This window comes from Monodon monoceros, unplaced genomic scaffold, assembly GCF_005190385.1.
Source record: "Monodon monoceros isolate NGI ecotype Baffin Bay Population unplaced genomic scaffold, NGI_Narwhal_1 Super_Scaffold_12, whole genome shotgun sequence".
NCBI lineage: Eukaryota > Metazoa > Chordata > Mammalia > Artiodactyla > Monodontidae > Monodon > Monodon monoceros.
In genome coordinates, this window is record NW_021703768.1 from 163,919,315 (window position 1) to 163,991,403 (window position 72,089).

Genomic DNA, 72,089 nt, shown 5'->3' on the forward strand with positions numbered 1-72,089 from the left:
AAAGTTGCTTGTAGTAGTCTCTTAGGATTCTTTGTATTTCTGCGGTGTCTCTTGTAACTTCTCCTTTTTCATTTCTAATTTTATTGATTTGAGTCCTCTCCCTCTTTTTCTTGATGAGTCTGGCTAATGGTTTATCAATTTTGTTTATCTTCTCAAAGAACCAGCTTTTGGTTTTATTGATTTTTGCTATTGTTTTCTTTGTTTCTATTTCCTTTATTTCTGCTCTGATCTTTATGATTTCTTTCCTTCTGCTAACTTTGGGTTTTGTTTGTTCTTCTTTCTCTAGTTCCTTTAGGTGTAAGGTTAGATTGTTTATTTGAGATTTTTCTTGTTTCTTGAGGTAGGCTTGTATAGCTATAAACTTCCCTCTTAGAACTGCTTTGCTGCATCCCATAGGTTTTGGGCTGTCGTGTTTTCATTGTCATTTGTCTCTAGGTATTTTTTGATTTCCTCTTTGATTTCTTCAGTGATCTCCTGGTTATTTAGTAACGTATCGTTTAGCCTCCATATGTGTGTGTGTTTTATGTTTTTTCCCTGTAATTCATTTCTAATCTCATAGCATTGTGGCCAGAGAAGATGCTTGATATGATTTCAATTTTCTTAAATTTACTGTGGCTTGATTTGTGACCCAAGGTATGATCTATCATGGAGAATGTTCCTTGTGCACTTGAGAAGAAAGTGTAATCTGCTGTTTTTGGATGGAATGTCCTATAAATATCAATTATATCTATCTGGTCTATTGTGTCATTTAAAGCTTCTGTTTCCTTATTTATTTTCATTTTGGATGATCTGTCCATTGGTGTAAGTGAAGTGTTAAAATCCCCCATTATTATTGTGTTACTGTCGATTTCCTCTTTTATAGCTGTTAGCAGTTGCCTTATGCATTGAGGTGCTCCTATGTTGGGTGCATATATATTTATAATTGTTATATCTTCTCCTTGGATTGATGCCTTGATCATTATGTAGTGTCCTTCCTTGTCTCTTGTAACGTTCTTTATTTTAAAGTCTATTTTATGTGATATGAGTATTGCTAGTCCAGCTTTCTTTTAATTTCCATTTGCATAGAATATATTTTTCCATCCCCTCACTTTCAGTGTGTACGTTTCCCTAGGTCTGAAGTGGGTCTCGTAGACAGCATATAGATAGACCTTGTTTTTGTATCCATTAAGCCAACCTGTGTCTTTTGGTTGGAGCATTTAATCCATTCACATTTAAGGTAATTATCGATATGTATGTTCCTATGACCATTTTCTTAATTGTTCTGGGTTTCTTTTTGTAGGTCCTTTTCTTCTCTTGTGTTTCCCTCTTAGAGAAGTTCCTTTATCATTTGTTGTAGGGCTGGTTTTGTGGTGCTGAATTCTCTTAGCTTTTGCTTGTCTGTAAAGCTTTTGATTTCTCCATCGAATCTGAATGAGATCCTTGCCAGGTAGAGTAATCCTGGTTGTAGGTTCTTCCCTTTCATCTCTTAAAATATTTTCTTGGGTCCTTTCTCTCTGTCTTCTCCTCTGGGACCCCTATAATGCGAATGTTGTTGCGTTCAATGTTGTCCCAGAGGTCTCTTAGGCTGTCTTCATTTCTTTTCATTCTTTTTTCTTTATTCTGTTCTGCAGCAGTGAGTTCCACCATTCTGTCTTCCAGGTCACTTATCCGTCCTTCTGCCTCAGTTATTCTGCTATTGATTCCTTCTAGTGTAATTTTCATTTCAGTTATTGTATTGTTCATCTCTGTTTGTTTGTTCTTTAATTCTTCTAGGTCTTTGTTAAACATTTCTTGCATTTCCTCGATCTTTGCTTCCATTCTTTTTCCGAGATCATGGATCATCTACATTATCATTATTCTGAATTCTTTTTCTGGAAGGTTGCCTATCTCCACTTCATTTAGTTGTTTTTCTGGGGTTTTACCTTGTTCCTTCATCTGGTACATAGCCCTCTGCCTTTTCATCTTGTCTGTCTTTCTGTGAATGTGGTTTTTGTTCCACAGGCTGTAGGATTGTAGTTCTTCTTGCTTCTGCTGTCTGCCTTGTGGTGGGTGAGGCTATCTAACGGGCTTGTGCAAGTTTCCTGATGGGAGGGACTGGTGGTGGGTGAGCCAGTTCTCTTTACTCTTCTCAATTTGCTCCACCTTTTCTTCAGTATGTTAATTTTTAAAAGTACAAGTTATGGTCAAAATTAAGAGTAGTATTTGGTGTTGTTTCTTGATGATCAATTATTTTGTCCTTTCTGCCTTGTTTTGTATTTATATTATTAAAATTATCCATGTTATTCAATACTTATTCTTCTAATATATCACAAAGAAAAACACTGATGGATTTAATAGACTTAAATTATAACATTCTCTATCTTAAACAAGAGTAAAGTGTAAATGATAAGTGATAAACTTAGAGATATATTCCTATTATAAAGAGAAGATTATATCCTCAGTAGAGTTCTTGCCACACCAACAATACAAACATGAATAACATCCAACAGGAGTTGACAAAAAAAAATGCCCCATAGAACAGAAAGGGTTATGGCAACTTAAAGTCATCCATGTTACTTATTTTAAAATGTTATATATTATGGGAAATATAAAGAAATAGAAAAAATAATTTCTTTATATACTACATGTTCCAAAATTTCACTGTGGTTTACTCAGTAGGCTTCTTTGCTCTGGAAATTCATGTCTTTCAGCTCTGGGAAAGTATTTTATATTATTTTCTTAGATAACATGCTCCTTTTGGATTTTTTTTCTTTTTTGTTTCTTTCTTTCTAAAACTCCTCAGACTCTATCTTTTTGGTCTCCTTTCTTGCAGAGTGTCACCACTTTATATCTAATCCTTTTATTGAATTTTCATGTTGGCTTCCATAATTTTAAATTCTTAAAGCTCTGTCTTATTCTTTTTTTACTTGCAACTATTCTTGTTATATCTTTTGGAAGATACAAATTAAAAGTGTTCTTAAGAGTTTACTTGTTCCCAGAGATTATTTTAGGACAGTTATGGAGTCTTCTTAACACAAACACTATCACAATTGGGAATCCACTGAGGCTGTGAGTTTATCTGTGGCTGTAATTCTGCTACCTGCAAGATAAAACTTTAAGGTTAGTTTTAGATTATTTCAGCCTGAGGATGTATGAAATAAGACATTCTTTTAGTAAAGTACGATAAAGTCCCTGATTCCCTGACAAGTGACTTGAGCAAATATTTTAGGACTTTGAGCTTGTCATTCTTTTTTTTTTAAGCTCCCCATCACATGTAGAAGCAACTAACTGGCCTTGCAGTCCTCGAATTCCTCACTTGCTCCTTGGACTTCAATGCCAGTGACCAAAAGCATATGTCATTGTACAGGGCACCTTCTGGTTGGGGACCGCTTGCTCAAACCTCAGCTCTGTCCTCAGCTGCAGCAGGGAAGACTGACTGGGCAAAGGGAAGGAGACAAGACATACGAACATTGTGTACCCTAGAACTCAGCATGGTCTGTCCACTCACACACCTAAGTGTGTTACTCCATCTCTCCTCTTGTTCCTCACTGTGTTTTAAGTTGATTTAGTAAACCATGTGATTTAAGTATTTCAGTTTGGCCTGTGAACCTTTCTATGCTGTGACCTCCAGCATGGCTTGCCTGGTGATAGAGTTGGGGCCTGTCATTGCATTAAGGTAATTTCCCACGTGGCAGGCACAGACACCAAAACCCAGACACTGATGTGACCAACGCTGGGTGCTGGATGCTAACTCTTGATCCTCTGGCACTGGTAACCCCAGAAAACCTTGTATAGCTGCTGCTACTGTTACCAAAATAGGAGGTCCAGCTGCTTGTTGTTCAAAAGCCAATAAAGAGGCAAGGTTGGTGGAAAGGAAACTTTGCTTTATCCTGGACAACAGCAACCAGTGGGAAGGCAGACTCCTGTCCAAAGGCTGACTCCCTCTCCCACTGACAATCAGTGGGCAAGAGCTTTTATAGACGGAGGGAGGGGGCTCCATGCAGAAACAGCACAGTCAGCTCTGACAGTCGTCTTGAAATTGGTCATGCAGTGGTCTGACCAGCATCATTTTGATTGTTTTAGGTACAGTTAATCTTCAGTTCCAGGGTTGGTTTCTTCCCATTTCCTTGAGGCCAGTTCTTGGAATTGTGGCAGCTTACGTCATGGCTACAGTCTGGTCATCATGTAGTTAACATCTTCCACCTGGTGGGGGTTTCAGTATCTCTAAGACAGCTCAGAGGATCTGGCTCAGGATATTACCTATAGTCCTTGAGAAGGAACTAAAGGTCCTTGACTATGCTTAATGACTAATATTATTTGGTCTCCTTTGACTGTTTTCCTTTGTTTCTGCATTATCTCACTTCTCTGATTAAACTTATTCTTTGGCTAAAGTTTTTCCGCAGACAAAAGGCAGGCAGAGGTCATGGCAGGGAAGGACCATAGGGTCCTCTCCATTTCACTACCCTCCCAGCATGGGTCCCCTGAAGTTCTTGCCTTCTGCATTGCTAGCTTAGGACTCAAGTGATGCTGGATCTGCTTTGTGGAGCCTAGCCCTGTGTTACAAGGGAGGCAAGGAAGGGCGGGATCTGACTTCTAGAGTGAGAAGCATAGGAGGTGTTGAAATGATCTGGGCAGTCAAAACAGAATGACAAATATTCCCTACAGTTGACCTGGTCTGCCATCCTTCTCTCTGCAGGTATGCAGACAGGGATAGACGGAAGGCTGGTCGCAAGTATTAATCCTGGTTGTGCCTGGGAGGTGAGCTTTTACATTATTCATTGTTTTATTCTTTAGACTGGACTTTATTGTTTGGGAGGTGTGGTGTAAGGCCTAAAATTAAGGTCCACCATTATGTGCGGCCTTGACATCTGGGGAAAACTGGGATGGTCTTGAATGGCCTACTGTAAGTTCACCTCCTCGCTCTGCTCCCACAGAAATGATCCCCTAGCAAACAATCCTCCTTATCATGGGGACCAGGCGCAGTTCCTGCTGATCCCCGAATAGCGGGCTTCAGTGCCCTGCCAGCCTGCAGAATTATTCAAACAAGCCAGTCACATCCAGCCACGGGAACGAGAGGGCACTTCATCCTCTTATCACTACAAAGCCTGCCTCTGACAACGCCTGGCTATTCACTCTGTTGTTGAGTATAGCCACATGGAATCCTGTATGACACATGGCATCCTCCCACCCCCCAGGGCTATGAGTATATGTGACTAATAAAGTGCTATCTGACCAGTATCAGATGTCATGTGTTCCACTATCCCCATAACAGTTGGGCAAGAATCCCTTCCTCATCCAAGAGGCGAAGAGGAGACAATCAAAGCAGGAGGGAATATAAATCATAAATCTTTTTAAAGAACCATTTAGACAGAATAAGTCAGGATCTCAAAGGTCTTTACCCTTTGACTCAGTTCCAACAAATTACTCTGTAGAAATATTTGCGCAAGATCTCAGTGATAAAACACATAAGGATGTTCACTGCAGTATTATCTGTTATAGGGTGAAAATGGAAGCAGCCTAAGTGTCTGGTCTATCAGTAGGGAATTGAATAAATAATTCCACACAATGCAATGTGGTGAAGTCATTAAATTTGAAGTGGTATATAATTTACAATAGCTACTCAAAACATGTCAGTGTTATGAGTTAACTACATAACAACATCTTTATTTTAACCCCCTAGTGTTTCTCTATTCCCAAACTTGCTCTGCACCAACTATCTGATTTTATTGCCTAGAACTATTTGCATGAAAAATGCATTTTTTAACAAATAAAAGAAAGAAAATCAAACTTTGTTAGTGCCATGAATGTATTTCTTTCCCCTAAAGAGTAAATGGATTGGCATGATTAACCCCGCTTGAAGTATGAGAAAATTGAGATTGAGTAAAATTAATAACCCTGACATAAAATCACTGAGCACAGAGAAGGTATATCTTAAACATTTGTTGGATGAATGGGTGGGTGGATGGGGGGATGATGGGTGGGTAGGTGGAGGGATGAATAAAGTTCCTACCTCCCATTTTTATGCACTTGTTACAAAATTTAGCTTATTAACTTCATGAGTATCTTTGGACCTGAATTTTCAAATGCAATAAGAACATATTAATAGATTTAAGGTGATATAAAAAGGCACTAGTTAATATTTCTGTAGGATTTGCTTCAGTTCCTCACATCCCAAAGATTTCGACCTGTTTCATAAACCCAGCACTTGAAGCTGCTTTGAATTTCTTATTCCGTAGGTTCCCCGGAAGGTGGCAGTATGGTGTAAGGACCAAGTACTCTAAGTTCAAATAGGATTCAACCATCATCCTCATCGTAATTAATAACAAGGGATCTTATTTGCACCCTGCCATGATCCAAGTACAGTGTTCATTGTTTTGCAAGCATAAATATATACTTAAATGTTTACAGTAAAATGGATTAAAGACCTAAATGTAAGGTCAGAAACTATTAAACTCTTAGAGGAAAACATAGGCAGAACACGCTATGACATAAATCACAGCAAGATCCTTTCTGACCCACCTCCTAGAGAAATGGAAATAAAAACAAACATAAACAAATGGGACCTAATGAAACTTCAAAGCTTTTGCACAGCAAAGGAAACCATAAACAAGACAAAAAGACAACCCTCAGAATGGGAGAAAATATTTGCAAATGAAGCAACTGACAAAGGATTAATCTCCAAAATTTACAAGCAGCTCATGCAGCTCAATATCAAAAAAACAAACAACCCAATCCAAAAATGGGCAGAAGACCTAATTAGACATTTCTCCAAAGAAGATATACAGACTGCCAACAAACACATGAAAGAATGCTCAACTTCATTAATCATTAGAGAAATGCAAATCAAAACTGCAATGAGGTATCACCTCACGCCGGTCAGAATGGCCATCATCAAAAAATCTAGAAACAATAAATGCTGGAGAGGGTGTGGAGAAAAGGGAACCCTCTTGCACTGTTGGTGGGAATGTAAATTGATACAGCCACTATGGAGAACACTATGGAGGTTCCTTAAAAAACTAAAAATAGAACTACCATATGACCCAGCAATCCCACTACTGGGCATATACCCTGAGAAAACCACAATTCAAAAAGAGTCATGTACCAAAATGTTCATTGCAGCTCTATTTACAATAGCCCGGAGATGGAAACAACCTAAGCGCCCATCATCGGATGAATGGATAAAGAAGATGTGGCACATATATACAATGGAATATTACTCAGCCATAAAAAGAAACGAAATTGAGCTATTTGTAATGAGGTGGATAGACCTAGAGTCTGTCATACAGAGTGAAGTAAGTCAGAAAGAAAAAGACAAATACCGTGTGCTAACACATATATATGGAATTTAAGAAAAAAAAAATGTCATGAAGAACCTAGGGGTAAGACAGGAATAAAGATGCAGACCTACCGGAGAACGGACTTGAGGATATGGGGAGGGGGAAGGGTAAGCTGTGACAATGTGAGAGAGAGGCATGGACATATATACACTACCAAACGTAAAATAGATAGCTAGTGGGAAGCAGCCGCATAGCACAGGGATATCAGCTCGGTGCTTTGTGACTACCTAGAGGGGTGGGATAGGAAGGGTGGGAGGGAGGGAGACGCAAGAGGGAAGAGATACGGGAACATATGTATATGTATAACTGATTCACTTTGTTATAAAGCAGAAACTAACACACCATTGTAAAGCAATTTTACCCCAATAAAGATGTTAAAAAATAAATAAATAAAATAAAATATATTTTCATGGAACTAGTTCTAAGGAGTAGGCCAGGAAACGGGGCCAGGGGAGGTACTAACATCATCCTCTACACCAACACTTAACATGAATTAAGCCTGAGTGACATCATAATCCTTGAGACCGTAAAGAATTAAGAGTTACGTGTAAGCTGCTCACCCCTGGCTTTACCATGTGATGATGCAACATGGTCTATGGGAAATCATTATTTTGAACACTTTAAAATGAAGAGGAAGTGACATTCATATTCTGTATAGCAACTTTTGAGGCAGTGGGTAAACATAACCAGACAAAGTTTTGAGCACTGTAGTGAATGCTCCTGGTGCTCTGTCCAGATCCCATTCATCACTTTGCCTGTCAAGTTATGTAAACACCCCAACCCCAGAGGCAGCCCATAACCAACGACTGACTAAAACAGGGGGATGAAAGGCTTTGCCTCAAGATGGATCATCTCCATGGTACCCACTCCAGAGCTCCCCACCATGGAATTAGCTGGGACAACCCATATCCTCCCTAAAATAGTCATGTGCATTCCAACCCCTTCTCCCCCTGCCCCCAATAAACCATGTACATCCCAACAATTACCCCCCCAACAAATTATTTGCATGCTAACTGTTCCCCCCAACTTATCATGTGCAGTCTGTTACCCTCCAAAAAAATCATTTGCATGCCAACACTTACTCCTCCAACAAATTATGTCATCCCAACCCTTACTAACCCAACAGATCATGTGATCACAACCCTGCCTCTCAGACAAATCAAGTACATCCAAACCCTTACAAAAGCATGTGCATTCCCCAACAAAGCATGTACATCTTAATTCCTACCTCAAGATCTGCTAAAAGGAGACTGGCCTAAGATAACCACATCATAAAGGAATGTCTATCAATTAGTAGAAGTTACTTTTGGAGCTATTGTGAAGGTTTCCTGGGAGGAAATATCTCTTCTGGGTCTGGGAGTTGGAAGGGGAGCTAGAGTTAGAGAGAGAAAGGAAATTTCAGGTAGAGGGAACAGCGTGTGCAAAAACAAGACTCCATGAGAATGGGGATTTTTGTCTGTTCACTGTTTTATCCCTTGGACCAAGAATGGAGCAGTGCCCTCTGGGGTGAGGCTGGAGATTGAGCCTGGACTCAGATATGTAGATGCCCAGAGATTCCCATTGCTGAGAGCTGCTGGCCCCCACCATCAGGAGACCTCTCAGGAGCTAGTCAGTGACTTGAAGCAGCCGATAACTACTCTAAGGGTTACAACAATGAATAAACAAAAATCCTTGCCCTACGGATCTGGCATTGCAGTAGTGGAGAGAGACAATAAACAAAATAAATAAAGTAAATAAGCAAACTGTTTTGTATATTAGAAGGTGGTGGGTACAATGAATAAAAATAATTGGGCAATGGGGATAGGGTGTGTGTGTGTGTGTGTGTGTGTGTGTGTGTGTGATTTTAGACAGGGCAGTCAGGGAAGGCCTCACTGACAAGGGGACACTTAACCAATATCTTGAAATGAGGAAGTGAGCCATATGGTTACCTGAAGGTATCTGAGGAAAAGCATTTAGATACAGGGAACAGCAAAGGCAAAGGCCCAGAGGCAGGAGAGTGCCTGTCATCTTCAAGGAAAGACAAAGAGCCAGTGTGGTCAAAGCAGAAAAAGTGAGGGAGAGTCTGGGAGGAGGTGAGGGCAAGGATGTGACAGGGGCAGATCATGCAGGGCCCTACAGGCCACAGTGAGGAATTTGACTTTTACTCTGAGTGAGGTGGGAGTCACATGGGCTCTCAGCAGAGGAGGATCAGGATCCGACATGGATTTAACAGGATGACATTACCTCTGACCTCAGTAAAGTCTTGTTAAACATCACAACCTGGTTGAGATGAGCCAGGAGGAAGCAGAAAGAGTTTCTGAGTCTAGGGCATGAATGTCAGGGCTAGGAACCAGCGCAAGACAGTGACCTCATGGAGGTCAAAAGTAGCAAAGACAGCTACCTGGCAGTAAGGTGAAAGGTCTGGCATGGATGGATGGATGGATGGATTGGGGATGGACAGAAAGATAGGTGGGTGAGTGGATGGATGGAAAGGTAAGTGGGTGGGTGGGTGGATGGATGGATGGATGAATGGATGGGTGGATGGATGGATAGAAAAGGCATCTGTAAGGTGGACCTGCAGGAAACGCTAAAAAAAATACTGAGACAATTTTAGAGGGTCTGGTTTTCAGCAAGAAAGTCCCTGGAGTTTTATGCTGTAATAACTTGGTTATAAAAAGCTATTATAGGGGCTTCCTTGGCGGCGCAGTGGTTAAGAATCTGCCTTCCAATGCAGGGGACATGGGTTTGAGCCCTGGTCCAGGAAGATCCCACATGCCATGGAGCAACTAAGCTCGTGTGGCACAACTACTGAGCCTGCGCTCTAGAGCCCGTGAGCCACAACTACTGAGCCCACACACCACAACTACTGAAGCCCATGCATCTAGAACCCGTGCTCCACAACAAGAGAAGCCACCACATTAGGAAGCCTGGGCACCACAACGAAGAGCAGCCTCCGCTCACCGCAACTAGAGAAAGCCCACGTGCGGCAACGAAGACCCAATGCAGCCAAAAATAATTATTTTTTTTTAAAAAAAGCTATTATAATCTCATCTTATCACAGGTAAAAAGCTAGGGATATTTGGTTTATACTTGTGTGTTCTACTGAAGAGTGTAAGGGTGGTAGAGAGCCAGCAATGGCTTCTGGTTCTCTTTGGGGTTCCTTCTTCAATAAATGCTTCATCATCATACTGTTGGTAGACCAGAGAACAATACCGTGCAGATCTGGGTTCTCAGACTTGAGCATGCATCAGAATCACCTGGAGAACCTGTTAAACACAACTTGCTGGGCCCCACCCCAGACCTTCTGGTTCATCAAATCTGGGGCAGAGCCTGAGAATCTGAATTTCTAAGTTCCCAGATGATGCTGATGTTGCTGGTCCGGAGACCATACCTTGAGAACTAGCGATGTAGAGAAACATGGACATTGAAACATAGACTTTGATAGCTCTGTGTTGAAAGTAATTTTGAACATTCTGAATGTAAAGAAGTTTCCAAAATATCTTAACTAGCTTATTTTCCGCTTCTGTTTTCCTTTTCATATATAAGAAAGAGTGATATGTTGTAAAAGTTTTTTCCAAATAAATCTACAACAGCTTGTTCAATAAGGATAACATAAAAATTCTAAAGAATAAGAAGGCATTGTGTCATAGTTTGTTAGGTTTGGTGGTACCTAAAATACGGGCGTACCTTAAAATTAATGATGCCTTAGGTTTGGTTACATACGGAATGCATAGAGAGGGGAGATGTTAACTCTACCTTGGGGTAGGGAAAGGGGCAGAGTAGGGCTCTGGGGGATCTACCTTGGGGGTCAAGGAAGGACATACAAAAGAATGCACACATGGAGGACTTGGCCAGGGGCAGAGCAGTGGAGGAAAAAGGGAAATTCCTGGTGGAGGGGACCACACGGAGGCTGGACCATGCCTGAGCAAGTACTCAGGGCAGATGAGCAGCCGGAGGGAGAGGGGTGGGAGATGAGGCTGGTGAGGTGGACTGGGGCCAGAGTGAGTATGATTTATGTGCCTATGAAGCACATTTAGCCTGCAAAGTATCTGTGGGGCTGTGAGGCAGGTGTGTGCTGGGCTCAGATTCTTGTTTCAGAAAGCTTTCCTGGATGAAAGGTAGAGCATGGGATGTAAAGACAACCATTTAGGAGACTGTTGAAGTTATCCCATATCAGAGATGCCTTAGGGACAGAAAAGTTGAATAATTTCCCCAAAGTCACACGGCTAATAAGTGCCCAAGCCAAGATTTGAAAGTAGGCAGTCTGGCTCTAGAGCCAGGGCTCTGCAATAGCATTGGCCTGACCATTAGGTGGCACTGCCTGTCTTTCTTGATCAACTCTTGCCTCCAACTCTCAACCCCTCCCCCCTCCCCCCTCCCCAGAGGACCACTAGGAAGAAACAACAGGAAGGCCCAGTACATGGCTGCTGGGCCAGTGGGATGTTGAGAGCCCAACAGTCTTACTATGTAGGACACATGACCATGTCCATCCCAATAACTGGCTAATTCCACCCTGCTCCAACCACCCAAGGAGGTCCTTGTTCATCTTCTCTCATTCACACACTACTCTCCACCTCTCTCTGGAGTTGACTATACTTGGTGCCTCCACTTCTTCACCTCCCATTTTATCCTCGATCCATTTCATTCTGGTTTCCATCATCATCACCATCACCACCTTCACCACTATTATCACCACCATCATCACCTCCACTCCCATGATCTCTGCCACCACCTTCACTGTTTTCACCACCATCACCATCACCATAACCACCACCTTTATCACCACCAGAACCACCACTACAGTTGTCCCCACTGCCACCATCACCTCCACCACCACCTCTGCTATCTTCACCAGCACCATCACCACCACCTCCACCATCTTCATTACCACCATCATCCTCACCACTGGAACTACTCTTAGAATAGAACAACCTCCTTACTGCTCTGTCCTGTGAATGTTCTTCAGTCTTAATTCATTTTGGTCTCTTTCCTTGGTCTTCCATGACACCATACTCTATTCATTTCCCCCCCATCTGTCTGACCACTCTGCCCTCTCTCGTCTATTAGCTGCTCCTCCACTCCCTGATTTTATTTATTTTTTATATAAATGTATTTATTTATTTATGGCTGGGTTGGGTCTTCATTGATGCACGTGGGATTTCTCTAGTTGCGGTGAGCGGGCTTCTCATTGCAGTGGCTTCTCTTGTTGCGGAGCACGGGCCCTAGGTGCGCGGGCTTCAGTAGTTCTGGTGTGCGGGCTCAGTAGTTGTGGTGCATGAGCTTAGTTGCTTCACAGCATGTGGGATCTTCCCGGACCAGGGCTCAAACCCATGTCCCCTACATTGACAGGTGGATTCTTAACCACTGTGCCACCAGGGAAATCCCTCCACTCCCTGATTTTAAATTACTTACTCAGAACTCTATTTTCACTCTATAATCTATCTCTAAATGATTTAATCCATTATCATGGCTATAACTACCATCTATTGGCTGGGGGTGGGAGGGAAAAGACCTCTTTTTTGTGATCTAGATTACATATACAATGTATATTGAAATCACAATACCTCAAAATCAACTTACCCCAAACTTAATTTTATTTCTCCCCCAAAACCTGCTTTTCCTCCAATGTTCCCTTTCTCTGTAGTTCTATATAGAAAATATTGTGTTAATTTTGTTCACTGCTATATCCCTAGAAAGCAGCACAGATCTTGTCACTCAATAAGATTTGTCTTAATAAATATTTGTTGAGAGAGGCAATGACTCCCAAATCCTGCAATTGGTCCAGATAGCTCCAAATGACCAAATAATACATCACCTTCTACCAGACTTTGAGACTCCAGTCAGATCTGGTGAGTGCCATATTTTGAGGGGGAAGGGGGATCACAGATTTGTAAAAAATGACACTTTCAGAAACTTTAGATAATGGTAGAGATACTGTAAATTCTGGCTTACCCACCTCCAAACCACAGGGCTATTTAAAGTTTATTTTGATCCCACAGTCACTTCCTGCTCCTCAGACAATGCTCTGTAATTAAAGGGCATTCCTTTCCTACGGTCAATTGATTCTGTAATCCCAAAGGTGATCAACAATAGCTAGGAAAACCTACTACCAAGGAAACATCTGAAAACAAGAGAAGAAAAGGTAAAGAAAATAAACTAATGAAAAGCAGAACCATCTGTCTGATGGTGAAAGATGGAAGAAGTTCACTTTTCTGTTAGTGGTTTCCTATGTCAGCTGACCACCTCAAGTCTCATGAGATTTCCTTGAGATAGGAAAAGTGGTTGAGAGGGACCACAGTAGGGAGCTTTGAGAGCTGACTGGCAAGGGATACCTGCACACAGGAATGCAAGGGTCATCGCTTCTTCCAGGTATGTGTAACCTTAACCTACCCCATATCAGGGGCTACTTGGTTCAACAATTAGCTGTCTTTCCCTTCTCCTCTTTCTTCTGCTCTGCTTTGAACACTCTCCTTTCACCCTTGGGTTTTGGTTTCCTTCCTCACCACCCTATTCAAACTACGCTCTCAAATATCCCTAAAATTGTCCTTACGGTCAAATCCAATGAGCTGTTCATCTCCCTCTTCACAGGTCTTGTTTTCTAACTGATATTCTCTCCTCCTTGATAACTTCTGTGACCTAGCACTGCTCTGATTTTCCTCTGCCTCTCTTGCCATTCTTTCTTTCTCCTCCTTTTGCCTTTTCCTGAATATTAATAATAATAACCAAAATTTTCGAGCACTCACTATGCACCTTGCATATTAATCCATTTAATTCTCATAATGGGCTCATAAGGTGGGTACTAATATTATTTCCATCTTATAGATGAGAAAACTGGAGCACAGAGAGGTTATGTTACTCGTCCAAGGTCACACAGATTGTAAATGGCAGAACCAGGATTTGAATCCAAGCCTCCTGGCTTCAGATCTTTGTTAATATGCCTTTGGATTTTTTCCTTCTCTTTTTCTACTCTCTCTCCCTAGAGGAATCTTAAGATCCCATGGCTTCAACAACCACATCTGTGCAGGTAGCTCTCCAACTCTGAAATCCCTTCCATTCTCTGGCTCCAGATCAAATAACAATATCAATAGCTACAATATCAACCAAAGCTAACATATGTTGAGCACCTGGTATCAGGCTAAGATGTTCTATATTCATTATCACACAGTACCTCCACATAACAGATGTAAAATGGCATCACAGAAATGGTGCTCAAAACCTCACAGTTATTTAGTTGCAGAGGCAGGTAATAGATCATAAAGTCTATCAAAATAATATAAGCTACTTGAAGGCAAAGGTCCCCTCACTTTTGCAGCCCCTTCTGCAACATCTTACATATAAGAGGTATCCAGTATATATCTGTGGAGTCAAATTTAAGTGAGAGAGCGTGCAATTTTTTATATATCAATTATGCCTCAGTAAAGCTAAAAAATTCTTTTAATGAGAGAAGCTCAAAAAAGATGTTTCCTGCTTTTGGGCAACTGCAGGCAGGGTCCTGGAAACTTCTGAGATGGATTATTTGTGAATTTCAGTTATCCATGACCTCTCTGACCACAATCACTAGATGGAACAGACAGTGTAGTAGAATGAGTATCAGGTGAAGAATTTAAAAATAGAATTCTAGTGCAAATAAAATGATAATAGAGGCAGCTAGCATTTATGGAGTGATTTCAGCCAGACATTGTGCTTTACCCAATTCCCTCATTTATGTCATCACTCCAACCCCAGGAGGCAGGCAATGCTATCACCCTGTTTCATATATGAAAACTTAGAGTAGTTAAGCAACCTGCTCCAATTTGCACAACTGGTGTCTGAGGTACTTGACCCCTGGGGACCTCTTTTCTCATTAACAAAAAGAGTCAGCTGATGGCTTCTAAAGCCTCTTAGAACTCTGGGATTCTGGCATGCCAATGACTCTTCGAGAGCTCTAACTTAAGGCTCATGCCCGTATTATTGAGCACAGGATTGCTGGCTGGGCTGGAAGGACACCTTGAAGACTAGCCTTGAGGAAATGTGATGGTACCCAGACTGCCTGAGTTTTAGGAACCAGGAAATACTTTTCAGCCATAGGTTTTACTAGCTGCCTCTGAAAGCTATAGTCATCATTGGGGCAGCTGTGATGTTAGTGTAGCTGCTGCAAATTAATCATCATACAAAAGTGGGAAAAAAGGAAATTTAAATGTGTTAAGAAATATTCCAGGATCCTGCCATTAAGCGGTTCACATCCCAGCTGAGAATATATTGACTGGACCACCAAAAATATTCAAAATGCTCCATGAAAGCAGTTGCATAAGTAATTGATCACGGGACAGACCTGGCAACTTCTTTGGAGAAGAATAAGAGCCTGGGAGGAGGAGTAACAGCCCCCACCGAAGATGTCAACATCCCCTGAAACGTGTGGATATGTTACCTCACATATACAGGGGAGGTAAAAATTCTCCTCTACCCTCTGATGGTCTCTAGCTGGGAATAAGAATTAAATTGACATAAGACAGATTAATAGGAGAGAAGCATAAACATTTAATTAAATTTTAACATGTACATGGGAGCCTTCACAAGAAAATGAAGACCCAAAGAAGTGACCAGAGCACAAAGTTTTGTACCTTTTAGACAAAGAAATGATAAATGTGTGAGGAAACAAGACAGACAAAGGGATTGGGGCTAGATGCAATAAATTGTGAGGAAGTGACTAGGAGATACAGAGGAGGGGAAAGTATTGGAAGATAGGGTTATTTTAGTAAGTTTGTTTGTACAGATCTGTTTCAAGGTCCATTCACAGTCTCTGGGAGTAAAGATGCTCTTCTCATCCTGGTACAGGGAGGGCACATTTCTTGTGGGAAATTATGGCCAGTTTTTAGGTAGAAAAGGGTAGATCATAAAGCTCGTCCTGCATCTTCTGCCTCTCAATTGCCTCCAGCTCAAAATAATGAATATGCCAAAGTGGAATATTTTGGGGTGGCATGTCCTGAACCCCATCACATGGTCAAAGGGACTTTGCAGATGTGCTAAAGATCTTGAGATGAGCAGATTATCCTGGATTATACTGGTGGGTCCAATATAATCACAAGGGTCCTCATCAGAGGGAGGCAAGAGACCAGAAAGGGGAGAAGATGTTATGCCAATGGCTTTGAAGATGGACCAAGGGGCCGTGAGCCAAGGAAGGTGGGCAGCCTCTAAAAGCTGCAAAAAGCAAGGAGATGGATTCTCCCCTAGAGCTTCCAAATCAGCCCTACTAACACCTTGATTTTAGCCCAATGAGAGTGATTTTTGACAGAATTGAATTTTCTACCAATTGTAAGGGAATATATTTCTGTTATTTTAAGCCACTAAATTCAGTTTTGTGTTTTGTGTTGTTTTGGTTTTTTTCGGTACGCGGGCCTCTCACTGTTGTGGCCTCTCCCATTGCGGAGCACAGGCTCCGGACGCACAGGCTCAGTGACCATAGCTCACGGGCCCAGCTGCTCCGTGGCATGTGGGATCCGCCCGACCTGGGGCACGAACCCGTGTCCCCTGCATCGGCAGGTGGACTCTCAACCATTGCGCCACCAGGGAAGCCCTCAGTTAATTTTTTACAGCAGCAATCAGAAACTCGTACAGGGAGGCCCAGTGTTAGTACTGCCCTCCCTTCCACTCTTAAAGGATCCCTGCTAGCCCATAGGATTTTCTCCCAAATCCTGCAATTGGTCTGGATTGCCCCAAATGACCAAGTTAGCATATCACACCCTCTACTGAACTTTGAGACCCTAATCAAATCTAGGGACCAGCATCTTCTGGAGAAAGGGCACCCCTTCCTCAAGTCACTGTCACAATAAACTGCCAATTTAGGATGTACAATCTGAACAACTCCTCTTTGCATGCAGCACTGTGTGGGATTTCTGAAAGGGAGATCATGTGGGGTGGTAGGTTAGCAGCAGGAACCCAGGGCCTGGTTTAATCTCAGCTCTGCCACTGGACTAGCTCTGGGAAATGGAGCAAGTTACTCAACCTCTCTGTGCCTCTGTTTCTTAACCGGCACAATGAGGTTAATGCTAATCGTGTTCACCTTTACTTTTAACATCTTTATTGGAGTATAATTGCTTTATAATAGTGTGTTAGTTTCTGCTTTATAACAAAGTGAATCAGGTATACATATACATATATCCCCATATCTCTTGCATCTCCCTCCCTCCCACCCTCCCTATCCCACCCCTCTAGGTGGTCACAAAGCACCCAGCTGATCTCCCTGTGCTATGCGGCTGCTTCCCACTAGCTATCTATTTTACATTTGGTAGTGTGTATATGTCCATGCCACTCTCTCACTTTGTCTCAGCTTATCCTTCCCCCTCCCTGTGTCTTCAAGTCCGTTCTCTAGTAGTACTGCGTCTTTTCTTTAGATTCCATATATATGTGTTAGCGTAAGGTATTTGTTTTTCTCTTTCTGACTTACTTCACTCTGTATGACAGAGTCTAGGTCCATCCACCTCACTAAAAATAACTCAATTTCGTTTCTTTTTATGGCTCAGTAATATTCTATCCATCTGTCGATGGACACTTAGGTTGCTTCCATGTCCTGGCTATTGTAAGTAGGGCTGCAATGAACATTGTGGTACATGACTTTTTTTGAATTATGGCTTTCTCAGGGTATATGGCCAGTAGTGGGATTGCTGTGTCATATGGTAGTTCTATTTGTAGTTTTTTAAGGAACCTCCATACTGTTCTCCATAGTGGCTGTATCAATTTACATTCCCACCAACAGTGCAAGAGGGTTCCCTTTTCTCCACACCCTCTCCAGCATTTGTTGTTTCTAGATTTTTTGTTGATGGCCATTCTGACTGGTGTGAGATGATATCTCATTGTAGTTTTGATTTACATTTCTCTAGTGCTTAATGATGTTGAGCATTCTTTCATGTGTTTGTTGGCAATCTGTATATCTTCTTTGGAGAAATGTCTATTTAGATCTTCTGCCCATTTTTGGATTGGGTTGTTTGTTTTTTTGATATTGAGCTGCATGTAAATTTTGGAGATTAATCCTTTGTCAGTTGCTTCATTTGCAAATATTTTCTCCCATTCTGAGGGTTGTCTTTTCGTCTTGTTCATGGTTTCCTTTGCTGTGCAAAAGCTTTTAAGTTTCATTGGGTCCCATTTGTTTATTTATTTATTTATTTATTTATTTTCGGTATGTGGGCCTCTCACTGTTGTGGCCTCTCCCATTGCGGAGCACAGGCTCCGGGCGCGCAGGCTGAGCGGCCATGGCTCACGGAGCCAGCTGCTCCACGGCATGTGGGATCCTTCCGGATCGGGGCACGAACCCGTGTCCCCTGCATCGGCAGGCAGACTCTCAACCACTGCGCCACCAGGGAAGTCCCCATTTATTTATTTTTGTTTTTATTTCCATTTCTCTGGGAGGTGGGTCAAAAAGGATCTTGCTGTGATTTATGTCATAGAGTGTCCTGCCTATGTTTTCCTCTAAGAGTTTTATAGTGTCTGGCCTTACATTTAGGTCTTTAATCCAATTTGAGTTTATTTTTGTGTATGGTGTTCGGGAGTAATGATGAAAAAACTGAAAGTGATATTAAGAAAACACTCCCATTTACCATTGTAACAAAAAGAATAAAGTACCTAGGAATAAACCTCCTGAAGGAGACAAAAGACCTGTATGCAGAAAATTATAAGACACTGATGAAAGGAATTAAAGATGATACAAAGAGATGGAGAGATATACCATGTTCTTGGATTGGAAGAATCAACATTGTGAAAATGACTCTACTACCCAAAGCAATCTACACATTCAATGCAATCCCTATCAAACTACCACTGGCATTTTTCACAGAACTAGAACAAAAAATTTCACAATTTGTATGGAAACACAAAAAGACCCTGAATAGCCAAAGCAATCTTGAGAAAGAAAAACAGAGCTGGAGGAATCAGGCTCCCTGACTTCAGACTATACTACAAAGCCACAGTAATCAAGAGAGTATGGTACAGGCACAAAAACAGAAATATAGATCAATGGAACAGGAGAGAAAGCCCAGAGATAAACCCACGCACATATGGTCATCTTATCTTTGATAAAGGAGGCAAGAATATACAATGGAGAAAAGACAGCCTCTTCAATAAGTGGTGCTAGGAAAACTGGACAGCTACATGGAAAAGAATGAAATTAGAGCACCTTCTTTTTTTTTATTCCATGCATTTTTATTTTAAAATAAAGGGCAAAACATACATCATATTATTTTACATATACTTACAAATAGTTTTCTGCAGATATTATTGCTTTTATTGTTTGATTGAGTGTGATTCATTTTTAAAAGTTCTCACATTTCTGTCCAAGGCAGTGTTTGGCTGACAGCAGTCACTCTTTCTATATATTTGAGATATTTTATGGGAATTAAAAACTTAAGAATTTATGTCATTTGAGTTCTCTTTCTCATGAATATTTTAATGATCTGATTTAGCAACCCCTTCACACTAAGATCACTCATTTTTTTTAAAAAGCTATATATCAGGTTTTTCTAGTTTATAATATAAAATAATTTAGATTAGAATGTGTAAATCATTGTGTAATTTCAATATTTCCAACTATAGATTTACTATGGAAATAGCACTCATAGTCAGCTTTCTGGTTTTGTTTTTCTTTGTTTTGTTTACCATTTAAACTTTTTATCTTACATTGGAGTACAGCCGATTAACAATGTTGTGATAGTTTCAGGTGCACAGCAAAGCGACTCAGCCATTCGTAAACACGTATCCATTCTCCCCCAAACTCTCCTAGTTTATAATATAAATTCAACTAAAATATCATTAAAACAAACAGAAGCCATAATTTGGTGGCTCAGAAAAAAATAATTTTGAAGTTGAAGTTAATAAATGCCAAACATAAACTTTTCCCTGCTAAAAATAACACTAGAGACAGTACAAAGAATATTATAGGATGATGGGTGAATGACTTTTAAGCTTTAAAAAGAGTCTCAGTGATGCAATTTTAGTTATATTGGAAAGTATTTTTATTCTTTATAAACCAGTTATTATTCCTTATGTCTAAATTTCTGGTTGAGAGAAGAAAACATTTGTATATGTCTCCAAACTGGGCCATTTCTATATTTTGCAATTCTCTGTTTTAAAAAATTGCAATTAAAAGGAAAAGTCAGAAGTATAGCCTGAAGAGCAGGAAAGATTAAATATTTAATGCTGTTCCCTAGAGTTTGTCTTCCCAAATTGTCCCTCCAGTTTATAATTCTTTCATAAGGATTTTGAATGTTCATATGTTTATTATTAAACATTATTTCAGGGGACAGTAATTTAATTACTATCATGAGTATAATTTTTCAATATACTATTTTTTATTTCAGAATCTTTTGCAAAGCATTGTTTAAAACGGTGCATGCGAACGAAATCTCCAAACTCCTTAGCAACTAGATGCTCTCAAAATTACTTCCAAAAACCAAAATCTGCCAGTAGATATTTGCTAAAAATTAATTTTTCTAGTATTCACCTTCTAAAGTCGTTAGAAAGCTGAAGTATGTTCATGTACCTAAAATGTTTAGAACAATGCCTGGCATGTGGTAAGAGCTCAATTCCTCTTGGATATTGTGGAGGCTGCCCTTAGAACTTTGCCCAATTTCCCCCACCGAGGAAATCCTCTCCCCAAGACATGAGTCTCTCTCTTCAAGAGAAATTTCACTGATGTGCTCATAGGCAGGATGGAGGGGTGTTTTCATCACAGGGCATGCCACATTTTAACCCAAAAATTCCCATCTCCTCCAAGCCTTGCTCCACAGACACCAGCCACCACATCTTCTGAACCTCCCCAAGGAAGCCAAGACATCCCCCCACCCACTTCACCAGACTCTCAGTCTCGAGTCCTCCAATCCCAGTCCTTTACCAACAGGAATCAAAGTTTACCAGCTCCACCAAACTAGTCCACCCTCACCCAACCTGTCATCCAACTTGGTAAACAGACACCTTCCATGACCAGGACCCACTTTCTTTTTTTATTTTGGCTTTATTGAGGTGTAATTGACATACAAAAAAATTGCACACATTTAATGCATACATCTTGATGAGTTTGGACATAAGGATACACCAGACACCCATGATATCATCCCCACAATCAAGATATTAAGTATATCTATCACTTCCAAAATGTTCATTATTTGTGGAAATGTTTTTCTTTTTCTTCTTTCTTTTTTTGTAAAATGACTAACATGAGATCTATCCTTTTAGCATATTTTGAAGTATACAACACCAAGTTGTTAAACGTATTTGCTATGTTTTACAGCAGACCTCTAGAACGTATTCATCTTATATAGAAAAACTGTATACCCATTGAAAAAGAATGCCCTGGTAACTGCCATTCTATTCTCTTCTTCTGTGAGTTTGACTACTTTTCATATAAGAGAAATCATACAGTATTTGTCCTTCTGTGTCTGGTTTAATTTCACTTAGCGTAATGTCCTCTAGATTCATCTATGTTGCTGTAAATGGCAAGACTGCCTTATTTTTTAAGGTTGAATAACATTCCATTGTGTGTGTGTGTATATATATATATATATATATATATATATATATATCACATTTTTTATCCATTCATCTGCAGGACCCACCTTCTTAGGAGGTAACCAATGTTGCAAATAAGGTTACTAGTCACTGGACCTGTGCACACTAGAAGAGCCACATTGGTTGTTCATATTGAAATGTTTCCACACCATGTGTAAATAATTGTTTCCCAGAATCAGCTCCCAGGACACTCCTGCCAGCCCAGACCCTTTCCTGGGACCCCATCGACTGCCTCACAATTCAGCAGCTGAAAGATTAACACCTGCTGCCTCAGAGAGGGTCTCCAATGTCCATTCTGATTGGCTGGTTCCTGAAACATACCAGTTGTTAAATATTTTGTATATTGTACTTGCAAGTGGCAAATTATTCTAGACATTAGTATGTTATAAGAGAATGAAAAGAAAGTAAGGAGAGAACTAACAATCAGAGTGGTGTAAGATTTATTAAGAAAGGAAGAGAAAAGCCACCCACCTATCCAGCACCTTCGGGTCTTTGCAGAAGCAAGAACATGGCGGATGATACCACCAGATGTTGGGAAGGTTTGGGGAAGAAGAAAATAGCACTTTAGCAGCCACAGTAGAAGTAGCCTTCACATAGAGGCAGCCTTCATTTTTCAAAAAGGCAGAAACAATACTTCCCTTCCAAGACATGTTTCTGGAATTTTGCCTATCCTCCATCAAGAGAAAGACTCTGGTTCTGGTCCACTTGAATCTGGGTGGACATGTGACTTTCTTGTAGCCAAGAGAATACGGTGGAATGGAGCTGCATGACTTCCTGGACTGGATCTTGAGAGGAGATGTAGACTGGTTGGCCAGAACACTCATGCTTAGAGCTCTGAAGTGCCATGGAAGCTGCCTGACCAAGGCTGACATGATGGGAGGAAGCCCAAACTACCCTAGGCCCTGAGACTACATGAAGCCATGTCCAGCCAGTTCCCAGATGCTCCAGCCCCATCACTGTCTAACAGCACCTGTATAGGAAGCTCCAAGCCAGAACTATTCAGCTGAGCCTTTCCCAGATTCCCAAATCATAGAAACCACAAGAGATAATAAAACGAATGTCTGCATTTTGTGAGAGTTGTTATTCAGCAATAGATAACTGATACCCAGCCCTTGGAGAATATCCTAGAATCTTTCCTCAATCGTTTCATGTCTCCCTTCTGCTTCCCTGTTCCAGGACTCTGCTTTCTGCTAAGCTTGTCAGGAGTCGTGGCTCAGAAAACCAAAGGTGAGTGCTTAAAGCCTGACTTTTCCATAGCCAGAGATCAGGGAGGGTGTAGACCAATAAGGCACCTGGGACCACTCACATCCTCCAACAAGACAGAGGAAGGGGGCTACTTCTGGGAACAGAAATGGGGCAGGTTTCCTCCTGTAATTCTTTTTAAGTCATCATTTCATCAAATTTGGTTATATTTTAAGTTATCTTTTTTAAATTTTACTGTTATTTGTCTATTTATTTGTTTTTAGTAACCACAGCATGACCAAGGTAGAGGTAGAACAGTGAATAAAACACACCAAGTCTCATGAAGTAAACATTCTGGTGGGGAGAGACAGAGCATGATGAAAATCATTTCATTCCGGTCACAAGCAAGTCAACAAAAAATGAGCAAGTTCATTCCAGGTTAACTTTAATCCCTTGGCGATCTCACTAGATTCTGAATCAACAAGCCTAGGGTGGAGCCTGAGATTCTACGTTTCTAGCTAAAAGCTAGGGATGCATTCTGAGTTGCCAGGCTCTGCACATTTTCCCCCCATCATGTTCCCTGCCTCCACTCTGTGTGAACCCTGGACAGCTCCCAGATTTCTCCACTAGACTTAAGCTTGAGATATTTCCTCAGCCCCTGTTATTTCCATTCATTTTCAAGGGACCTCAAATTAAGATCCTTAGTGATCTCCATCTAAATGAAGTTACACATAGTGTTACAAAGATAACATGTACCCTTATCACCATATACCTTCTGTGGTACCCTACGAATTCAAATTTTTGTAATCATAGCTGACATTTAATATGTTCCAGGCACTGCCTGAAGAACTTTATATGTATTAATTCACTTACTCCTCACATTAACCCATTTTACAGATGAGGAAGTTGAGGCACAGAGAGGGTAGGACACTTGTGCAAAGACACACGGGTAGTAAGTGGTGGAGCCAGAATCAAACGCAGTGTCCCAGGTCTTAACCAAGTCATTCCCCTTTTATATATTCTGCAATGATCTTGAGAATAACACAGTTATATTGCATTGAAATATTTGTGTTAAAATTAACTTGTTTAATGCCAACCTCAGTCTTTTATCATGCATAAGAATCCCACTTTTTTCTGTAGCTTGGGTTTGGTATCTTTTAATGTACTGACGTCTCACAAAAGGAAAAAGGTGCAGCTTCCTCAGCCTTGAGAGGCCTTTGCTCAGAGGCAAAACCAAATGATAACAGGAGAGATTTTGACTCTGGTGACATCTGACCTGCCTCTCTTCTCCTTGCAGGGACCTGTCGTTCGTGCCCCCTATATGCTTCCTGTGTCAATGACACTCACTGTACCTGCAACCATGGATACATTTCTGAATCCAGGCAGAAATACTTCACATACCCCTTGGAGATATGTGAAGGTAAAGGGATAATTTTCAAATCATCTAGAGGTAGATGTGGAAAGAAGGCAGGATAAGGGCTTTGAGGGGGTAACAATAATATGCAATACTGAAACCTCTGCCAACTCAACCTTCACCAAGAAAGAAATTCTTCCATGAAGTCAGAAAAGTGGGCTCTTCCAGAACTTAGTTAAGTCTCAATTCTCTCCTCCATAATGTAAGGATAATAATGCTGACCTCATGATAGCAGTAAGGGGTTTGAATAAGGTAATAATAAATGTAACTATACTTCATGAATCATAAAGCATTGTGTAATTTTTTGTACAATTTTTTTAAGGAGAGAGATTATGTACTGAAGTCATGGCAAAGAAAGAATAAAAGCTTGGGCAGAAACTTTTTTTAATATAAAGTCTGTGGTCACCTAAGATGCAAGATGCTGCCTCAACTCAATAATTTAAATGTCCAATCCTATGGAAGAATGAACACTCTAGAGTTGAATAAATATTAGGTTTTTCCCCTTTCCTGCTTTTCAACATCCCTCCTGGTTGGAAGCCTACAGTTGGGAGTAAGGTGTATAATTGGCTTCTTTCCTCTTTCCCCACCCAACATTCTACTTTCCTTCACCCAATCTTGCAAGAGTTGTAACCTGGCAGGGAGATGAGGAAAGGGGAGCAGGGAAGTTTTTCCTTGACAATACTATTGTTGCTATTTAGTCTCTATGTTCCTGAGATATAGCACTTTCAGTCGTGACAGCTTTTGTGGGTTATTTGAGGACAATTCCCCAATCACTCCCCTGAAATTCCCCTGATAACAGCAAATTCATCCCTACACCTTACTCATCCTGGAGGAATCCTGTGTCTTCTTTAGCTTCTCCCTGATAAAGTCCATTTACCACTCCATGTGGCCCTCTCTGAAAGAAACTAAGCAACCCCACACCTAAAACTTCTCACACATGACCCACATCTAGCTCTTGGGAGATATTCACTCACCCTTTGCCCAAGAAACTTGAGATGAGCAGGTGCAGCAGATCTCTTTTCTGCCCAAGTGGCTCACTATTTAGATTTTTCAGGAGGAAACAGGCACCAATCAACTGGGTCCCCATAAAATGCAAAGACAGTGTAATTAGCTGAATGAATTCCTTAAAATCCCTCTCTTGGATTAAGCTGAAGAGAAAAGCACCCGCACACACTTCTCCTCTTGGGTGGAAGTAGAGGGGCTCACAGGACAGCATCAGCTCTCTCCAAATAAATCCTTCCTCTCTTACTTACCAACTCTTTTTAAACCTCATATGAATGAAGGCTATAAAAATCACATGACCAGATCCCAGACATCTCCTTCTTTGCAAATATAGCATTATGGCTTGTTCCTCACTTGAAATGCTCCCCTTGTGCTTTTTCTAATGGTAGACCATGAATCATCTTTCCAGTTCCTACTGATTCAATGGGCTTATTCTAATTTTCTATTTCTTCTTGGAATAATATTTATTATTTATAAGAAATCACTTATTTTCCCTAATTTTTAAATTTGTGACCATAAAGTTGCATACAGCATTCTCTTATGGTTATTTTAATCACCTCCTTGAAACTGTGGTATGTTCCCCTTCTTGCTATTTTCCATCAGGTTTTTTTTCATCAAACTTGTGTGGGTTTATTGGTCTTATTGGTCTTTTGAATTTTTTATCCTTTCTACTATGTTTTTTGTTTTTTATTTTATTGATTTAAGCTTAAATCTCTTCTTAATTTCTTTTTTCTGGGTTCTTAAAATGAATACTTAGATGCTTTATTTTTTCACCTTTCTTTCTTAAAAATAAAGACATATAAGGTTTTAAATTTTCCTCTGAGTATAGGTTTAGATATATTCTACAGGATGAAGTATTCTTCTTATTGATCTGTGGATGGTTTGTAATTTCCTTTTGATGTTTTGCTACTTCAAGAATTATGTGGGAAGGTGCTTCCTCATTTCCAAAAGTTAAGATTTTTTGTACATTTTTGCATTATATATTCCTAATTTTATTAGATAATTAAAGAATCATTTCTACTTTTAAAAAATTTATTAGAATTTTTAAACTAATGGCTGAAAATCTCTACTTTATAAGTTTTTATTAGAGATATCTTTGTGGAAGCATATGATTGATTTTATGAAAGAAAGTGTATATTTTATTTTCAAGGAATATAAAATTCCTTCTCTCTGCATAGGCTTCTATCTCTTTCAGTCTCTATTTCTGTGTGTGTGTGTGTGTGTGTGTGTGTGTGCGCACATGAGTGCCTTTGTCTTTCTCTCTGACTTTCTGTATATGTGTATTTACTGATTTTATTTACTCATTAATTTCCCCATATCTTTACTTTTTATCCACTAGATCTTTCCTCTGTTTGTATGTGCTTATTGATTGTGATATCCAGTTCTTCTCTACGCTTATTTATTTTTTATCTGCTAGTTCCGAGAGAAGTGAATTGAATATCCGAGTATAATTGTATTTTGATTGCTTCTTACATTTCTACTTGTTTGTGCTTTCTGTATTTATCTATGTTGTTTGGTGCATACATATTTGTGAATGGAATATAATTTTCTTCATAAAATGTGTTAAGTATCAATACATAGTTTCCCTCTTTACCTTGTTTAGAACTTTGAACCTTAAATTCCACTAAGTGTGATATTAATATTATACATTGTTTTATTTCTGTTTGAATTCTCCTAGTATCTCTTTGTGCACCTCTTTATTTCCAATATTATCAATCTCCTGAAAACAGTATATAGTTGGGTGTCATTTTTTAGTCCATTGTTCCACTTACCTACTGCTGCATAATAAAACCCAAACTTATTGGCATAAAACAACCATTTTATTATGCTCATATGGGTCAGGAATTCAGACAAGCAAAACAGTGATGGCTCTTCTCTGCCCCTTGATATCTTAGGCCTCAGATAAAAGGCTCAAATGGCTGGTGGTGACTCAAACAGTTGAGGGTTAGAATTATCTGAAAGCATCTCTCCTCATATGTCTGTGCCTGGGATGGGATAACGCAAAGACTGGAATCATCTAGGATTGTCAGCTGGAGCGCCTATGCTAGATCTCTCCATGTAGCTTCAGCTTCTCACAGTTGATGGTTGAATTCTGAGAGGTAATGTCTCAGCATGGAGTTTCCAGAGAGTGAGGCTTCCAAGAGACTCAGGCAGAATTGCGCGTTTTTTATGACCTTGTCTCAAAGTCCCGTTGTAACACTTCTGCAATAGTCTTCTTCATTTTTTTTTTTTTTGCGGTACGTGGGCCTCTCACTGTTGCGGCCTCTCCCGTTGCGGAGCACAGGCTCAGGACGCACAGGCCCAGCGGCCATGTCTCACGGGCCTAGCCGCTCCGCGGCATGTGGGAGCCTCCCAGGCCGGGGCACGAATCTGTGTCCCCTGCATCAGCAGGCGGACTCCCAACCACTGCACCACCAGGGAAACCCTGCAATAGTCTTTTGACTAAAGCAGTCCTGAGCACACTTGGACACAAAGGGATAAGACAATGTGCCCACATCTCAATGGAAAGAGTGTCAAATAATTTGGAAGCCACGTTTTGAAACTGTCACACTCAATATTCTAGTCTCTATTTTTTTCTCTTTTTTCCTAGTCTGTATTTTAATAGAAGATTTCCATTTATATTTAATGTATATTAGTCCATTTATATTTAGTGTAATGACTGACACAGTTACTCCCACGGTCTTACTTTACATTTATTATTAATTTTATATTATTATGATTTCCTCATTTGCCTTTTTCTTTTTTTTTTGCATAGGATTTTTTTAACTTCTTTATTGGAGTATAGTTGCTTTACAACTATGTGTTAGTTTCTGCTTTATAACAAAGTGAATCAGCGACACATATACATACATCCCCATATCTCTTACCTCTTGCATCTCCCTCCCTCCCACCCTCCCTATCCCACCCCTCTAGGTGGTCACAAAGCACCGAGCTGATCTCCCTGTGCTGCTGCTTCCCACTAGCCTTTTTCTTATTTGTGTTTGTTTTATCAAGTTGCTATTAGTTCCATTTTTCCCTTTATTTATTTAGAATTTCTACTATACTTTTCATCCTATTAATGGTTACTTTCTCTTTTCTTAATTTCATAATAAAACACATATTTCTCTCTTAATATTTGAAACACTCATCAATTATTTTTCCCACCAGGTTGCATTGTTTTCCCTACCAAGATGCTTAATTTTACCCTTACTTCCCCTCCCCCAGTAAAGAGACGACATCCTTAAAATACTCTCATTTTACTCCTCTCCTTTCCTCCTTTTCCCTCCAATCCCCCCCATGAATGTTAATTTTATTTCAATGTTCATTGTGAAACCCTGCTTCCTCTTCCCTTCATCTTCCTCCAAGTTGAGGTTTCTGTACTTGCTAATTTAATACTTGTTAACTTGTTGTTTGCTTGGAGCATATCTTTGCATGTTTTCTTCACGTTGGGTACATGGGTAATATCCCTCTCAATTATTGTATAACCTCACCTTTCTTTTACTCTAACGAGTAGATTCTATCTTGGCTGTGTAGAGAATTTTTTAACTCCATCCTCTTACCCCAGTAATCCATCGATACATATCCCAGTAATCACAGAAACCGTCTTCAAGTTTACAGGTTTGCAGTTGGGAATTCCAATACCAGATTGAGTCTCATTCCTTTGTAGTGAATTGTAACTACTTTCTATCTCACATTTTCTCTCTCACACTTAAGCAGAAAAGATGGGTTTATGATAAAGATGCGTGGAAACGTCTTGGAACTCAACGGCAATAATACAGCTGGGATTCTGGAATGAACTGAAGCTGGGGACCAAACACTGTCAGGGCACCCCAGTCTCTCATACCCTGTATCTGCTCCTTTCTTCTCTTTCATTGCAAACTGCCTTTTCTGACTCCTTGTCCACAGGACAGTAAATCTGGCCACCAACAGCTTCAAATCTTACCATTTTTATTGATCCAAGCACCCAAAGAAGGATCAATTGATTCTCTCTTGGACATAATTGCATATTACTTGGAAATGTACAAATTGGCCCAATTTGAGTCATACGCCTACCCTCAGATCTGTGACCTTGGATAAGCATGATCACTGTCATAGAAATCATATAGATGGAGAAGATCTATATATAAGAAACATGGGACTTGGCAGACTATCCATGAGGTATTGACTACAGTTGAAATCATAAGAGAGAGGGTCTTTAAAGCTAAATTCTAGGAAACTGATTTGTGGAGAAACAATAATACTGATAGATAATATTTATTTCATTTGTACTATGTGCCAGGTACAACACCAAGTGCTTTACATTCATTATTTCATTTATTACATGAGGTAAGCACTGTTATTACAGATAAAGAAACTGAAGCGGGCTTCCCTGGTGGCACAGTGGTTGAGAGTCCGCCTGCCGATGCAGGGGACACGGGTTCGTGCCCTGGTCTGGGAAGATCCCACATGCCACGGAGCGGCTGGGCCCGTGAGCCATGGCCGCTGAGCCTGCGCGTCCGGAGCCTGTGCTCTGCAACGGGAGAGGCCACAACAGTGAGAGGCCCAGGTGCCACAAAAAAAAAAAAAAGAAAGAAAGAAAGAAAGAAAGAAACTGAAGCACCCAAAAGTTAAGTAACTTGTTCAAGGTCTGCCAACTAATAAGATGATTTTTAACTTAGGTCAGCCTATATTGAGAGTCCACACTCAGCCACTTGCTACACTGCAACATGGGTCTCAGGGAAGCCATAAAAGGGACAACGCATGCTTTTTTGGTGCAATAATAAAAATAATAGTAATAATCAGTTATTCCTCTTTATCAGTCAAGATCAAGCCTGGAAAACAGAAACACACTAGGTCTTTTAAACATAAGTAATTTCATACAGAGAATTGGTGCTGGTGAAGGAAGAGCTGAGAAGTCAAAAGGATAGTGAAGCAACCCAGGGATTAGCAATAGCAGAAATCTGTAGCCATCCTATACCTAGGGGGACAGAAGAGGAAGTGGTATTACCAGGATCCAAAAGCTGGGTCCATCTGATGAGAGCTGGAAATTTGGAAGATATACAGCCCTCAGAGGGCTATTGCAGGGTTTAAATGAGATAGTACCATTTAAAGCATTTAGTGCAGTACCTATAAGTATTTGCTAATATTGCTAGCTTTTCATCTGATTCTCAGGAAAACCAAACTACGTTAACACCCCTGCTCCTGTTAGAAAGGTCTGGGAAAGTTCAGGTTTCTCTTTAATATCAAAAGTATGTTGTCCACCAATGGGAGGTGCTCCTGCAAGATTCAGGCTCAGGTTACGCTATTTCCCCAAGTCTCAAGCTGGAGCCCACACCAGGGTCTTGGAGCTGCATGCGCTCCAAGTGTGAGAGTGAGGTCCAGATGGGGAAGGTGACAGAAATGAGCATGGGGTGCGTAGGAAGGGGTTGCTGTGCCATAAGTCCACCACTAATTCAGACAATCAATAAATAGTTGTTACATGAATTAATGAGTAAATGAGTGAAAGAATATGATTGAACCCAAAGTGAATTAGCGTTTTACTAGGCAGCAGACACCTCTGTTGACAATGTATAAACAGGCTGAGATTTTGCCTGGGTTATGATGTTAATCTGTTAAACTCACCTTATCTTACAAGAAAGAGAAATGCCTTAGTTATTTTCCTAATTTTAAGACATTTTCTAATTTTAAGAGCTCTTTTATATGGATTGAGTCCATCCAGGGTTAGTTATCACCGAGGTTGGTAGGTCCAAGAAAGCCCTCACAAAAAATGTATACAGCTTTCAGCCAAAAGCATGTTTTTCTACAATGAATGTGGTTTCCAATAACAAACATTTTCAGACTCAGGCTGTAAGTAAAAGTTCTTGAACTCTTAAGACAAAACCTTCAATGTACAGGAAAACTCTTTGCTCTTTTTAGCAAATAGACTCAGCTGAAAACCAAGACACAGAATAAGTATAGATTTAACCTCAGTATGATGGTAACAGGTATGTAAACATTTGCTAGACTTTTCTCGTCTTTCTAGAATAGAGATGATTATCCTCACAACGTACAATACAAGAAGCAATATACCAAGGTCCCATTAACAGCTGAAGATCATAAACTGACATTCTAGTCTCAATTATAATTCCCAGCCAGGCTGAATTTTAAAACCTGAAGCACCTAATTTTCTGTTTCCTCAGCCATTTCAGTTATAATGTTCAGCCAGGTCTGAATGAAAGAATTTGGAGCTTACAATTTTCCACTTCCTCTATGCTAAGGTATCTCTACCACAGCAGTATTGACATTTGGGCCCCATAATTCTTTGTGGTCAGAAGCCATTCTGTGCATTGTAGGGTATTGAACAGCATCCCAAGCCTCCACCCACTAGATGCCTGTAGCATCCCCCACCCCAGGTCATGAGTGACCACCAAAAATATCTCCAGCCATTGCCAGTGTCCCCTGGAGGCAAAATAAGTTGAAAAACACTGCTCTATGCCACAACAGGGAATTTGGACTCTGATCCCCCAAAAGAGCAAATGACCTTTTCAGGAAACATAAAGTGTATGAGTTCAGACCTTCTAGATGCAAAGTTACCCACCTTACCTGCCAACCTCTCCACCCTTTAACTTTCAATTCCGACAGTAACATCCGTTGTTGTCTTTTTCAGAAACCACCCCCTCAGAGACAACCAGTAGCATGAAAGAGGTGAGTGGAAGCTGAATCCTGGAACCTAGTCAGGTAACAAATATTTACAAATCTCAAAGCTAGCAAATGGAGGTGAATACTATATATTATATGTGTGCTATATGTCATATACCATTATATGATAATATAAAATATATGATACATATTATGACAACATATTTTGATATATGTTAATTATAATATGTGTTAATTATATTATTATAATGTTCTCTAATATGTATTATGTATAACTATGATATATACATGTACATCACTATGTTTATTGCTACATACCTCACTATAGAGGTAGATAGATACAGCATGTATGTAAATAAGGGTGTATGTGTATGTATATATAGGTATGTGTGTGTCTGCCCCCTAAAGAGAAGATCTATCCCAAACCAAGAAAGACAGACTAAGCAAGACTGTATTAGGATATGCTGAGCTGTTGTAACAAAGAGGCCCAAATATCCAATGGCTTTAAAAAGATAGATTTTTATTATTTTCTGACTTATCAGTCCAGAGGCAAGGAATCCAGGCTGGTGAAGGGATTCTGCTCCATGAGTCCATTAAGTGTGCCCATGGTCTTTCCATACTGTTGCTCCATCATCCCCTGGCATCTTGTCCTCAACTGCATAGCCAAAGCTGGGTTGCTGCAATGCTGCATTCGTACTGGTGGACAGAGGAAAGAGGGTGCTCAGGGCAAGTTCTCGGGAGTACAAGGTGAAGAGGGGAGAGTAGAGAGAGGGCCTGTCTCCTCATCTACTCACTATATGATATGCTAATAATGTCAGGATAACTTCCTTGGAGACATGTCTTTTTTCTTTCTTTTTTTTTTTTGGATGCATTGGGTCTTCATTGCTGTGCACAGGCTTTCTCTAGTTGTGGAGAGCAGGGGCTGCTCTTGGTTGTGGTGCGCAGCCTTCTTATTGCAGTGGCTTCTTTTGTTGCAGAGCATGGACTCTAGGCACACGGGCTCAGTAGTTGTGGCTCATAGGCTCTAGAGTGCAGGCTCAGTAGTTGTGGCGCATGGGCTTAGTTGCTCTGCAGCATGTGGGATCTTCCCGGACAAGGGCTCGGACCCATGTCCCCTGCATGCATTGGCAGGCAGAGTCTTAACCACTGCGCCACAAGGGAAGTCCCTAGAGACATGTCTTAAGGTGACAACCCAGAAGTTGCATATATCATAGCCAAACCTAGCTGCAAGAGAGGCTGGGACAATATGGTCTGTGGTTGGGTAGCATGGCCCAGATAAAATTTGAGGAATTTGTTCAATTATTAAAAGTAAGAAGGGGAAACGGATATTGTAGGACAATTAAGAGAGAGAAACCAAAAAGATGCCTGATAGGTAGTAATCATTTAGTGTCTGTAAACTGACTCTGAATTTTAACAAAAAGAACGATCCATGTCTCTGAGAATCTATAGTCTAGCAGAATGGACTTGTCCCTTATTTGCCCTACTCCCCACCCTCACCCTGCTCTACTCCAGAGAAACTGTTCATGCCTTGCCTTCCCACGCTCCAGGCCTCCAAGTACATGCTGTTCTCTCAACCTGAAACTCCTTTTCCCAGTTCCTCACCTGGCTGGTTCCTCCCATTCTTCCTTACTCAAGACTCAATTCAGGGGACTTCCCTGGTGGTGCAGTGGTTAAGAATCCACCTGCCAATGCAGGGGACACAGGTTCGAGCCCTGGTCCGGGAAGATCCCACATGCTGCAGAGCAACTAAGCCCATGCACCACAACTACTGAGCCTGCACTCTAGAGCCTATGAGCCTATGAGCTTAGTTCCCTGGTCTGGGAACTAAGATCCTACACGCCTCGAGGCAACTAAGTCCGTGCACCACATCTACTGAGCCTGTGCTCTAGAGCCTGCACGCCACAACTACTGAAGCCCACACACCTAGAGCCCGTGCTCTGCAACAAGAGGAGCCACCACGATGAGAAGCACGCGCACCGCAACAAAGAGTAGCCCCCGCTCGCCACAACTAGGGAAAGCCCACGCGCAGCAATGAAGACCCAACGCAGCCAATAATTAATTAATTAATTAATTAATTTAAAAAAGACTCAATTCAGGTGTCGTGTCCTCCTGGATGGCCTCCCTAAACTCCTCCATCTTAGTTAATATCCCCCCACTATGTTCTTACAGCAGGGGTTGTGGGGTTTAGAAGTGTAGAAAGAGGTTTGAATCCCAGCACCACAATGGCAAGTGACATGGGCAAAATGATGACCTCTCTGTGTTAGGGTTCTCCAGAGAAACAGAACCAATAGGGGAAAAGATATAAAGAGATTTGTTATAAGGAATTGGCTGACAGGCCCCGAAATCTGCAGTCGACAAGCTGAAGACCCAGAAGAGTTGATTGTGTAGTTCCAGTTTGAATCCAGAGGTCTGAGACCCAGGAAGAGCCGATGTTTCAGTTCGAGTTTGAAGGAAGAAAACAATGTCCCAGCTCAAGGCTGGAACTGTCAGGCAGGCAGGAGGAAAATCCCTTCCTCAGAGTTCTTATTCTAGTCAGGCCTCCAACTGACTGGATGATCCCCAGCCACAACAGGAAGGACAATCTGCTTTACTTCATCTATCCATTCAGATGTTAATTTCATCCAGAAACACCCTCACAGACACACCCAGAATGATGCTTGACCAATATCTGTGTAACCCATTACCCAGTTAAGCTGAAACATAAAATTAACCATCACGCTCTTCAAGATCAATTTACTCATCTGTAAGACAGGGGTGGTAATGGCACCCTTGGATAGATGAGCAGTTTAGATGAGATAATATATGTGTAGTGTTTAGCACAGTGCCTGACCCAGAATACATGTTCCATCTATGTTATCCATCATTATCTCCGTCAGACTGATAATATTTACATGGTGTGCTGTCACCCTCTAGACAGTGAGCTTCTTGAGGGCAGGAATCAGACCAAGCCCACATTGGGAGGTCAGCAACTGTTCATTGAAGTAATGAACAAATAATCATGTTATCAACAGGAGCATTACTTTATAAAATGCCATTGCCACGTTCCTCAAAAAATTAAACATAGAATTACCAGGTGACACGGCAATTCCACTCCTAGGCATATACCCAAGAGAACTGAAAGAAGGGACCCAAACATATACCCGGACAAAAGTATATGTCCAAAAGATACATACATCCTTATTTCATAGCAGCACTATTCACAATAGCCAAGACATGGAAACAACCTAAATGTCCATTGACAGATGAATGAAGAAGATGTGGTATATATATACAATGGAATACTACTCAGTCATAAAAAGAATGAAATAATGCCATTTGCAGCAACATGCATGGACCTAGAGATTATCATACTAAGTGAGGTCAGTCAGACAGAGAAAGACAAATACCATATGATATCACTTGCATGTAGAATCTAAAGTATGACACAAATGAACTTATTTACAAAACAGAAACAGACTCATAGACATAGAGAACAGACTTTTGATTGCCAAGGAGGGGGGAGGGCAGTAAGGGAGGTATGGAAAGTGAGTTTGGGATTAGCAGATGCAGACTATTATATATATTGTAGAATGGATAAACAACAAGGTCCTACTTTATAGCACACAGAACTACATTCAGTATCCTGTGATAAACCATAATGGAAAAGAATATGAAAAAGAATGTATATAAAACTAAATCATTTTGCTGTACAGGAGAAATTAACACATTGTAAATCAACTATACTTCAATAAAATAAAATTTTAAAAGAAGAAAGCAGGGACCCAAATAGATACTTGCACACCTATGTTCTTAGCAGCACTATTCACAATAGCCAAAAGGCAGAAATGGCCCAAATGACCATCAACAGATGAATGGATGAATAAAGTGTGGTATATCCATACAGTGGAATATTATTCAGCCATAAAAAACTGAAGTTCTGATTCCCACTACGACATGGATGACCTTAAAAAAATTATGTTTAGCGAAAGAAGTCAGACACAAAAGATCACATAGTGTATGATTCCATTTATATGAAATGTCCAGAATAGGCAAATCCATGGAAACAGAAAGCAGATTCGTGCTTTCCAGAGGCTTGGGGAAGGGAGAATGGGGAGTAACTCTTTAATGGGTTTTATCTGGGGATGATGGACATGTTTTAGAACTACATAGAGGTGATGATTCCACAACATCATGAATGTACTAAATTGTCACTAACTTGATCCCCTGGGGATCAAAATCACCCCCAGTTAAGAACCACTGGTCTATTTCTAGAAACCTTACCACTTCCTTGTTGGTAAAAGATGTTCATAATAACTAACACTTATATGGTGTTTACCAGGCACAGACACTGTTCTAAAAACGTAGCATCTCTTCACTTATTTAATCTTCCCCAAAACTCTATGGGGTCTTAGTTCTGTCCTCATTCTAAACAGGGTACCTGAGGCACAGAGCGATTGAGTGACTTTCCCAAGGTTGCTCAGCAGGTGAATGGTGGGGTCAGGATTTAAACTAGTTGTCTGGCTCCAGCACCTGCTTTCTTGTGTTTTCTTCTGACCCTCTATCAGATTGGATTTTTTTTTTAATTCTTTATCTCTTCAGGTTGTTGAGAATATCGAGTCACTTCTCACCAATAAGACTGTATGGGAAACAGAAAAGATGAAAAACATCACAGCCACGTTCACATCTATTCTCCAGAAAGTGGAATCAGTTGTTCTAGAAACTGCCTTGAAAGCCCCAGACCAAAAACTCCAGAAAGTCCAAAACCGTACTGTGGGTAAGAAGACAATAAGGCATGATACACACAGGGTATGGTTACTAACTGGGGTCTGGATTGAGCAATTAGAAAAGTAAGTAAGTACTGCATGAGTCCATTAATATAAAATTCTAGAAAATGCAAACTAATCTATAGTAACAGGGAGGAGAGGAAAGGTGAAGGGATGAAAAAAGGGCATGAGAAAAATTTGGAGAAATTGTTGGGGATGATAGAAATGCTCTCTACCTTGATTGTGGTGGTGCTTTTACAGATGTATACACTCAATGAAACTCATCCAGTTGTACACTCTAATACATGCAATTTTGCGTACATCAATTACACCTCCATAGAGCTGTTTTTAAAAATTGCCAGTGGGGGAATTCCCCGGTGGTCCAGTGGTTCGTACTCAGTGCTTCCACTGCCAGGACCCGGGTGGATCTGGGAACTAATATCCCACAAGCCGCCTGACATGGCCAAAAATTTTTTTTAATAAAAATAATTTTAAAAAAAATTTTAAATAAATAAAAATTGTCAGTGGTTTCTAATCCTGAGTCTGGGATTCTGGCTTGAAGTTGGGTTTTTGTTTTTTTTTCAACCAGTGCTTACATAACTTAACAGCACACGTCACAGTGATGCTACTTAAACCATCCCAGAAGGCACATCTTACTACATATTTTTAAAATAAAAATACTTTTATTAGGGAATTCCTTGGTGGTCCAGTGGTTAGGACTCGGCACTTTCACAGCCGGGACCTGAGTTCGGGGAACTAAGATCCCGCAAGCCACACAGCGCAGCCAAAAAAAGAAATACTTTTACTATACTAGTCATACATATTCATTATATACCTATGTGATGAGATGATGTGTCAATTAGCTTGACCTTGGTAATCGTTTCACTATGTAGATGTGTGTGTGTCAAGTCTTCATACTGTACACCGTAAGTATGTACAATTTTTGTTTTTGAAAATAAAAATAAATAAAATACCATAGCAAAGCCAAGTATTAAATTTTTTTAAAATTAGGAAAAAACATGTACACAAAACTAAATTGAGACCAGCCAAATCTGCCCACAACCCAATCCTCCAATCTGATACCCATGTAGTTACATGTCTGATGAAGAGACACACGTTTGTGGTGTATGTTACAATTTACATACGGTTGCACAACCTGCTTTCTCACTCACTACATTACTAACATCTTTCCATGTAAATCATATACATCATCATTACCTATGTTACTGTCTTCAATGGCTTATAGAGTTACATTGTATATATAATTTATTTATACTATATATTTATTTATACTATAATTTATTTATTTCCCTATTCTGGTAAATGCAGGTTGTTACCAAACAACCCTGTGACAAAGACCATTGAAAATTTATCTGTGTGTTTGTTTGATGTTTTCTTAGGATAAATTCATAGAAGAGGAATTGTTAGGTCAAAGGGAAAAAAACATTTTATAGACTTTTGATACATACCACTATATTGGCCTTCAGAAATGCTGTTTGCTGTGCTTTTTATTCAGCTCAGAGATGTCAGTGTATTTGTGTATGCCTAACTAACCATTTTGTTTTACCAACTTGCATGATAAAGTACTTTATACTCTATAAAAATAATAATTTTTTAAACTGTTTTAATAAAATAAAATTCAGTGTCTCACCTTCCTGGGAAACCAGAATCCGCACAATTTCTTTCAAAATTAAACCAGATTACGAGTAACTCTCATCTTTCCTGATTTGGCCAGTTCCTAACTGTTCCATCGATTACCAGTACCCTTACCTCAGGGGCTTTAGTCTTCTCATCTATAAAATGAGATAATAATGCCGCATATAACACACTTACAACTAGGGCTGGTAATTGCTATAACTTTGATTATTCTACTTTCCACTCTTTAGTTTTATAAAGTTTTATTTAAATAGTATCATTTTTTATATTCCTATCTACTTTATAATTGTATCATTCTTTAAGTGCTATTTTGTTACTTGCTTCTTTTTAACTTTTTTAAACATAAAAAAAGGAGGCATAATAAGCCTACTGCCCTCATCATCCAGACTGAATAATTTCCAACTCATGACCAGTCTCAGACTGATTTTTAAGATAAATATTTTCATGAGCTTATTTCCTGCTCTTTTTTTTTTTTTTTCTTTTGGCCATGCCATGTGACTTGCGGGATCTTAGTTCCCCCGACCAGGGATCAAACACATGCCCCCTGCAGTGGAAGCGTGGAGTCCTAACCACTGGACCGCCAGGGAATTCCCTTATTTCCTGCTTTTCTGTGACTTCATTTTTATTGGAAGCATGATTCCCCATTAAAGAGATAAGCCACAAATTATTTAATCAGTTCCTTCTTAAACATTTAGGTCACTTCCCGTTTTTCACCGTTATCGTCTTTGCTGCTGTGAAATTAGCTACAATCTTTCTTGTAGTTAATTCTGTCCTCTTATCCATGATTGTTTTCCTAGAATAAATTCCTAGAAACAGAATTGTTGCTTCAAAGACAATATGCTAGAGAATATTATTTAAGAACTTGGTTTCAGGAGTTAGAGTCGTATTTAAATTCTGAACTTCAGTTTCCTCATCTGAACAATGGTTCCTCATGGCGTTATATGATGCTGTTATAAGATGATGATGTATAAGGATCTTAGTCCAGTGCCTGGCACATCCTAGACATTCAGTAAATTTGAGCTGTTTGTGTAGCTATGCACATTTTTAAAACTTATAATAATGGTTAGCTTGCCCGTTGTTTTTCTTACCAGCTGTTGAAACTCGAGTTGTTACAGACGATTGCTCCACGGGAGTCATCTTCAACTTGAACGCCCAAACGAACTCCATGGATATCCATTGCAGTGACATCATCCAGGGAAATACACAAGGTACATGTGGTGGCTGTATGCAGAATCCCTAAGACACGCAGAGCAATATCACTGTGTGAGTAGTAAGGAAAGGTCCACAATAGGCTCCTCCCTAATGGGTCTGTTACCCTAAAACTGTGTCATTTGAGTCTTTTCCTTAAAAACAAAAATCTTCTTAAACTAGAGGCTTTCTATTCTTCAGCATGAAAGAGACTTCTTTGCAGTTGAGGGGCTGTTCTACCTGGGTCTCAGTTTAGGTTCACTCAGAAGCAGTCCATGGACAAGTATAAGGAGTTCAGTTGTAATGATTTTATTTGGGAGATGATCCCAGGAAGCATCAGCAGGTGCATCAGTCAGGGTTCTCCAGAGAAACAGAACCAGTGGGGGCTGTGTGTGTGTATGGAGAGAGAGACAGGGACAAAGACAGATTTTAAGAAATTAGCTCCTGTGATTGTGGAGGGTAGCAAGTCTAAAATCTAGCCAGCAGGCTGAAGACCCAGGGAAGAGTTGTTGCAGCTTGAGTGGCTCCGCAACAAGAGAAGCCACCGCAATGAGAAGCCCGCGCACCACAACGAAGAGTAGCCCCCACTCTCCACAACTAGAGAAAGCCCGCACGCAGCAACGAAGACCCAATGCAGCCAAAAATAAAATAAATAAAATAATTTTTTTAAAAAGTAAAAAAAAAAGAATACCCAATGTAGGATACCATTTATGTGAATTTTTAAACACAGAAAACAATACTGTATATTATAATGGAAACATGCTTATGTAGTAAAATTACAAATGTATTCATGGAAAGGCCACACTTCCACTTCAAGTCCGTGGTTATTTCTCGAGAAGGAAGAAAGAGAATGAAATAATAGTGGGATCTTTAGCCATATCTAAAACATTTTATTTCTTAAAACAATACATAATTCTGAAGCCAATACGACAAAACTATAATATATTTTAAATCCGAGTGTAAATGTCTGTTATGTCTTTTTTATAGTTTTCTAAGTGTTTGAAATATAAGCTAAACTTTTTTAGAAAATAAAGATGTTTTCAAAGAATTCATCATTTACCACATGCTTGGTACTGTGCTAGGAGCCCTGTGGTTTCCAAATGAAGTATCTGGTATTAGTTACTCAGTAAGTTTAGTGCCTGTTGGAAAAATAGGATTAATCCACAGGAAATAATTAATGGACAGTTGAATTCTCTTTGGCACGGCAGGGACTGCACTTGAAATACGAATTTGGAGAAAGACACATCAAGCTGCCAGAGGATCTAGGGAAGACTTCCTGAGCCAGAGGCTGGGTTGGAGATGGGTCTTTGAGGAGGAGTTGTGAATATTTGGGTAGGAAGAGCAGGAGAGGAAAAGTAAACTTCCTAGGCACAGCTGAGCACAGGTGTGGCGATCATGGGAGTCTGTCAGGTATGGAGGGGGAAAGGGCAACAGAAGGAATGGTGGCACTTTTTAAGACTCCATTATTCTGTTTCCTCAGGTCCCAGTGCAGTTGCCTTTATTTCATACTCTTCTCTTGGAAACATCATAAATGCAAGCTTTTTTGAAAAGGTGAATGAGAAAGATCAAGTTTACCTGAACTCCCAGGTAGTGAGTGCCGCTATTGGACCCAAAAGGAACACATCTCTCTCCCAGGCTGTGACTCTAAGTTTTCAGCACGTGAAGGTGGGTGAAAGCTACAATTTGTACTTGCTTAGGTTTCATGGATGTTAGACCAAACAATTTTTAAATACTCCCAATTCAATCATTCTGGACCTGCACTGTGCAATACCATAGCCAGGAGCCAACTGCAGTTATTGAGCATTTGAAATATGGTGAGTCTGGACTGAGATTTTGAAGACTTAGTATTTCCAGGTTTAGATTCAGTATTTCCAGACTTTGAAGACTTAGTAAGAAAAACAATGTGTTAAGCATCTCAATAATTTTATACTGATTACATGTATTGATTTATATTGACATATTAAAAGATATTATTTTATTAAAATTAATTTGACCTGTTTCTTTTCCTTTTTTTTTTTTTTTTTTTTTTTTTGCGGTACGCGGGCCTCTGCCTGCTGCGGCCGAGCACAGGCTCCGGACGCGCAGGCTCAGCGCCCATGGCTCACGGGCCTAGCCGCTCCGCGGCATGTGGGATCTTCCCGGACTGGGGCACGAACCCGTGTCCCCTGCATCGGCAGGCGGACTCTCAACCACTGCGCCACCAGGGAAGCCCTCTTTTCCTTTTTTTAACGTGGTAGTAGAAATTTTCAAATTACATAAATGACTCATATGGTATTTCTCTTGGGCAGCATCATTCTAGTTCGTGGAATTTTTTTAATTGCCGGTACCTCCTACATCTGTGAAATTTGAACTGAGACATAGTGTTTATTCTTGCACAAAAGCCTGGAATTAATTATTAAGACTACATAATTCAATCAGAAGAAAAACTTTTATATAATTCATTGCCTTTTCCCATTCTCTGCCCAAACTCTTAAAGGCAGGAGGGTTAATAGCCAGACATAGTCAACTGTTTAGAAAGTAAGAGTTGAAAGAAATCTTGCCATTTTTTTGACAACGTGGATGAACCTTGAAGACCTTATGGCCAAGTGAAATAAGTCAGACAGAGAAAGACAAATACTGACTGATCTCATATATATGTGGAATCTGTAAAAACAAACTCATAGAAACAAAGGACAGATTGGTGGTTGCCAGCAACAGAAGGTGGGAGAAAGAGGTAATCGTGATCAAATGTTACAAACTTCCAGTTATAAGATGAATAAGTTCTAAGGATGTAATGGAGAGAATAGTGACTCTAGTTAACTCTAGTTAACAATACTGTATGGTATATTTGAAAGTTGCTAAGAGAGTAGCTTTTAAAAGTTTTCACCACAAAATAAAAATTGTAAATATGTGAAGTGATGGATGTTAACTAACCTTGTTGTAATAATCATTTTGCCATATATACATATATCGAATCATTACATCATACACTTAAACTTACACAATGTTATATGTCAATTAAATCTCAATAAGACTGGAAAAAATAAATCAAATTTTTAAAAATTTTTAAGAAAATAAGAATTAAGTGGGAGAAGGTGAGGAAAGGTAGGTTTTCTCCATCTGATGCATAAAATCTAGGAATGGAATTTTTGATGTATGGCATGGAGCAATGGAAGTGCAGCAAGATATCTGGGGATGGTCCAGTGGATTATCAAAGGAGATACAGCCGCCAAATAGGAGAGCATCCAACTCACATCCTTGGCCCAATCAAGTGATGCTATGGACCTCCTGGGGGCAAAAAAAAAAAAAAAAGAGATTGAAAACTAACTTTATTCTCTCCTGGTGATGTTTCTTCCCTACACTACCCCTGTCATTGTACGAGCAATTATTGTGTTGTAAGCGGTCAGGGCAGAATTGATGTGAAGAGATCAGGGAAATTTGGCTTAGAGAGTATTTGGGAGAAAAATTTAAGTGAGCCTTATACTCTATTTTTATTTGACTCCCATGTTGGAAGATAAAGTCCTGAAGCCGATGACATCTTGTAAAATTCTGGCTCCCAGAGAGAGGTGGGTTCATTTTCTGTTATGTGGAATCCCAATAGAGTTGGGACTACGCGGACAGGTTCCTGGTGGTCATCCTCTTCACTTAAAATAGAAATTACCTGATCTCTCCTAACCCATGGTGTCACCTCTTTGCACCCTACCAGCATAGACTGACACTCTGAGAGCAGTCCCTCCCAAGGAAGGACATGATGAGCCTGTTCTATTTTCAGATAAAGCCCAGTATCAAAAAGGTCTTCTGCGTCTACTGGAAAGGTACAAAGGAGGGCGGCCACTGGTCCACGGAGGGCTGTTTCCTGATACAAGCAAACAAGACTCACAGTATATGCAATTCCACTCACCTGTCCAGTTTCGCTGTCCTCATGGCCTTCGACACACAGGTATGATGTAAACATTGAATTCCTCAAGCTAATCCTTTTGGAGGCCCTGCTTAGGTGGCCATAAATGCTATAAGGAAAATTTTTAAAGAGCGTGTGTCTGGAGTGATTGCAGAAGTGTGCTACTTTAGATAACATGGTTAGAGAAGAAGTAACTATTCAAGCTGAAATCTGAATATTAAGTCAGTGGGGTTACAATGTGGATGAATCTCAAAAATATCATGCTGTGTGAAATAAGTTAGACACAAAGGACCACATATTGTAGGATTCCAGTTATATGAAATGTCTAGAATAGGCAAATCCATAGAGAGAGAACAAATTGGTGGTTTCTAGGGGCTGGGAGAAGGGGAGAATAGGGGGTAACTTCTTAATGGCCATGAGGTTTTATTTTGGGGTGATTCAAATGTTTTGGAACTAGAGAGAGGTGGTGATTGCACAACACTGTGAATGTACTAAAAGTCACTAAATTGTACTGTGTAAAATGGTTAGTTTTATATTATTTGGATTTTACCTCAATGAAAAAAAAAAAAAAAGGTTTCAGGGAAGAGCATCCCAAAAAGAGATACATGTATGTGTAAAGGTCCTGAGAGAGAACAAACTTGGTGTGTTCCAGAAACAAATGTGGTTGGAGCAGAGTGAATGAGAGTGAAGTGGAAAAGTTCAGGTTGGAGAAAAGGGCACAGGGAAAATGCATCAGACTTCAAATGCTATGGTCAGGAGTTTAGATTTCATTCAAATTACAATGGAAAAGCAATAGAGAATTTGAATCAGGGATGCTGCATACTTATGTTATTAGAAGAAATCTCTGGCTCCTGGGTCAAGAATGGATGGTGGTGCAGCAGGAGTGGACTGGTAGAGAGATGATGGTGGTCAGGATTTGGATGGCAGCAGCAAAGGTGGTGGGAGAAGGTCAGACAGGACACATATCCTAGACGAGGGGTCAGAGTACTGATGACATAGGCTGGGTGACAGCATACAGGAAGTCCTGCATCCCTCCCCTCCTTGCAGAGATGAAGGTGATCTGCCTATGTTGGGATGCCACATTCCAAGAGGTGGGGGAGTATAATCCCAGAGCAGGAAAGCCTGACTGTGAGCTCCTCTCTGCTCGGTCCCAGGAGAAGGATCCCACACTGACTGTGATCACCTACGTGGGGCTGAGCCTCTCTCTGCTGTGCCTCCTCCTGGCAGCCCTCACCTTCTTGCTGTGCAAAGCCATCCAGAACACCAGCACTTCGCTCCACCTGCAGCTCTCACTCTGCCTCTTCCTGGCCCACCTGCTCTTCCTAACAGCCTTCGATAGAACTGAGGTCAAGGTACTTATACTGTCCCAAAATACCCCTGCCCTGCCTCCAGTGTATGCTGAGTTCATGGAGCCATGCTGCATTGGACACCTTAATAAAATAGCCTTGGGCCCCAGAGGGAGGCTGGGGGAGAGGTACCAAGGTGAGTAGTGCTGCCGTTGATTATCAACCACCTTTACCTTCAATGACCTTGGTCTAATACCAGGTGTTCTGAACTCAATGTCAGTATAAAAGACAGGCCCTGAGGCCATGCTCCACCCTAACAATCCCTCCTGGTGACACCTTCCTCCTTCCCCAGGTGCTATGTGCCATCATCGCAGGTGCCTTGCACTATCTCTACCTGGCCTCCTTCACCTGGATGCTGCTGGAGGGCCTGCACCTCTTCCTCACTGCACGCAACCTGACGGTGGTCAACCGCTCCAGTGTCAACAGGTTCATGAAGAAGCTCATGTTCCCAGTGGGCTACGGAGTCCCGGCTGTGATCGTGGCCATTTCCGCAGCATTCAGGCCTCAGCTTTATGGAACACGTGATCAGTGAGCTTGACTCTCACCCTGTGCCATGGACATATTTGAGGGCAGTGTTAATAGTGATGATTGGAATATTCACATCAAATGCACTCTACTTTCCCCTTGAGTATAAGGGCTCTAATCTCTTTCCCAGTGAGGCAGGGAAGAATGATGTAAGAGGCTCTGGAAGGGGAGAATTTTTTTTTTTTGCAGTATGTGGGACTCTCACTGTTGTGGCCTCTCCCGTTGCGGAGCACAGGCTCCGGACCCGCAGGCTCAACGGCCATGGCTCACGGGCCCTGGAAGGGGAGAATTTTGCAGTTAGGTCCCAACTTTATCTCTCCCATAATTTGTGACCTCAAGTCCTTAATTCTCAGTCCCCTCATTAGTGAAATGGGGATAATGGTCACCTCCATGGTCCCACCTTCAGAATACTAGTGTGAAAATTCAACAGGACTGTACCTGTAAAATGTTTAATGTAGCAGTAACACATGATAGTGAACAATTAAAGCCTTCATTGTCAGCTGACATTTTCAGGAGACATTGGAAAATTCTCTGTTAGGAAAAGGTGTCATTTCATATCCATTTCATGTGCTTCCTCTGATCTCTCTTTGCGTCTCTTTTCCCATTTTTCCCAGCTGCTGGCTCAACCTGAACCAGAAATTCATCTGGGCTTTCCTCGGTCCCGTCTGTGCCATTATCTGTGTGAGTGAATATGTGGCTCTGATGTTCCTGACCTAAGAAGAAGCACCAGACATGGGTGCAAGATAGCACAAGGGACATATATTTTCTCGGTTGTATGATTTGATTTTTCCACCTGCTACCAATTCAAACCCATGTTCAGGGAGGTAGGAGCTGTGTACAATTTACAGTGGACATAGTCATCTTAACTTGTATTCTACATGGTCTGTGTCATTCCTGCAGGTGAATTTTGTATGTTTTATCTTGGTTCTTTGGATTTTGAAAAGAAAACTTTCCTCCCTCAACAGTGAAGTGTCAACCATCCAGAATCTAAAGTAAGATGAAGCAAGTGGTATTTTCTAACCCTCTTTTCCTCTACTCACTTCCTACTGGTCCCTCCTACATATTGACACAGACATACACCCCACAACCAGGCTCTAAGGACTAGCAAGACCACTACCATCTTCCACTATCACAATTAATGAGAAGCTGTATTCACTAGAGTACAGGCTAAATTTCTGTGACCCAAAAATGGGAGTGAAATAGAAGTTTATTTCACTCTCACGCCACAGACCAGAGGTAAACAGTCCAGAGCTAATGGGAAGCTCTGCTCCACAGAGTGATCCAGGGACTCACGTTCTTTCTATTGTGTTGCCCCACCATCCCCTAGGATGTTGTCTTTATCAGTATCCCATATGCAGGAAGGAGTTGACATGAGAGTTGCAAGTTCCACATTTGCTCATATCCCATTGGCTAGACCTTGGTCACCTGGTGACACCTAGCTGCAAGGGAGCCTGGGAAATGTAGTCTCTAACTGGGTAGCCCTGTGTCCTTGATAAATCTCAAAAAGCGAAGAGATCTAACACTAGACGGAAGAAGAGGAGAATGGAAGAATACAGCTTTGGCCACACAGCACAAGAGGCAATAGGTTCAGGAAGGATTTAGGTTAAAATATATTTTGTATAATACTATTTCAAAAAATTGGGAACTATGAGTATTTCTTTTATTTTTCAGTATCCATCTTTTTTTTTTTTTTTTTTCTGTGGTACACGGGCCTCTCACTGCTGTGGCCTCTCTCGTTGCGGAGCACAGGCTCTGGACGCGCAGGCTCAGCGGCCATGGCTCACGGGCCCAGCCGCTCCGTGGCATGTGGGATCCTCCTGGACTGGGGCACAAACCTATGTCCCCTGCATTGGCAGGAGGACTCTCAACCACTGCACCACCAGGGAAGACTTCAGCATCCATCTTAATTTGACATGTAATTTGTTGAGGTTTTCATTGTAATCACAACAATAACACATTTGTTATTTGTTCATTATTTGTCAAAAGTTTTCAAAATATATAAAGTTAAAAGTGAAGTTGCTTACTCCCTCTTTTCCTGCTACTTTTACCTCCCAGGGAATCCAGGGGTAACAAACTGCATGATATGATATGTCTGATATTTTCCCAGGACTTTTTCTGTGCATTTTCTGTAGAACAGACAGGCTTACATACAATAGCATCACTACACAAATTGTCCCTCAACTAGCTTTTCTCACTTATGTAATATGATATTTTAAAATTAGGAATATATAGATACAAAAGTAGGGTGACCTTACATCTCAGTTTGCCTGGAATGGATCCAGGTTATGTTTGTTGATGCATTGTAATTATTAAAAACACTCCTTTTTCATTGAAGCATAGTTGATTACAATGTTCTGTTAGTTTCAGGTGTACAAAAAAGTGATTCAGTACACACATACATATGTATATTCTTTTTCAGATCCTTTTCCATTATAGGTTATTACAAGATATTGAATGTAGTTCCCCTGAATAGCACACATTTTGACCCCTCCATCTATAAATGATATATATAGAGAGAGATAAAGAGCTTTATCTTTGCAGTTTTAGAATGTTTTACGTATGTATGGTACTAATTTTGTTCTATATACTGTCCTAAATACTTTACATATGTTAAGGTCTCATTTAATCTTTGCAGTAACCCTATGAAATAGGAGTATTACAAAGATTAGGGAACTGAGTTACAGAAAAGTAGGGATTCCCTGGTGGTGTAGTGGTTAGGACTCAGCGCTTTCACTGCCATGGTCCAGGTTCGATCCCTAGTCAGGGAAATAAGATCTCCCAAGCCACGTGATTAAAAACAAAAAACACGCCAGATAGTAACTTGCCCAAGGTCACACAGTTAGTTAGTGCTGCCTTGGATTTAAACCCAGGCATTCTAGCTCCAGAGTCTTCACCATTAACAACAATGCTGTAGAAGTATTCATGTCCATCGTTAGCTTTTTTACATTATTGATTACTACTTCCCTCAGGATGCTGACACTCAAAGCAACAGCTCAGCTCTTCATCCTGGGATGCACATGGTGTCTGGGCATCTTGCAGATGGGCTCAGCTGCCCGTGTCATGGCCTACCTCTTCACCATCATCAACAGCCTTCAGGGTTTCTTCATTTTCTTGGTCTACTGCCTCCTCAGCCAGCAGGTAAACTGTGACCTCTTTCTTTATTGTTTTAAAGTTAAGAAACATTTGGAGATACATAGTTTAATAAACATTCAAATCCACGTTCTCTAAATTTTCATAGGCACTTGTGAGTAGTGTGTAAACACTCCCTATATGTTCTCTACTGTGAGATGCTATTGATTGTAAGAAATATTAATTTATTAATGGCTTTCAGAAAGTAAATAATTGCTGCATCAAGGAAATACCATGTTTTTCTTCAACCATCCCATGCGTAATAGTCATCTATTGCCGTGTAACAAACAACCTCAAAAATCTCAGTGGCTTAAACACAAATATTTACTTTTCTCATTCTGGAATCTGCAGGTTGACTGGGGTTCAGCTGATCTTGGCTGGGCTCAGCTTGACCTGGCTCCAGGATGAAGATCATGTTCAGGTCTGCCCTTTGTGACCCTGATGCTTGGGAGAAAGGGGAGCATCTCCCTAACATAAGTTCTTCTTATAACAATGGCAAAATCACAAGAAGGCAAGCTCTACTGAGCAAGGCCATTTCAAGGTGATTCTGTTTGCATCACCTCCACCAATATTTCATTGGCCAATAAGATCCCATGTCCAAGCCCAAAGTCAATGGGAGAAAAACACTCCATTCACCACGAAGCTAAGACAGGATGTAATGCTACTACAGAAGAGTGAATAACTGAGATCAATAAAGCAATCTACCACACCACTTAACATGAATTCTTAAACACATTTCCATGTGATGTATATCCTCTCTACGAATGTTTTAATAGCGCTATAATGAAATTACATAATAATATAGTTTTTCTAACATTTGATCATGAACATTTTCAAATATACGAAAAAGTTGAAAGAATTATGTAGTAAACATGCACATACCGATCACCTAGATTCTGTAAGTAACGTTGTGCTATGTTTGCTTAATCACATATCTGTCCATATACCTACCCTTCTATTCATCTACCCATCCATCCACATGTACAGCCAAAGAAAACTGTAAGCAACTCTTCTCAGTGGATGTATGCACTTGAGTGAGCACAATGCAAAAGACTTATTTGTACTCTTCCCCCAGTTCATCTCAGTGCCTGAGGCATCTCACAGTGTGAGCCTCCAGTTTTTCAAGATATATATTTTGTATTCAATATGGCTACTAAACACAAGCCAATTCATGTGTCTGCAGCTGAACAAAAGAAACAGTGTGCGTCTGACACTTGGGAAATACTGGCTGCTGTGGGCTTGTTGAGATAAAGCTCTAAGATGATTCCTTACTAAGGGGTGCTCAGGGGTAATGTGAACTGCATGCTGGCTCTAGAATTGAACCCCAGGCAAGACGCTACCGTGCTGTATACTACTGAACCACATTGACATACTTCTACTTAGATTTAGTTAAGTTATACTCATCTATAGAACAGGATGCTATGCAACTATTAAATATAATGTAAAAGACTGAAACCCCAATGATACTTGGATCTACATGATCCAGGCCAGGAGGTGCAGTGGCCAAATAAGGATATTCTAGCAGCCAGAAGAAATGCAAAATCACCCAAGTTCTTTATTTGTACTTCTCAAATACCATGAAGAAGACACATGGTCCAGCTGAGCTTTGTTGAGCTCGGCCACTAAGATTTTGAGGTCGTTTATTACTGCAGCAAAACATGTCCTGACTGATACACTTCTTCCTCTTCCTTCTCCTCTTCCTCTTCCCTCCTTCTCCTCCTCTTCCTCTTCTCTCTCTTCTCGCGCTCCTTCCTCTCTCCCTCTTTTCCTCTTTTCCTCACTCTGCATCTACACACCCAAAGAACCAAACTAGGAAAGGAAGAGCAGCTTCTCTGAGGATAAGAGAGAGGAAGAAACTGAGCCGACAGAGCAGACACTCCCTAGAGAACAAAGGATGAGCATAGGCATAGACCATTCAAATGTTAATTTTTGTCTGGGCACAAGAATATTTTATGACCGGAAGGATATTCAAAATATATTAGTGAATATATGTGGAATCTAAAATATGATACAAACGAACTTATTTACAAAACTGAAACAGACTCTCAGACATAGAAAACAAACATTTTTACCAAAAGGGAAAGGAGGGGGAGGGAGGGATAAGTTAGGAGTTTGGGATTAACAGACACAAATTATCATATATAAAATAGATAAAAAACGAGGACCTACTGTATAGCACAGGGAACTATATTCAATATCTTGTAATAAACCATAATGAAAAAAATATGTAAAAGAATATATACATATGTATGTTTAAATGAATCACTTTGCTATACACCAGAAACTAACACAACATTGTAAATCAAATATACATCAATAAAATAAATAATTTTTAAATTTTTTCAAAATATATTAGTGAAAGAGTAAGTTTCAAAACATTGCTCCAGAAGGGTTCTATTTTGTTTATATAACATATATAAATATTCATTGCTTATGCTATGTTATATAGTCATTCACGTGTGGGTAATGGTGTATATGGAAAAACACCACTTATTCTCAAGCAATTTTGCCACTCCCAGGGGGAACATTTATCAATGTCTGGGGACACTTTTGATTGTCACAACTAGGGGAAAGGGTACTACTGATAACTAGTTGGTAGAGGCCAGAGTTATTGCTAAACATCCTACGGTGCATAAGATAGTCCCCACTACAAAGGATGATCCAACTCAAAATGTCAGTAGTGCCAAAGTTGGAAACCTTGGTGTAGCAAATGTTGTTGATGGCTCTCTCATATCACTTTGGCATTATATTCTACATGCCCAGGGTTGCTTACTGTAAACACCTGTGACTCTGTGCCTGTGGGCTTCTTACTGCCCACAGGACATGCCTGCTTTATACACAGGGCAAGCTGGTGGTGCCAGAGAGTAATGGCCCTTGAGAGCAGCCATCAACCAATGACTGATGGGAGCTGGTAGATAGATGCCCCAGCTCCCTTGTCCCTGAGGTGGGATGACTCTGAGGTGTGTCCTCTGTTGTCTCCAGAGCCCCCGAGTGGCACTAAACCCCAGATGTCCACAGTGGAAAGGATTATGCATCCTTTATTAGCTGCATTCCCTTCTCCATCTCACTTCCCCACTGATCTATTGGTGTTTCCTGGGATCACCCCTCGAAAGATCTCTTTGCACTAGAACCCTTGTCTCAAGGTCTGCCTCTGGGGGACCCCAAACCAAGACACGTGGAAGGATACCACCAAAACATGATCAGTGATTTTTCGCTAGATTGAGGAACTATGTGTGACTTCTATTTTCTTCCTTTGCATATGCATATTTTGTTGAGTTTGTACAACAAATGAAAAAATTATTGTGATAAAGTATATATAACAAAATTTATCATTTTAACCATGCTTAAGTGTACAGATCAGTGGCATTAAATACATTCACATTGTCATGCAAAAATCACCACCATCCATTCTAGAACTTTTTTTTTTTTTTTTTTTTTTTTTGCGGTACGCAGGCCTCTCACTGTTGTGGCCTCTCCCACAGGCATGGCTCACGGGCCCAGCCGCTCCGCGGCATGTGGGATCTTCCCAGACCGGGGCACGAATCCATGTCCCCTGCATCGGCAGGCAGACTCTCAACCACTGCGCCACCAGGGAAGCCCCTAGAACTTTTTGATCATCCCAAACTGTACCCCTTAGGCAATAATGCCCCATTCTCCCCTGCCAAGCCCCTGGTAACCAGTATTCTACTTTGTCTCAATTAATTTGACTATTATAAGGATCTCATTCATGTGGAATCATACAGTATTTGTCCTTTTGTGTCTAGCTCATATATTTCACTCAGTGTAATGTCTTCAAGGTTCACCCATGTTATAGCATGTTTCAGAATTTTATTCCTTTTTAAGGAATAAATAACATTCCATTGTATGCATATATCACATTTTGTAGGAAAAGTTTTTCATAATGTCTCTCTCGTCTTTCTAACTCACTGACTTTTCTCTTCTCCATTGTTAACAAAAACAATCCTAGCATTTCCTTTGATGTTCCAGGTCCGAAAGTGGTTTGGCGAGATCATCAAATCTAAATCTGAGCCTGAGCTTCATACACTTTCCAGCAGGTTTGGTCCTGACTCAAAACCCAGTGAGGTAAGAAGACTTGTGACTTATTCTAATGTTTTACCCCTTGACACCCTGAACTTCCTCTCCATGTCTTAGTACAAACTCCCTTTCTTGCAGGGTATGTAGAAGAGTTCTTTTCCTGATGACCCGGTTTGCATTCCTCATTCCCATTGTACTGTTTCTCAGTGACTCTTCCTTGCCCGCTAACAGTGCTGGGTAAAGCATCACCAGCACCACTACCATCTAATGTAGAATCCTTTAGCGGGAGACTTACAATCATAGACATAGCAGAGTGGTCAGCATCCCCTGAACTCTCACTGTCTAAAGAGAGGTGGACTTGAGCCCCATGGAGTTAGTGGATACCACAGAAAGGATCCAGGAGAGGAACCCCACCCCAGATGCTCCACATACCTATAGAGGAGGAGTGCATGTGATAATGGGACCTTCCTGGGAGAGGAAATGGTCCTGTTAGAAAGGGAACCTCTCTGGAACTTGGTTGCTGGATTTTCATCTGTTCTTCCATTGAGCTAACTCAGGACCAAGGCACCAAGGAATAAGCTCCCAGTACTCTCTGAGACTTCTCTCCACAGTTGCCCCCTAATTGCTCTTTGAGAAAAATGGGAGAATATACTTGTAAGAAACCATGTCACTAGATGAGCCAGATGGGCTCCAAAGCTCAAAATCCATAAAAATTCTCCCAATCTCATTTGGTTTTATGCCTTCCATGTACATGCCTACCACATCTGCTAGCCAAAGAGTCTTAGAATATGTTGTTTTTAAGCTAAACAAAACTGAGAAATTTCTGATACATTGTCTTCTACATTTCTTGAGAAAATATGGGATTTTCTTCAGTCGTGGAAATATTGAGGTCACTGAAGAAACATCTATTCCATACTGGAGGGAGGGAAAGGGAATTCATTCTAAATCTTTCCAAAAGAACCAAGAGGAAAATGGAACCAGTTTTAGGACAAAAGTTTTAGGACAGTCACGTCAGCTGATTGGAAAATTTTTTAACATATATTAAGCTTAATCATTCTCAATAAGAGTAAAATTGTGGTAGGTGCTAACCATTGGCTGTGACCTTTGAAACGTTTCCCAGATAATCCAAAATAATAAAGCTGCCAGCACTCCAGCTACTGGTTTCCCACAATGAATAAGAAAGCTTTATTATTATTATTATTATTGCTTAACATTGTGGAACTTGAATGAGTATATCTTTTGAAAGGGAATTATATATTATATATTTATATATGATATATTATATACTTATATTTTATATGTAGCTGCATTTAAGAAATACATTTGCTTTAATTAAAAGAATTTCTGAAGCTTTTATTTTTTATGCACAGAGTATGAGTAAAAAGCTAACAAAACCCTCTGTCCTTTACAGACAAATTTGATCTTGGGTTAACTTTCTAGCTCTGTTCCCCAGACATTTGATAACATTGGAAGGTCAGCTGTATAACCAGGGAATACTGTTTATGGGAAAAGTCATATGCTTGACTGGGTGGGAAATTCTGTGAATGAACCATAAATACCAGGAAGGAAGGCATAGCTTTGGACTTCCTGCATGCAGTGACTCTTATAACTGAGTCAGGAATGCCTATCCTCATGGGCTGTTGAACAAGATATTTGTTCCTCTGTGGGGCCTGAGGCATCTAAACCAAGCTGGAGCTTGTAGGGGGCAAAGAGAGTATTTGTTGAGTTCTACAATGTGTAAGACACTATGGTAGGCAGTGGACGTACAAAAAGCAATAAGACCAACACAGTACCTGCCTTCAAGGAGCTTAGAGTCTAGCCTTTCTTTATGGACAAAAACCAACATCCAGGGGGCTGAAATTCTAGAGTAGGATACTATATCCAAACTTTTTTTCAAAAAAAGAATTCTTCAACCTGGATTTTTGAGAAGTCCTCCCACTGTAAGCTAAAGAAGGCCACACCTTTCCTAGGATTCCAAAATGCTAGGATATCATGCCATCATTGCCTGCTGGATGGGGCTTTCTGGCTTTAACCCACTCCTGCTGTTTCTTTCTGTTTTGTTGTCATTTGTTCGTTTGTTCGTTTGTTTGTTTGTTTGTTTTATCCTTACACCTACCTTTAATCTAAACGTCTTGTTGTGGGGCGGGGGGGCATGTTTTCCAGGACAAGTGAAAATACTAAAACTAGAACATTCAGCTCCTCATGGAAAGTCATACATGTGGATCTGGTTGGCATCCTAAAGAATGAAGGTGGGGACAAGAAGAATCATTATACATGTCATTCCTGGAGAGGAAATGCTTAACCTTTACTTCCTGAAGTGTTTGTTTTGCATAATGTGCTCTCAATAAATGTGTATTCAATTGGACTTCTCTTCACTGATGTGTTCAATCAATGCTTGTTCCTGGATACACAAATCATGACCATTGCAAATATTCCCTGGACTTTTTGTAAATAAAGAAGCCCTTTTCAAGGCCTTTTTTCAGTTTCTTGCTCTATCTCATCCTAAACTTGCTCTAAACTATGAGTTTAAACTAAATGAGTTTAAACTCATTTAGTCCCTCAAACCATCAGCTTCTTTCAAACCATCATGTTTACCTCCTGCCTTATCCAGGCTAAATCTCTTGATCAACCATGTCAAATGATCCTCTCCCATGCTTTCAACACCATTGCTTCCTCATTCTGATTCTATATTTAGCTGGGAAAACCCAAATCCAGGACTGGCCCAATCATGGCAGGCACTGTGGATTGTCTACTCAGTAGCCATCACCACCATCACATGTTCCTTATTGACAGAACCTTGATTGTTTTCATATTTGGGATAGCACTGTACCTGGGTCCAGAGGTCAATTGAGATTGGTCTCAGCCCAGTGATTCTCAACTGGAGGTGATTTATCCCCACCATTAGGGACATTTGGCAATGTCTAGAGACATCTCTGGTTGTCATGACTGGGGCAAGGGGGGATGCTACTGACACCGAAGTGACAGATGCCAGGGATGCTGTTGAATATCTTACAATACACAAGACAGCCCCCACATATACAGCAAAGAACTGTCCATCCCTAAATATCAGTAGTGCTGAGGTTGAGAAACCCTGGTATAAACTAACCATAGTGATCTTATTCTTATTTGCTAGCAAATGGTTTGGGATGGGCATTTGGATCAATTCTACCCACTGAGATATAAGAAACACCTACTGGAACATATATTCTGTCCTTGATAAAAACAAACACAAATTCAAGAAGAGCTTGCCGATTACTTCCTAGTTTTAGCTGCTATCATATAATAATATGAGGCTTGGAGAGACGATATCATGGAAATACTAAGGGTGGAAGAGTGAAAAGACAGAAATAATCTGGGCTTTTATGACACTGTTGGGTTGCTGAACCAACCCTTGAACTTTTTCATATGTAAGACAAATAAACTCTTTTTGTTAAGCCAGTTGGGTCAGGTTATCTGTTACTTGCAGTCCAAAGCATCCTTCCTTATGAACCAATCCTGTCTCTTCTCTGCTCTCCATCAAGGCAGTGAGCTCTCAGAATCACTCAGCTAGGAGCCAATACAAATGTGTGTTTTCTGGTCTAAACAAGACCTTCCAGGCTACCTGGAACTCACTCTTCCTCTCCCTGGTCAACTTCCCCACATGGGGAGTTCTAGTTTTTCAGTTATTTCCCCAATCTGCATCCCCTTTCTCTATATAAGGTAGAAGACTGTCTCTTACTTCACAGAGAAAATAAACACCAGCTTATGAAAACTCCCTCAACTTTCTGACATCCCTTACAATTATACCCACATCCACACTCATCCTTGATTCCTTCCCCCACTGATTCTCATCATCTCCTCCGTTCTTCCACAATGGCAGAGAGGGTCCCTCTTCTTGTTTGAAACTAACCTCCACCGCTGTGCTTTGGATCTTGTCTCCTCCTGCCTCTTTGGGGACCTTTCTCCATTGATTATCTCCTCTCTCTCCTGAGTCTTCCATCTCTCTCACATCCTCACATTCCTCAGTGGCATTTAAATATGCTAAAGATGGATGAGCGGGACTTTCCTGGTGGTCCAGTGGTTAAGAATCCACTTTCCAATGCAGGGGACACGGGTTCGATCCCTGGTTGGGGAACAGAGATCCCACATGCTGCGGGGCAACTAAGCCCACGTGTGCAGCTACTGAGCCAGCGTACTCTGGAGCCCATGCACCACAACTAGAGAGCTTGCATGCTACAACTACTGAGACTGTGCACTCTAGAGCCCGCGCACCACAACTAGAGAGAAGAGCCTGTGCGGCAACAAAGAGCCCATGCATCACAATGAAAGATCCCACATGCCACAACTAAGACCCAACACAGCCAAATAAATAAATAGATAAATAAACAAATACTTTTTTAAAAAATGGATGAGCAGACTTTTTCTGTAAAAAGAAATTTTAGACTTTTCAGGCTAGATATAGTGATAGATAGGTAGATAGGTGATAGATAGACAGACAGACATAAATACATTTGTGTGACATGTGTGTAAAGGGATATATGTGTATATCACTTTAGAAATACAAAAACCATCCCTAGCTCACTGGCCATACAAAAACAGGCTGCAGGAAGGATTTGAGACACACACACACAACGCTATAGTTTGCTGGCCCCCATGATAAAGAAAGAGAGATGGCAGATTCTAGGAAAATGGCCATCTGCACACATCTCAGTTCCCCTCCACTCTCTACCTTAATATATCTGCTTCTTTGAACCAAAAGTCTGCTGGGACCCATGGCAGCTGGGTGGGCATGAGAGTGATATCTCTGGGGGGATCCCCAAAGGGAAATCTGCGGTTGAAATGTCTCCCCTATGCACCAGGTGGAAAGTTCCAAGGTAAGCTGAAGAATGCTCTGGGTGGAAATCAGACGCAGTTCATCCTATGAAGAGTCTGATCTACCAGGGTCCACAGACATCCTGGGATAAGGTCAGCATCACTCCTGTGTGTGTGTGTGTCTGATCCATCTGGCTCCCAAGGACTCCAAAAGGAGTTCTGCTCCTGAATCTAGAAGAAAGCAAGGAGATTGGGGAGCAAGGAGGCACCTCTGCACACCTGCCTAGTGCACACATAGACCCCTGCAGTGAAGAATCCATCTCCTTTCATCACTTGGGAAACTGTTACCACTTAGAGTTCTCAACCCCCACATCTGAGCCCCAAAGAAAAATGACAGCCCGTGAGAGGTCCCCAACAGCCAAAAAGAGGATGGTCCAACATAATTGTCACCCAGGAAAATCAAGCTGCTGGAGTAGACAGACAACAACTTTAAACAAGAATAATAAAAAAGAAGAATGCAAGGAGGTTCAAGTACAGCACCAAAACATTCTATGGAACCAAATAAAAAGGGAATAAATAAAAAGATGAATTTTACTGGATGAATTAAAGAAGAGGATGATCACTGTTAAGAGACAAATTAGTGAGTTAGAAGACCATGTGGAAGAAATATCTCAAAAAAAATGAAAAAAAAGAGCAAAAAAAATGCCAAAAGATGAAAATCATGAAGGAAAACGATCAGTCTTGGAGACCCAGGAGATCTACTATGGGAATAGTTGGTGGTAGAGGTTGGAAGAGTAGGGAGGAAGTATGTTCAGGTCTCTTCCACCCCAGAAGTTCCCCCTGCTACAATAACCATTCTATCTACTTCTCTTCATAGCCAAAACTCTAGAAAATTTGTTTACACCCTGCTGTCCCCACTTCCTCTCACCCTTCACTGCTCAGCCCACTGCAGTCTGATTTCTGCTTCCAACACACCCAAGAATGACTCAATGTCCCAAATGCTTCCTCAGTGCTAAGTTCACTGATGGCTTCTCAGTCTTTTCTAACTTGACCTTTGGGTCACATTTCACTCTGTTGGTCCTCCTTTCTTCTCTTTTTTGACAATCAAGTATTTTTAGGTATTTTTTCCAGCTTTATTGAGATATAATTAACAAACAAAATTTGTATATATTTAAGGTGTACAACATGATGATTTTATCTGTGTATGCATTATCCCCTTTCCTTCTTGAAGCATTCTCTTCTCCTGGCTTCTCTAACACCACACTGTCCTCCTATAAGGGTGGTCAACTCATCCCAGTTTGCCCTGGACTTTCCCAGATTTGGCACTAAAAGTCCTGCATCCCAGAAACCCCTCCATCCCAGGAAAACCAGAATCATATTGCAATCTCATCTTCTCCTGTCCCATAGTGTCTTAGTTTGGGCTCCCCCAGGAGCAAATTCTGAAACAAGGATTCTAATGCAAGTAGTTTATTTTGGAGGTGATCCCAGTGAACACCAGCAGGATTGCAAAGAAGTGAATCAGGGGAAGAAAGGAAGCCAATACAAGATGGGAGCTTAATCCCAGCAGGGACCTCTGGGCAATCACTTGGGACCTGCATCTCAGACTCATCTCACCTGAGGGATGAGGGAGCTGGGGCATGTGTATACCAAGTTCAGGCTTTGGTTGAGGATTGTTCCAGGAAGCATTTTCCCCCTGATGCTTCTCACCTGCCTTCTGCCAGATAAGGTGTTTTCCAGTGGCAGCTGCTGGCCAACAGAAGTCACTGAAAATGTGAGGACTAAGGATATAAGCAGGGCATGAGCACATCTGCTACATACAAGATTCTATCCTTGACCCAAGAGAAGTTCTTAGAACTTGGCAGGAGTTCATGAACCACCTAAATTTAACTGTGTTGTTAGCATAAGTACTTTTTCTTCCCCATCTCTAGTAACGATAACTCCTTCTTTCCTACTAATTAAGCTGAAAACCTGGAGTCATTCTTTAGGCTTCTCTTTCTCTCACACCCAACATCCAGTTCATCAGCAAATCTCACTAGCTGTATCTTCAAAATAGATCTAGAATTCTTCCTGCCTTCACAATTAGCTCCCTGGTCCCCATCATCCCTCACCTGCATTATTGTAATAGCCCCAGGAGAGCCACAGAGATGATTTATCAACAGACTCAGAACCCAACTCCTGCTCTCCTACCTCAGTCCAGGATGTCTATCATATCATGTTGTTCCTTTCCTATAACTGTGGGCTGAGGCAAGATCTACAAGGTTAGAGTTTTCAGAGATAATTCAGGTTTACGGACAGTCCCTTGAATGGCAGCAGGTGCTACAGAGAGAGATCAACCACTGAAGGCACAGAATGAGTCCTAATACCATCTCTGCCACTTATCCACTAAATGACAACGGACAAGCCATGAGACCCCTCTGGGCCTCAGTTTTCCCAGCTATAAAATGGGGTTGGTAATTATTCCAACCTCACAAAATCATCGTGAAGATTAAATGAGAGCTACTCCATCTATCTAGTGCATAATATATGCTTGACTAATCATGGCTTTTTTTTTTTAACCACCAAGAATGCCCAACCTTTGGTCCCCTAGACCCAAAGAGGTAAAGAGAGCTTTCCCTGGTGGCACAGTGGTTAAGAATCCACCTTCCAATACAGGGGACACAGGTTCAAGCCCTGGTCTTGGAAGACCCCACATGCTGCAGAGCAGCTAAGCCCGTGCGCCACAACTACTGAAGGCTGCGCGCCTAGAGCCCATGATCCACAACAAAAGAAGACACCGCAATGAGAAGCCTCCGCACCGCAACAAAGAGTAGCCCCCGCTCACTGCAATTAGAGAAAGCCCAATGGCAGCAAGGAAGACCCAACGCAGCCAAAAATAAATTAATTAAATAAATAATTTTTTTAAAAAATAGAGGTAAAGAGGACCTCCTTCATGTTTTCCTCTCTACCTGAAATTAGACAATCATGAGAGATGCAGAAGGGAGATAGGTTTGGACCAGCTCCACTGTGGACCATTCCCCCACAGTGTGACTCAGAGATGTGACCACAGCCCCCCTGCTTCCCCATTTCTCAACACACATATTTGGGGAAACTGAAGTTTCCTCTTCTGAGATGAGGAAACTTCCCCTGACCCCAGAAAAACAGTTCCTTGGGCGAAAGTTCCCCTGGGTAGAGGGCTTAGAACAGGATGCCCACCCACTCTGCAGTATATGGGCCATATGGAGGGTTAGTTTCGATACTGATGAGTTGGGGGGCAGGTGTGGAGGTGGGAGGAGACAAGTACAGAGGGAACAGGAAGTGAAGTGAATGCCAATCCCCTGCTCCCACTGCTTCCCCTGCTCAGAGCCTCCTTGCCTTAATCCCCCCACCCCCACCCCACCCCACCCCGCTCTCAGTCAAAACAGGAATTATTGTGCTGTTAGTCAAGGGCACTTGTTGATCAATAAATTCACTGGCTTGTACCCACCCCTGGACACAAATGCAGGGATTGTCTAAAGAGATTGATGTGTTGAGCTGTGCTCAGCTGGGGGTAGTACCAGCCCTCTAGGGAGTGTTTTTGTTTTGTTTTGTTTTTTGTTTTTTGTTTTTTGTGTTTGTTTTGCGGTACGCGGGCCTCTCACTGTTGTGGCCTCTCCCGTTGCGGGGCGCAGGCTCCGGACTCGCAGGCTCAGCGGCCATGGCTCACGGGCCCAGCCGCTCCGCGGCATGTGGGATCTTCCCGGACCGGGGCACGAACCCGTGTCCCCTGCATCGGCAGGCGGACTCTCAACCACTGCGCCACCAGGGAAACCCTAGGGAGTGTTTTTGATTAGCACAATGACTGGGAAGGACACCTCTGGCATTTAGTGGGTTGAATTGTGCCCCCGCTCCCAGAATTCACATGTTAAAATCTTAACCCCCAGCACCTCAGAATGTGGAGACTTTGGAGATAAAGTGTTCAAAGAGGTAATTAAATTAAATCATGTCATCAGGGTGGGCTCTAATCCAATATGTCTGGTGTCCTTAAAAGAAGAAGACAATGGGAATTCCCTGGTGGTCCAGCGGTTAGGACTCCTCACTTTCACTGCAGGGGCCCAGGCTCAATCCCTAGTCAGGGAACTAAGATCCCTCAAGCCGTGCTGTGTGGCCAAAAATAAATAAATTTTTTTTTAAAAAAAAGAAGATGAGATTATGACACAGACACTTACAAAGGGAAAACCATGTGAAGACACAGAGAGAAGACAGCCCATCTACAAGCCAAGGAGAGAGAGCTCACCAGAAACCAGCCACACCAACACCTTGATCTCAGACTTCCATCTTCCAGAACTGTGAGACAATGCATTTCTGTTGTTTAAGCCAGTTTATGGCAGCCCCAGCAAACTGACACAGTGGGCAAGGACCACACAATGAATTGGCATTTTGAGAAGCTTTAACATTGCAGGAGCTAATAGCCCAAGAAGATCCACTCATAAGTCAAGTGAATTACTTCATCAAAGAGCTTTACAGACCAACAAACAGCCTAAAGGCACATGTGGGTAGATATCTCCATTGTCCTGAGGATCTGACCAAGACGTGGCCTGCCACACTGGATGATTCAGCTGGTCTGTCTTTCTAGAAGTTCCGTGTCTTGGCAGAGGTCTGATTCCACCACTTAGCTTGGGCAGACCTCACCCAGGACATCGAAAAAGCTTCATGTCAGGAATAATTTTGCCCCACCTGCTTCCCAGAAGCTGGTCCACATCAAGTAGGCAGTAAGGAATCCCAGTCCCAGCATATCATGGTCCAGAGGAGCCAGGGTATTTTCTGTTCCAGCTCAGTCAGTGCCAGACCTGGAGCTCCCAGAATCAGTATCATTTCCTAAGAGCCAGGGACTTGGTGACTTTCCTCCAGACCCCAGAACTGGGATACCATTACCAAGACCTGGTGTCTCTCCAGCTCACCATCTGCTATGGACTGAGTTTTATGTCCCCCCCCCAAAAAAAAACTCATATGTTAAATTCCAAGCCCCAATGTGATGCTATTAGGAGGTTGGGACTTTGGGAGTGATTAGGTCATGGAGGTGGAGCCCTCATTAATGGGATTAGTGTCTTTATAAAAGGGACCCCAGAGAGCTCCCGCCCCTCCCAGGATGTGAGGACATGGTGAGAAGATGGCATCTATGAACCAGGAAGCAGGTCGTCACTAAACACTGAATCTCCCTGAGCCTTGATCCTGGGCTTACGAGCTTCCAGAACTTTGAGAAATAAATGTCTGTTATTTATAAGCCATCCACTCTACAGTATTCTGTTACAGCAGGCTGAACAGACTAAGACACCATCCAACTGAACAAGCCCCCAAGTCCTCGCCCTAGAAATGATCTGACTTGCACCCCAGGGAACTCGCTACATCCAGGCTGCTGGTTCCATCTTGGGCACGTCCACATCAGTTCTCAGAGGGCAGGAGGTTCTCATGTCCAAAAGCCAAGGGGTACCGGGTACGGACCCCCACCCAACCTCAGCTCTTGGGTTCAACAGGAACATTTCCGCTCACAAATCCAATATGTAGTTTTGTCACAAGAGAGGTCATTCCAGGTGCCACCTTTGTTCATGCTGGCACAGTCCTCATCATGGAGGTTGTTGGGTTCCTGTGGGTCCCAAAAGCTGGATAAAGGAAAAAGTGCATATAGGGAGGGATGAATAGGTGGAGCACAGGGGATTTTTCAGGGCAGTGAAACTATTATTCTATATGATACTGTGATGGTAGATACATGACATCATGCATTTGTCAAAACCCATAGAATGTACAACACAAAGAGCGAACCCTAATGTAAACTATGGACTTTAGTCCATAATAATGTATCTATATTGGTTCATCATTTGTAACAAATGCACCACACTAATGCAAGGTGTTAATAATAGAAAAAAGTGTGAGGGAGAGAAGGAATATGGGAAATACTTCTCTGTACCTTCTTCTCAATTTTTCTGTAAATCTAAAACTGCTCTAAAAAATAAAGTCCTACTCAGACATAAAAAAGAATGAAATTTTGCCATTTGCAACAACATGGATGGACTTGGAGGGTATTGTGCTGAGTGAAATAAGTCAGACAGGAAAAGACAAATACTATATGATATCACTTATATGTGGAATCTAATAAATACAACTAACTAGTGAATACAACAACAAAGAAACAGACTCACAGATATAGAGAACCAACTAGTGGTTACAAGTGGGGAGAGGAAAGTGGGGAGGGGCAATACAGGGGTAGGAGAGAAAGAGGTACAAGTTATTAAGTATAAATAAGCTACAAGGATATATTTTACAACACAGGGAATATAGCCAATATTTTATAATAACTATAAATGGAGTATAACCTTTAAAAATTGTGAATCACTATATTATATCCCTGTGACTTATATAATACTGTACATCAACTATACTTCCATTAAAAATAATAATAAAAGAAAACAGAAAAAAGAATAAAGTTTATTAATTTAAAAAAAAAGACTATCGGAAGAAAAAGAAAGGCCTTCATTGTTCAGGGCTCTTTCTTCCATCCAAATCTTTTCTCAGCCTTTCAGAATTACCTAAACATGCTGTATTATCCCCTTCACCCCAGCAGCTTGTCTGTTCTAACTCAGCCTCACCTCCTGTTCACCAGAAATTCTCCCAGCTCCTGAATCAGTTTCCTGCATCTGGTCAGTTTCTGCTTCCTCTTCCAAAGAACACTTCTGTTACACCAGGTTCCTCCCAACCTTCTAGGTATTGTAATGTCTTAGGTCATGTTCCCTTAAAGCAGAGCCAGATTTGGCAATTCGGGTGCAGAGGATTTATTAAGGGCTGTTCTCAGGAGATAGTGAGTGAGAGAAAAAGGATGTGGCAGCGGATAGAATTGAGCAAGGATGTAGGTTCAGCCTGATCTAGCCTCAGCCTGATCCCACAGGAAACTCTGAAATTTGAATAGCACCACAGAGTTATTCCAACTTGAAACAAGGGGTCCAGGCTTCTCTTAACTGGTCACTGTCTGTGGCATGACCCCAATGGGAGTGGAGTAAACTCCTAGCTGAACAGGCTTCCATTCAGCTGAAGTCAACTCTCTGGAGAAAGCATAACTGTGAATTTTTAGCAGTCAGTGCCCCCTGCTGGGGGGAGCCCTCACCAGCCCCATGAAGGGATGTGAGCTGAGCACCTGCAGTGCCACACCATGCCATGACATCTCAATTTGCAGAGCTCTGCCTCCTTCCAGGAATCTTTAATAAAAAATAAAATCCCCAGACAAAACACTAATATCTCTAATATAGAAAGAGCTCCTAGAAATCAGTAAGAAAAAGACCAAAACCACAATATAAAAAATACACAAAAGATATGAATAGATAATTCACAGAAAAGTTAATACATATGGCTATTAAACATATGAAAATACACCCAACCTCAGGGATAAGAGAAATGCAAATTAATACTACACTGGGTTTCCATTTTTCACCTACATATAAACCAACAAAATTCCAAAAGTTTGATGAATGTGTGGGCAAAAAATTATAGTCAAGCTGGTGAGAGAATAAATTGGTATAACCAGTATGGGGGACAATTTGTTAATATTTATTTAAAATACAAATACATACACTCCTTGAGAAAGTAAAGCATAATGGCTAAGAGCATAGAGTTTTAAGCCAGGTTGGGTGGCACTGCCACCTGCTAGCTGTCTGACCTTGGGAAGGTTGCTTAACCTCTCTGTGCCTCATTTTCCATACCTTCAAAATGGAGAGAATAATGGTACTCACTTTACAGAATTATTAAGAAGATTAAATAAATGAGCTAATATAAAGAGTGCCCAAAAAATGAAATCCTGTTTATCCTTTTAGCAAATCAAAATCTTCCTCTTCCTCTTCCTCTTGCCCTATAGCCATGCCTCCTTTTCCTTTTTCTCCCCCCAACCATTGGTCTGGGGACTTGATATGTTTGAGCAGTTGTGCTAAAGGTTGAGATGTTTCAATGGAGGAAAAATTAAAGTACAGGCACCAGAAGCCCTATCAGAAAAAAAAGCACCCTTGTGCCTCCCAGTCCAGCTCAGCCTGGAATTCTAAAGAATCTGCTGGTTTGGACTTCACAAGGACTTACAAGGAAGAGAGATCCCAAGAGCCCTGGATACTTGCCTGAAAGTGATGGGTGACCCATCCAGCCACCTCCAGTCCCCTTCACGGTTTTTGTCGTTCAGCCCCAACCAGTATACCCGAGGAGAGCCATGAGCCTTGGCCACAAAGTTCTGCAAGTACAAACTTCATTCAGGCATCAGTTCTTCTACACACCCTCTGCTCTGTCCTACACACCCTCTGCTCTGTCCCACACACATTTAGGGCTTGTGAGTGCCACCTCAATACCCTTCCCAGTCCCCATGGCATGCAGAACAAGATCAACGCATTCCTCCCACTTGAGCATGTTCAGTGGTAATAGTCATGCCACCTTCTTGCAAAACCTATGAACCACTCTGTGCCTCAGTTTCCACCTCTGTAAAATGGGATAATAGTAGCTACCTCCTCATAGAGTTATTGAGAGGGTTGAATGAATTAGTATGCATAAAGAGCTTGAAACAGTGTCTGACATGCAGTAAGTACTATGACATCTTAACATTTAACATTATATAATTTAAGGAACATTTTAATAATAATAAGTGATATCTTGATTTCCCTGGTACTTTCACGCCACCCTGCAGTCCTCATCTGTATCCAGGCAGAAGAACTTGGGTGACGGGGGAAGGAAAGGAATGGGGATTCCTGGCTTTTATATTTCCAAAGCCCAGGCCTTTGGGAGAAAAGAAAGGACTTGGGCAAAAGACAAAAGATTTGGAAGAAAATGAAAATATCATGATTTAAAGCAACTCCTCTCCAGGCAAACTGATCTATGGTAAGGGAAACCAGATAAGTAGTTCCCTAGGGTGGGGGTGGCGTGACTGGGAAAGGGGCATGAAAGAATTCCCTGGGTGGTAGAAACATTGTAAATCTTGACTGGGTTGACAGTTACACAGGTGTATACATATGCCAAAACTCAGTGAATGTACACTTAAGATCTGTGCATTTTACTGTATGCAAATCATATCTCATTCACTCAACCTTATTCAAGACCAAGATTCCCTAAAAGGTAGAGAGGAAAGATTGCAATGTGAAGGAAATTATGGAGATGTAGACATGGTGGGTGCCAGAAAGAGGGCTCTGCATTTCATTCCCTGGTAGAGTCCGAGGTGATGGCCAAAATCTCAGATGGGTATGAAAACTCTAAAAAGTAGAGTGTACCTCGACCCTGTTGTCTGGGTAAAGCCCCAGAGAAGTATCAGGAAACCAGAAAGAGAAAAGAGCTGCTTGGTCCATCAAATTACAATAGTGCCTAGCACATAGTAGGTGCTCAAAAAGTGTTCGTTGAATTAATAAGTTAATAAGTGATCTACACACTTTGCACAGATATCTCATTTGATCTTCATTGTGACCTACTGGAGCAAGGATTGTTAACCCCATTTTATAGATGAGAAAATTGAGGCAGAGAGAAGTTAAGTAATTTGTCCAGGATCATTCATCCAGTGCATGTCCCAGTGGATACCAGCTTGGAGTAAAGACCTTGAGGACCAGACATGTACTACCCTCTGCCTTGACCCCATATAAGCTGTTCCTACTCAGAAGAAAGATAGAAGATCTCAACTGACAGATAAAATTTCCACCCTCCTGGTATAATGGGAGTTCAAAAGAGGCAGGAAATGAGTCATTTAAAGAAAACAAAGTTATATTTCTTATGCACCTGAGTTTAGGGAGTATGACTTATACCTCCCCATCATCTTATTACATCTAATTAAATTACATCATTTAATTTAATCTCAAAAAAAACCCCTCTGTACTACCTACTCATACAAATGATGCTATGAAACAGAAAGATTTTTTTTAAATAGAGGGAAAAAAATAGGATGGTAGGCCTAAATCTAACCAAATCAATAATTACATTAAATGTAAATGGTCTTAAAACACCAATTAAAAGCCAGAGATTGTCAGATTGAATTTAAAATAGATACGTAAGACCCCACTATATGCTATCTACAAGAAAACTACTTTTTTTTTTTTTTTTTTTTTTTTTTTTTTGCGGTACACGGGCCTCTCACTGCTGTGGCCTCCCCCGTTGCAGAGCACAGGCTCCAGATGCGCAGGCCCAGTGGCCATGGCTCGGGGGCCCAGCCACTCCGCGGCATGTGGGATCCTCCCAGACCAGGGCACGAACCCGCGTCCCCTGCATCGGCAGGCGGATCCCCAGCCACTGTGCCACCAGGGAAGCCAGAAATCTACTTTTAAAATAATGACATAGACAGGTTAAAAATAAAAGGATGGGAAAAGATAAACCATGCAAACACTAATCAAATAGTGCTATGAAGCTTATGGCCAAGAACATGGACTTTGAAACCAGCTTCCTGGGCTCAGATCCTAGCTCTGACACTTACTAGTTGTAACAAGCAAGTTGCTTAAGTGAAATATGCCTCAGTTTCCCCATCTGTGAAGTACTGATATGTAATGATATATACTGTGTACAAATGGTCTTACCACTTAGCTTTGGTAGTATTAAGTCATTAAAGTTATTTACACATATTCCAATTCTCCTTCTACATAAACATTGATGAAACCATCTTTCCCTGCATCTTAAAACATAGCAGTGCCCATGGGACTTTCTTTGTGAGTGCACATAGGTAGAAGTTTTAAAAGTCAGTGTATGACTTGCCTCATACACTTCCATCATTGAGCTATAGGGACTGTCTGTTACTTCAGCATAACATAACGTCTCCTGACTCACACACTAATTTATATAGCTGTTGTTAGAATTATGTGAATGCATGTAAGATGTTTAGAATACAGCCTAGAGAATAGAAAGTGCTACCTAAGAGATAGCCATTATATTATATCTCCATGTTAGAGGGAAAACTGAGACTCAGAGAGGATAAGTAAACACAATCAGGATTTGAACTCAAGCAAAGCATACCCCCTTAACCTTCATATTAAAAGTTTTAGTGGGGACTTCCATGGTGGCGCAGTGGTTAAGAATCTGCCTGCCAATGCAGGGGACACGGGTTAGATCCCTGGTCCGGGAAGATCCCACATGCCATGGAGCAACTAAGCCCGTGCACCACAACTACTAAGCCTGCGCTCTAGAGCCCATGAGCCACAACTACTGAAGCCCACATGTTCTAGGGTCCGCGTGCCGCAACACTGAGCCTGTGTGCTGCAACTACTGAAGCCCGCATGCCTAGAGCCCATGCTCTGCCAGGGAAGCCACTGCAATGAGAAGCCTGCACACCACAACGAAGAGTAGCCCCTGCTTGCCACAACTGCAGAAACCCCGCGCGCAGCAACGAAGACCCAACATAGCCAAAAATATTTTTTAATTAAAAATAAATTTAAAAATAAAACATATTATTAAAGAAGAAAAAGTTTTAGTGACTCAAAAGCAATTCCAGTTTCTCTACATCCAGGCCTGGGAAGGATATGTAAATCCTAGAAGAGAGGCAGGCTGGCCCTGCTGGTTCTCAAGGGCTTGGTAGGGACAGCTCACCTGCTCAGCAAAGTTACTGATGATGACCAAGTGAGAGTAATTCTCCTGGCAGAACTTCCGGGCTTCATCCCATGACTTGGTGCTTGGAGAGAAGTAGTAACACTTACCCTGAAAAGGGAGCCAGCCCTCAGGGCAGGTGACCCTGGTACAGTCTGGGGACAAGATAGGATTCTGTCAGAGTGGGCCCAGAACCAGAGTAATGTACATGGTATGCCATGTACAGCTGTGCAGGCTATGCACTGCTCCGCTCCAGGTGGGCACCACTCACATAGATTACACTGAGAATCACTCCCATGGATTTATGCAGTGTAGCAGCTCTGCCATGTCCCCCATCTCAGGGAAGTTCCCCAAGTCCCACTCACCTAATAAGCCCCGAAGTTCCAGCAGGGACTGGTTGGTGTCAGCTCTTACTCGTTCAATGTCCTTCTTCAGGCCGGCTAGCCCCGCCATGCCAGTCACTGTCAGAAGGGATGGGCTGTAGGGTTAGAGACCCAAACCCCCATCTACCCACCTACCCATCACTGACTGCAGACACACCAGAGAACAGCAAGAGCTCTGTTCCCCCACTGCACCCGTGTTCTAGTGGGTGGTGGTAAAACTCAAAAACACATGCTCAGTGCCCAAGAAGAGCCCTAATGTGACTCCAAGGAGAGATTAATCCCTGAGGCATGGGGAAGAGTAAAGATGGTGGGCTTCTTGCAGGAGGTAGGTTTTAAAGGAAAATGGTGATTCCGTATCTCTAAGGGGATGGAGAGGCTCAGTAGGCAGGAGCCACCTTGGAAGCAAAGGTCCAGGGACAAGCATGTTGGGAAAGACTGGTGCAGTAGAGGTCAAGCAGAACCTCACAGGAGCTTGAGCTCAAAGTGGGAAGAGGTCTGGTGTTTGGGTCCTTAAATGCAAAGCTAAAGGTTTTGTGTTGGACTCCGGGCAGTGAGAAGCCATTGATGGGTTTTGAGTGGAAGAGTGGCTTGGTCTGAAGTGTGGGGTGAAGGATTGTGGAATGGAGCAATTTTCAGACTTCAGGAATCATACTGAAAGCCTCTTCTACAACTAATGTATGTGTTCCCACTACTTTCACACAAATTTGCCCTCTCCCAATACTCCCCAGGGCCATCACTAGATGGCCCTTCAGTTGGACAAGACAGAAATATTAGATAGATAAATGATAGACAGACAGATAGATAGATAACATATATGTTATCCTTGACACTCTTCCCTCTCACTCACCACCATTCTCACTCACTCATCCCCAGTCTGGTCAATTTTACCTCCTAAATCTTTCCACTCCACCTACTACTCTTCATCCCCACAACCACAACCCTCATCCAAGAATCCATCATCTCTCAATTACCCAATTTCACCATTCTCCTCCCTTGTACTTATGTCGCCTCCTACCACAGGGCCTTTGCACATGCCTGAGACCCTGAACTCCTTACCAAGTTAACTCCTTCTCTCCCTTCACACAGCTACAGTACCATTTCCCTAGCGAAACTCTATATGACACTCCCAAAGATAAGGTCAAGACCCCTTGTTAGATTTTTTCATAGAATTGCCTTCCTCTTCCTTTGGGCTATTCATCAAAACTTGGAATTTTACCCTCATTTGGATGATAATTTGGTAAATGGCTGTCTATGCTTGTACTGTCCAACAGAAGCAAGATGTGAACCACATAGGTAATTTTAAATTTTCTAGTGTTTTAAAAGTCAAAAGAAAGTAAAATTAAATTGAATGCCGTTTTTGTTTATCTCAATATATCCAAAATATTAGCATTTCAGTGTATAATCAATATTAAAGATTATCATTATTAATATTATTGATATATTTGACATTATTTTTGTAGCAAAGCTTTGAAACATGTATCTTTTGGTTGGGTTTTTTTTTGTTTGTTTTGTGGTTTTCTGTTTTTTTGTTTTGGCCGTGCCACGCGGCTTGCAGGATCTTAGTTCCCCAAGCAGGATCAAACCCGGGCCCAAGGCAGTGAAAGGATCGAGTCCTAACCACTGGACCTCCAGGGAATTCCCATGAAATCTGTATGTATATTTTTTAAGATCTTTTTCGGTGTGGACCAATTTTAAAGTATTGAATTTGTTACAATATTGCTTCTGTTTTACATTTTTGTTTTTTTGGCTGCGAGGCATGTGGAATCTTAGTTTCCCGACCAGGGATGGAACCCACACCCCCTGCACTAGAAGGCAAAGTCTTAACCACTGGACCACCAGGGAAGCCCCCCGTATGTATTTTAGGCTTACAATATATCTCAATCCAAAATGACCACATTTCAAGTGCTCAACAACCACAGTGACTCATGGTCGCCATATTGGACAGTGGAGGTCTAGACACACACACACACACACACACACACACACACACACACACACTCCACAGGGACAGAGACCATGTCTGATGTGTTTACCATCTTACCCACCCATCCCCCACCCTGCTACCTAGCACAGTGCCTAGCAAAGATGGCATTGGGGTTGGTCATGAAGCTGGATGTGAGGATCATGTTCGTGCTCAATACGCATGGTTTGAAGGGTTGATTGAAAGCACTCACCATTTGCTCGCCATGCCATCTGCTGAAAGGTTAACATCCTCAGCTCTTCCACCACCTCCCGGTCTGTGAGAAGGAGTCCAGCTTGAGCCCAAGTCCTCCCATACCCCTCCCCCAATTTCTCTGCATGCCCCATCCTCACCTTACTCACATTTAATCAGGGTAACAGCCAGACCAGTGCAGCCCATGAGCAGTGACACCACCACCAGCAGACACACGTACACCATCAGTCTCTCCTCCTGGTAACACCTAAGACCTCCGGACTTCCGACTGATCCAGGGCACTGGGGTTGCTGGGGGGAAGAGATGGGGACAGAGAGACTGATGCTGGTGCTTCAGATAGTGAGGAAGGGACCCTTGAGCTTTCCTCCAAGAGCAGGGGGGCAAATGACTACGGTCATGACTATATCACCAGGTGGGGTCAGCAAGAGAATATCAGGGAGAGAAAACCCTACAGAAGCCCAGAGCATTTGTGGAATATACAATACGCCACACATTCTGTCACACCCTTATTATTTTACTGGCTCCTCACCCTTATGACGTAGATATAAATAGTATTCCCATTTTGCAAATAAGTGAACTGAGGGCTTGGAGAGGTCACGCATAACTTGGACCCAGCTCTTCTCTTAACATTTGGATGCATTGTCTTCTACACTCCAGCAGCCCCTGCCTAAGCTGCTCCCCGGTGGCCCAAGCTGTGGACCCTTGCATCTGGGGCAGAGA

General features: G+C 41.4%; 2 protein-coding genes and 1 long non-coding RNA gene across 10 annotated transcripts in view; 1 reads left to right on the plus strand and 2 right to left on the minus strand.

Moving 5' to 3' along the window:
• The first annotated feature begins 13,565 nt into the window (after positions 1–13,565).
• On the plus strand, positions 13,566–54,864 carry ADGRE3 (adhesion G protein-coupled receptor E3). 4 transcript variants are annotated; one of them, XM_029219096.1, is made up of 15 exons: positions 13,566–13,643; positions 22,983–23,033; positions 24,286–24,408; positions 32,009–32,046; positions 36,580–36,754; positions 39,491–39,607; positions 41,068–41,252; positions 43,339–43,506; positions 44,619–44,816; positions 45,103–45,338; positions 45,950–46,016; positions 46,236–46,327; positions 48,305–48,473; positions 52,452–52,547; positions 54,663–54,864. In XM_029219096.1, exons 1-15 carry the CDS (start codon positions 13,619–13,621, stop codon positions 54,669–54,671), a joined length of 1,749 nt encoding a protein of 582 aa, XP_029074929.1. In that variant the 5' UTR covers positions 13,566–13,618; the 3' UTR covers positions 54,672–54,864. The 4 variants fall into 4 exon arrangements, with proteins under 4 accessions (XP_029074929.1, XP_029074928.1, XP_029074930.1 ...); XM_029219095.1 differs by lacking the exon at positions 13,566–13,643 and having other exon boundaries at positions 22,955–23,033; XM_029219097.1 differs by lacking the exon at positions 13,566–13,643 and having other exon boundaries at positions 22,955–23,033; positions 45,103–45,236.
• On the minus strand, positions 32,507–39,604 carry LOC114893361. Its single transcript, XR_003792867.1, has 3 exons — positions 39,488–39,604; positions 36,419–36,616; positions 32,507–32,697 (listed from the first exon to the last, which is right to left on the minus strand). It is a non-coding gene; the product is annotated as an uncharacterized LOC114893361 (long non-coding RNA).
• Positions 54,865–60,683: 5,819 nt separating the features above from the next.
• Positions 60,684–72,089, minus strand: part of CLEC17A (C-type lectin domain containing 17A) — a 14,425-nt gene continuing 3,019 nt past the window's right edge. For 4 of the 5 annotated variants that reach the window (XM_029218868.1, XM_029218867.1, XM_029218866.1 and 1 more), the window contains 6 exons: positions 71,519–71,659; positions 71,371–71,433; positions 69,179–69,274; positions 68,817–68,968; positions 65,396–65,505; positions 62,773–62,905 (listed from right to left, as the gene is read on the minus strand). In XM_029218868.1, the coding sequence (XP_029074701.1) occupies positions 62,773–62,905; positions 65,396–65,505; positions 68,817–68,968; positions 69,179–69,274; positions 71,371–71,433; positions 71,519–71,659 (695 nt within the window). Of the gene's footprint in view, positions 62,906–65,395; positions 65,506–68,816; positions 68,969–69,178; positions 69,275–71,370; positions 71,434–71,518; positions 71,660–72,089 lie in introns of all 5 variants that reach the window. The other variant, XM_029218863.1, reaches the window with a different exon arrangement.

Excerpts from the sequence above, each read along its gene's own strand:
- ADGRE3 (XM_029219095.1), top strand. The coding sequence starts at position 22,955 with ATGTCTCCCTTCTGCTTCCCTGTTCCAGGACTCTGCTTTCTGCTAAGC. Across the intron at positions 24,409-32,008 it reads CCCCTTGGAGATATGTGAAG|AAACCACCCCCTCAGAGACA; the intron begins GTAAAGGGATAA and ends TGTCTTTTTCAG. Across the intron at positions 44,817-45,102 it reads TCGATAGAACTGAGGTCAAG|GTGCTATGTGCCATCATCGC; the intron begins GTACTTATACTG and ends CTCCTTCCCCAG.